This window comes from Leiobunum rupestre, chromosome 1, assembly GCF_980474605.1.
Source record: "Leiobunum rupestre chromosome 1, qqLeiRupe1.1.hap1, whole genome shotgun sequence".
Lineage (NCBI taxonomy): Eukaryota > Metazoa > Arthropoda > Arachnida > Opiliones > Sclerosomatidae > Leiobunum > Leiobunum rupestre.
The window spans coordinates 39,149,062-39,216,068 of record NC_143384.1 but is presented as its reverse complement, the minus strand read 5'-3'; the positions used below and the strand labels follow the sequence as shown (position 1 = coordinate 39,216,068).

Here is a 67,007-nt window from a genome sequence, read left to right as displayed (position 1 = left end):
TTTAATCATTTTACTATGATTAAGACGCACCCAAAATGGAAGTGACCTGCCCCTCGCTCAAAAGAGACAATTTCATGTTCAAAAATACGTCAACGTTAATTCAAAAGGATATGCAAAAGTTTGAAGGAGAAAGAATGAATTAATTTTTATTTCCGCAAAAGATCCATTTGAAATCAGGGAGGAGCAAAGGCTCGCGGGTACATAATGAGAATATGGAAACAGATAAACAATAACTTGTTTTTCCCCCGACCTCCAAACTCAGTGAAAAATAGGTCTTTTTCAACCGAACCAAAATTATTTTTACACTTTCGACTATGCCCTACAACTTTCTATTGAAACATTTTGCGTGACACCTACCGGTGAAAAAATAAATTTTCCAAAACGGCACAAAATCGTTCGATTTTTCTGAAATTTAGTAACCAAAGCCTTCCATACCTAACAAATAAACCCTGAAAATTTCAGAACCCTAGCATAAATAAATTTTGAGAAAAATGGCCTGATCGAGCAAATTGAGACACCCTGTATATAAAAATATATAAAAAATGGTAAAATGTTACATATAACACAGTCAGAGTATGCCTGTTTTTCCCCATTTTCCTATATTGAGTAAGAGAGCCAGAGAGCTTCAAAGTGTGGCCTATTAGCCCCTGGAAGTAGGCTGCAACAAGCGCAAAACCAAGCAGCAGGGAAACGCGAACATTAAGGTTTGGGTTCGTGTGATAGGTAAAAAAGGACTTTGTAAACAAATCGAGGTAACCAGCGTAAAGAAGTAAACTAAACAGTATTTAAAGTCCCTGCTGTTGGTTTGGCGCTTCCAGGGGCTAGTAGCGAACACTTGGAAGCTCTCTGGCGCTCTTTTAGTTCATCGTAGGAAAATGGGGAAAAACATGCATACTTCTCAATTCACCCCTTACAACTCCTTCAAAATTTTGCATCACCTTTTGAAACACTCTTTATATAAACGTTTGTAGGAAAAAAATAGTCTAACATTCTAGCATAGAGGGATAGTTCCTTTATGATTCTAGCGTACGGCCAACGCCTCTTCAATCTCAGTCTACTCATCGACAAATAAGTTATTTGTCGATGGTCTACTCGTCGTAGGCTCACTACTCGGATACACTACCGCCATCTACCGATAAGTTCTGGAACTATTCTGCTTGGATAGGTTTTTAAAAATGGATATTCGATTCTGGGGGTATTTTTTTACGTAGTTTTTTTTCGCGTACTTGAGGGGGTGAGTTTGTCGGAGCGCGTGGCGCAGTAAGTTGGTCGACATTCCCATGTGGGTCGAATTACTTCGTTTGGGTTTCTCGATGTAAATAAATATGTCTAGCAACGCCAGAGCATCTGACGATAACAAGGCTATCAGCGAGGCACGCCGTTGAATGATTTAAAGCCAACACTTCCGTGAGATCGTGGCGCCATCTTCTTGATAATAGTTGAACATTTAATTTGTCACATGATTATAGTTCTGTAAATGTTCTGATTTTCTAAACAATTTAGGCGCTACAGGGACACTTGGCAAGATCAAAAGTAGTGTTGTAAGTCGGAAAATGACCGAGTCCCTTTTTTCCGGAAAATTTTCCGTATTTTTCCGAAATAAATAAAAAAAAATTAATTCCATAATTAGTCTAATATTATTTGCAAATTTAAATAAAGCGGAATTTTCGCCTCATTTTTTCGAATCTTTAAGTAAAACTAAACCTCTAGATTATTTTAAACTGATTAACAATGTAAAATTATTAATGTTTATTATGTTTTGTAGTATTTTTACTGATATGAGACATTTTATATCGATAAAAACATTATTATTATTATTAAACTAATTTTGGTTTAAATTTTTTATTTTTCCGCAATTTTTTCTGAAAATTATTCCGCATTTTATTTAATATGATAATAATAATATTATACTTCTCACGTCAGAGGTGTTTTATATACTTCTGGTAAAATGTACGTTACCATTTTTATCATTATGGTGTAAATTGTTAATTAAACAGAGTCGTCGGTAGGTTTTCAAGTTTTGGGGGTGCTTACACTAAGCCCTTTTGAACTTTCACCAGAGCATCAAACCATTCTAAAAAAGTTAATAATGCCAACTAAGTTTTCTCAAGCACCCTGTTCTGAACTATATTGAAATTAACGCTGTACATTATAGCAAGTGGCAGCTCTATCATTGCCACCTGTATTATGAAAAGGCCCGATTCTTTGAAAAACGCGACTTTACTGGAGAGCATGGTGCCATCTATTTATGGCAAAGGAAGCTAAAATTCAAAATAGCCAAATGATAACGTCGTCAGAGAGCCATTGTGGAGTATTATACTTAGACAACTTTTACTCTATTTAGTGGACTTTAACCTAAATTATATTCATCCATTTAAAAATATTGTTTATAATTGCAGTAATTTATGTTATTGACCAATTTACAAACGATCCAATCAACTCGAGGGGTACCTATAAGTACCGCCCTTTTTATTTTGACGCTAGCGACATCTATTGAAAAAAGAGCTACTTCACGTCGAGCCGCCACTTACTTTATCAAATACATTTTAATTATTGTTTATTTTAATTTGCTTTCCACAAGATTATGCATACGTCTAATGATGAATCTGATCACATGAATTATAACAGATCAGTTCAGATCGGATATTTGGGATAATGTATCAGATACAACTTTAGATCGGATTTCATAAAAAATTAACTGGATCTGAATTCTAGGGCATTCATAAATGTTAATTTTCCGTTTTGTTAAAACGTGTATAATAAATAAATCAGTAGGTAAGTGACAGAAGATATTAAACAACATTTTTTCAGATAATACTACTCTTCTACTTTTATATCGAGGTTTAAATGTTATGTGAAAATTGCTATTATTTTAGCAATTCTTTACATTAAAACATAAGACTATCAAGGGCCTCCTAAGTATGAAACGAATGGGATTTTAACGTTAAACAAATGACTGACCAATCCAACTTATGCACAAATCCCCTAATGCATGCTACCGGATGGCAAGAGGTAGTACAGGTATATCCCCCGGATGTCTAGTGCCTTAAAATGATTAAAAACTCATTTTATTATGTCTCAATATTCCCAAATAAACACCTTCAGAAACAAGCATTAATTATAATAGTGAGTTTAATCAAAAATGTATTTATTCGCAAAGTTAAATAATTGTTAAAAGTTTAGGGAATATTCCTACAACCATTCTAACTACGAAATTATGAGGAAAATGTTGTGCTAAAGTGTTGTACACGAAGGTGCAAAACAAGCTTTAGTTTTGATTCAACGACTTATTTTAAATTGCGATTAAAAAGCCGTTATTTTATTTAAATCAACTTAACACTTTCAATTTAATTAAAATTAACGCTAATAATTTTGCATCAAACTTTTTTTTTATTCAAAGAAGAAAGGGCTGATGTGAGTCTGAGAAGACCGCGAGCCCGGCGAAGACACCATCTGATTAATCAGGGCGAGATACATAGATATATTAAACGTATATAAAGGTCTAGATAAAATATTTCAAAGGGAGTGAATACGGAGGTGACAGCTAGCAGAAACGCGTAATTTCTGCAGGCTATCCTTATAAGGCGCTATCTATCGGTAAGAAAGCTCGTGCTATCGTCGCGAGAGCCATTGTCTCCTGCTTTAAAATTATACTAAAAGTCACCAACAGATGGTGTCTAAAGACTACGGCCTGCGGAAAGGTCAAGCACTTAGTACTAAAATGCTAAGAGAGCTCGCGCTCTTGGTCACGTGCCTTCCTCGGCGTCTGCTAGGTGTCAATTCCGTATTTTATGTTAGGCTTAGACGCCCCGAAATTTATCTAGACCTTTATATACATTTCTTATATCTACGGCGAGATATGTGTAACGGCCACGCCAACGGGGGGATACGTGGGGACAGGGGTGGGGACACCCGTGGCGGAAGTATTCCGACCACCCGTTGGGGGATTAGTGGTCGTCCTCACACGGCCATCCACAAACTCTGCCTCCCGGACGCCTGGGATTACAGGAGTGAGCCACTACTCCCGGCGTGCATCAAACTTTCTTAAAATCTTCCGCTCGCTTTCTAGACGTGGACTGTGGAATTATGAAAATACAATTGGGGTAAAGCGGGATACGCGAAGGTACAAACTAGCTTTGGAATTTTTTAAATTAAATTTAAAGCGCGATTAAAATTAACTAAACTATTGGTAAATACGAAAATCTACAGACGTTCAATTTGATTAAAATTAACGCTAATTATGGTGAAAAACGTATCTTCTAGACATCAAATTTTCTTAACCGGCCAGATTCTAGACATCGAATTTTCTTAAAGTCCGGCCAGATTCTAGACATCGAATTTTCTTAAAATCCGGCCAGATTCTAGACATCAAATTTTCTTAAAATCTGGCCAGATTCTAGACATCAAATTTTCTTAAAATCTGGTCAGATTCTAGACATCAAATTTTCTTAAAATTCGGAAAGATTCTAGACATCAAATTTTCTTAAAATCCGGCCAGACTCTAGACATCAAATTTTCTTAAAATCTGGCCAGATTCTAGACATCAAATTTTCTTAAAATCCGGCCAGACTCTAGACATCAAATTTTCTTAAAATCTGGCCAGATTCTAGACATCAAATTTTCTTAAAATCTGGTCAGATTCTAGACATCAAATTTTCTTAAAATTCGGAAAGATTCTAGACATCAAATTTTCTTAAAATCCGGCCAGACTCTAGACATCAAATTTTCTTAAAATCTGGCCAGATTCTAGACATCAAATTTTCTTAAAATCTGGTCAGATTCTAGACATCAAATTTTCTTAAAATTCGGAAAGATTCTAGACATCAAATTTTCTTCAATTCTCTGTCCAAACTCAACTGAATATAAAAATATTGAAGCAAGCAGGGCTATAAAATTATTTGACCCGTTACTAATCCATTTCTAGGCAAAACATATTTTTCACTGTAGCAGTATTATAAGCCCCGTCGTGTACCTCCTTATTTTCAAAATAACCCGGATCGTGTTTACAAAATACCTTCACAAAAGCCGGAGCAATTCCGAGTCCTTTCTCAAACACGCGTTTATCGATTCCATGAACTGGAAGTAATACTTTAGACAAACAAGTCGCGCAAGACCCCTATGAAAAACACCCATCCCAGACTTGGAAATAGTGCTCTGCAGTCGATTAATTTTTATCCACAAATAAAATCAGCTCGGCGATATTTAAATAATATTTATTTAAATGTTTAAATAATCGAAAGTGAATAAGCCTATTATTTAAATAAAACAAACGATTATTTAAATAAAACAAACAATTATTTAAATAAAACAAACAATTATTTAAATAAATGCCACTTTTATTCAAATAAATGCTTGGTTGCGTAAAAAACATAATTAAATAAGTTATAATATTCTTTTTACCAACGTTTTTTAATTAAATCGGAAAAATTTGTGGATAATGAATAAACAATTCCGAGCACTACTTGGAAACTACCATAAGTGGATAATAAACTTAAGTATGGCACAGAACGAGTTCGGTTAATGATAGTCTGTCGTGGAGTGATTGCGAAATAATAAGTTTCCGCACAGGAAACCCGTCTCTTAATACTGTTTCCGTTGTCAAAATAGTTGGTTAGGTTGACGGCGAGAAATACGAGCGTACACGCGTTAAGGTTTGAAATTCGAACAAAAACTAATTTCTGAAATGAAGCCAGTGTTTATAATAGCAGGGCCCCAAGATGTCCTATAATTCCTATAAAATCCTATATTTTCAAAAATGTCCTATAACATCCTATATTTTCTAAATTGTCCTATAACATCCTATATTTTCAAAAATGTCCTATAACATCCTATATTTTCACAAATGTCCTATAACATCCTATATTTTCAAAATTGTCCTATAACATCCTATATTTTCAAAATTGTCCAATAACATCCTATATTTTCAAAAATGTCCTATAACATCCTATATTTTCAAAAATGTCCTATAACATCCTATATTTTTAGCAAATTAATTAATTTGTTTTAATAATATAATACATATTTTAATTTATTTTATTAGTATAATAAATATTTTAATTTATTTTAATACATTAAGTATTTTAATTTATTTTAATAATATAGTAAAATATTTTAATTGATTTTAATAATATAATAAATATTTTAATTTATTTTATTAAAATAATAAATATTTTAATTTATTTTAATAATACATTAAGTATTTTAATTTATTTTAATAATATAGTAAAATATTTTAATTGATTTTAATAATATAATAAATATTTTAATTTATTTTATTAAAATAATAAATATTTTAATTTATTTTAATAATACATTAAGTATTTTAATTCATTTTTAAATAGTTTGATAAAGTCATTAGTATCCATAATGCATTTCGCGACCCAAGTTTGAGCAGTTCCTCAAATGGCTGTAGATGGATAAGAGTTATTTATAACCGTCTGTCGATAGTATTAAATTACAACTTGACTCGAATTTGACGTTTCTGAATGTAGTTTTACAACGACGGCCAAGTCTTATGAGAAAATTGTTTTTAACTCTTTACCAGAGCACTGAGTTCTTGGAATTCGAAAGGGTTAAAAATATGAAACGAAGCTGTGGCAAAAACACGCACTGCGTAATCTCTCACAGCAAAAAGTCGCAGCTACGAATGTTATACGTTTACATTTAGGGAAAAAAAATTAATGCGTATCGTTCTCAAAGCATCTTTTCTCAATTTGAAATTCGAACACAGCTGTTGAGAAAGTGTTTTTAAACTTTGGGGGTTGTTCCTTTGACGAGTATTTCCCCTGCATTGACGAAACGCCGATTTGGTAATTTGAGGTTAATGCCGTTGGAGGAATTTTGCGCTGTGATAAACATATTTGATTTCTAGATACTGTTTGTACTAACAACTTACACCATAATGTTAAAATGGTAACATAAATTTTACAAAAAGTTGATTTTATTTGAATGAAACATCTACCTTGGCAGGTTCCACTGCATTTTCAGTTTCTAGGAAACTATTTTGCATTTTGCATTTTGAGTTTCTACGAAACTAGTTTGCATTTTGCATTTTGAGTTTCTACGAAACTATTTTGCATTTTGCATTTTGAGTTTCTACGAAACTATTTTGCATTTTGCATTTTGAGTTTCTACGAAACTATTTGGAATTTTGCATTTTGAGTTGCTTGGAAACTATTTTGCTGTTTGCATTTTGAGTTTCTACGAAACTATTTTGGATTTTGCATTTTGAGTTTCTACGAAACTATTTTGCATTTTGAGTTGCTTGGAAACTATTTTGCATTTTGCATTTTGAGTTTCTACGAAACTATTTTGCATTTTGCATTTTGAGTTGCTTGGAAACTATTTCGCATATTGCATTTTGAGTTTCTAGGAAACTATTTTGCATTTTGCATTTTGAGTTTCTACGAAACTATTTTGCATTTTGCATTTTGAGTTGCTTGGAAACTATTTTGCATTTTGCATTTTGAGTTTTTACGAAACTATTTTGCATTTTGCATTTTGAGTTTCTACGAAACTATTTCGCATTTTGCATTTTGAGCTTCTAGGAAACTATTTTGCATTTTGCATTTTGAGTTGCTTGGAAACTATTTTGCATTTTGCATTTTGAGTTTCTACGAAACTATTTTGCATTTTGCATTTTGAGTTTCTACGAAACTATTTTGGATTTTGCATTTTGAGTTTCTACGAAACTATTTTGCTGTTTGCATTTTGAGTTTCTACGAAACTATTTTGGATTTTGCATTTTGAGTTTCTACGAAACTATTTTGCATTTTGAGTTGCTTGGAAACTATTTTGCATTTTGCATTTTGAGTTTCTACGAAACTATTTTGCATTTTGCATTTTGAGTTGCTTGGAAACTATTTTGCATTTTGCATTTTGAGTTTCTAGGAAACTATTTTGCATTTTGCTTTTCGAGTTTCTACGAAACTATTTCGCATTTTGCATTTTGAGCTTCTAGGAAACTATTTTGAATTTTGCATTTTGAGTTTCTACGAAACTATTTCGCATTTTGCATTTTGAGCTTCTAGGAAACTATTTTGCATTTTGCATTTTGAGTTGCTAGGAAACTATTTTGCATTTTGCATTTTGAGTTTCTACGAAACTATTTTGCATTTTGCATTTTGAGTTTCTACGAAACTATTTTGGATTTTGCATTTTGAGTTTCTACGAAACTATTTTGCTGTTTGCATTTTGAGTTTCTACGAAACTATTTTGGATTTTGCATTTTGAGTTTCTACGAAACTATTTTGCATTTTGAGTTGCTTGGAAACTATTTTGCATTTTGCATTTTGAGTTTCTACGAAACTATTTTGCATTTTGCATTTTGAGTTGCTTGGAAACTATTTCGCATATTGCATTTTGAGTTTCTAGGAAACTATTTTGCATTTTGCATTTTGAGTTTCTACGAAACTATTTTGCATTTTGCATTTTGAGTTGCTTGGAAACTATTTTGCATTTTGCATTTTGAGTTTCTACGAAACTATTTTGCATTTTGCTTTTTGAGTTTCTACGAAACTATTTCGCATTTTGCATTTTGAGCTTCTAGGAAACTATTTTGCATTTTGCATTTTGAGTTTCTACGAAACTATTTCGCATTTTGCATTTTGAGCTTCTAGGAAACTATTTTGCATTTTGCATTTTGAGTTGCTAGGAAACTATTTTGCATTTTGTGGGTTTGATATGTGGAAAAACATTTTCAAAATGTTTTTCTATGGTACCATCATCGCAGCTGCTCTTGTAGAGAAAGTTCGTCTGCTATTTACTCCCAAGTAATCATAGATGGCGATACTCACTTACTCAGAAGCAGACAAATTTTCATACAGTGCCACCGGTTGATTTCCCAGGATGGATGCGAGGATGGTTTGGAAATTATTAATAATTACTTTAGTAATAATTTCTTAGTAATTAATTATTAAAATATAAATAATTAAAAGTAAACAGAGTGCATTTGTAAACACATTTTACATTTTGAAAAACCGTTTTCAAAATGCATTTTTTATTTTTATTTTGAGCTGCAAAAACCATTTTACATTTTACATTTAGAAAAACCAATTTTCAGAATGCATTTTGTATTTTAATATATTTTTTTTTTAATTCCGCCTATCTATGGGAAACCAGATATTTCGGCTTAGCGGAAGTCTCGCATATTTTAGACACTAGAGGGAGAAAACATCTTGATTACGCAATAACTATGAAAATCAGTTTGGTTGTAAATCTCGTTAATTGCCATACTTATTGTTATTATGTTACTTATGATACGACCTTTAGTGTTTAAGATACGAGGGGGTGGAATCCCCATTCATCTGGTTCGAGGGCTTAAACTATAAATTTCAAGCAAATCGAAATTAATTTAAGCCATGTATGTAGATTTCTAGTTGAAATTCGACAAAAAGCACTAATATGGGCCGAGGGGCTAACCCATACGCAGTATTTTACCAACCTTGGGGCTAACCACTCTCTGAAAATCTGTACACCGATTACATAAAAATGAAAATGAGTACAGCCTTTGGTAGTGCTAAATCTGTACTCACTTACGTAATAATTTTAGTGCAGTCAAAGCTACAGGCAGTAGCGGCCCCAGCAAGTTTTTCTGGTGGTGCGAGATCTCATTGTGGCCGTATGTTTGGAGCTACTCATAGTCGTGCTGCAGCTGCTCGTTTTATGCGCCCCTTCTGTTTACTAGGTAGGATGTCGGCTGGAGTTGCTACAGCATCCACTCTTAATCCCACTGCTGTGTGCAAAGTGGGAATTGGTCCGCCCATTGCTGTACCTTCTGCTGGGTTGAGTGGCTTGCGTCAAAGGTGCGACCATCAGTAGCAGGGTTCGGCTACCCATGCTGGATTTGTCACCTGTCCGGGCTAGGTGGACGCTGGCGTAGGGCACTATGATGATAGACCTCCGGTGGTATGGTCTTTGTTACTAGGTACGCCGGGCTATAAATTCTGACACACTGTATACCCATATTGTATGTCACTTTCGTTCATATTGTTATTATTATTTCGTGTTTCAGGGCTCAATAAGTGTATATAACTTTCTTTTCCTGACCAAGAATGTATTTATTTATACCTAGGGAGAATGTCTATGTCGAGACGGTTTTTAGCCTTTCTCTCAATCCACCCGTTGGCCCCCCCAGTACTATAAAACGAATAGTCCCGGTATTTCATTGGCTGCTTAAAATTTACGTCACCTAACGCGATGGAAATCAAACGCCGCGCCGGTGACGTGCGTTCAACGTGCCCGGCGATTGTCGCAACATTATCATTCTTCCTAAATATAAATAAATACATTCTTGACCTGTCGCATTCGAATAAGGGTGTTTGAAGACCTCAACTGATATAGGGGGGCTCGCGTTAACTTAGCCCCCCCACTTACGATAGCGATTATCTCGTTAACTAAGATGTCGCATTCGAAAGTAAGGGTGTCGCATAACGTCGCATTGAGGTCGCATTCTATTGGTTGTGTTTCCGGGTTGATAGTTGAAAGTGGGGGGGGGGGGCTGTCATTAAGTTAGCCCCCCCTTTTATTTTAATTATTCCAACTTAACAATTATGTCGCATCTTTTTTTTTAGTTTCGCATATGGTCGCATCGGGGTCGCATTCGATCGCAAATGAAAGTTTTTAAAATTGTAGAGAGGGGGGGGCAACTTAATGGAGCCGAAAACTTGACTGCTTCTGTGAAAGTTCGTTACACAACTAGAAACTATCATAAGGGCCTTTCGTCTAGAGTTCTAGACTACCGTTCTAAATTGACAATTTTAACTAATTTCACAACAAATAATTTGCTTCAAATACAACGAATTCCGGTTTGTTCTTCTTTACTACGTCGTTGGTTCTGCTCTATCGAGAATTTGATATTATATACCGAATAATTTCCCAACGTAATCGAATCGAGATTACTTCGTGCACGTGGAACTTCAAAGGGAAATAATATAGTAAAGCAAAACACACGAATGGAAATAATATAGTTTGTATAGTTGGGCATGACTAAATATAATATGTTAATAGAATATATTTTATTGATTTTGTTTACTTTGATATTTTTTTAGGGTGCAAAATTATATTTTCAGGCGTTTCGGTCTTGTGGTCAAAAGGTATTGGTCCCGTCGTCCCGATCCCGTTTCGGCGCCCTTACCCATGACGGCGCCCGGTGCGGTCGCACCGTTCGCACCGCCCTAGGGCTACAGGTTTGTACACCGATTGCGGGGAGTGATCACCCCCTCGATATGGGCCAATGACTAACGTTTTGTTCTCCGATTCCAAAAATCTATTTACACCATTCGAGGATTGGTTATTTCCTATTGATTGATGTATCATTCAGCATTTTACCACAAACGGTTCGAAAGTAATCGTAAGTTCATCGCCTACACAATACGTGAAACCAAAGGTGGATAATAAATTTAAGTATGACACAAGTTTCCAATTCACCCAATGCAAATTTTTTAATGACAACGTAAACCATTACGTACCGACGGACTGACAACTCTCCGCGAACTGTTCCTAATATTTGGAGGATGCCCGGAAAATCGGCGACGGTCCGCCGGCAGCCTTTTCGACGGAAAAATTGAAAATTGAAATGCTTTCAAAAGTGTAAATAACGCTTACTTTTGGAAAATAATAATGAATAATTGAATCGGAAGATAGAAATAACTATTATAAACACTGGCTAAACGCGTGTACGCTCGTATTTCTTGCTATCAAACTAACCAACTATTTTGCCAACGGAAAGAGTAGGAAGGGACGAGTTTCCGGTTCGGAAAATTCCTATTTCGCAATCAATCCACGACAGACTATCATTAAACAAAATCGTTCTGTGCCATACTTATGTTTATTATCCACTTATGGAGAAACTAAGACACACAAAAGCGTGAAGAATAATGTAGCGGTTGTTATCAGTTCCTCAGCACCCTGAGTATACGAGATGATATAGACACAGGATATCCTTTATCCCAAGACAGATACGACTGTATTATTTTTTTTAATATTAATACTGAAACATTTCGTCATTACAATTGTTTCACCTTCACTAGACATAAACAACATTTTTATCGGCGACCATGAATACTTTACTTTCTACCGTCATTTTAATTTCGATTAAAGTTTACGGATACGACGACTATATTTACCATTGGGGTAATTTAATCACTTCGCCATGGTTCAAAGAATGCGGGTCCGTAAATCGCTACTCATGCGTGGGTTATTATTTAAACTCAGTCCGTAGCGTTAAGGAATCGCTAAGCACTAAATACTGCCGCTGCGACGAGCTGTGTTACAATTTCGGAGACTGTTGCATCAACAAAGGACAGTTCTACCAAGGAAACCCACTCAAAGAAGACTACTTCGGAGACGACTACGAAAAGTTGTCTTGTCTACCGCTTCCCACGTTCTTAGCGGGAGAAATTGGAATTTTCATGATCGCCAAATGCGACAAGACTTGGCCCAATGATACTGTCAAGGAACTCTGCGAAAGCCAACTGACAGATGGCCAGAACATATTCCAAGCTATCCCGGTTAACAAAGAAAACACCTCGAGGTTTTACAAGAACGTCTATTGCGCCATCTGCAACGACGCCCGCAATTTGACCAGGTGGACTTTGGAGAGCGTCGAATGTTTGAGCATATCTTCAGACTTTAATTCCGACTTGGGAGACACCATAGAAAACTGCGCTTGGCAGGTGCGTGACTTCAACAATTTCTATAAGTTCTTCCACGGGTTGTGGCCGCGACCTTGCGTCGCCAATACCATTTCCACTTGCGTCACTGGGAACATCTTAAAAAGTTGCCCCCAATACTACACCCCGGTCATTTTTAAAACACCGACAGGGCCACGAAATTATCGAAACTTAGAGTGCGCCAAGTGCAACGGGATCGATGAAAATCACTCGTTGGATTGCTTTTCCGACACGCATCCCATGGATTACTTGAGCTCACTCGTTAGAGAACCTCCGTCTTGGGAATGTGACCACGCCACCGGATGGTGTCGAGACTGTCGTAAAGATGGAGATTATCAGGATCAAATATGGGCCATCTTAAACAGGGCTCAGTCCGACGGTATCCGTGATAAGCGAACGAAGGTTGTAACGCGTCAGAAGACCCCCATTCAGTACGATCCCAATACTTTTCCTAATAAAAACAAAGAAATTGAGCTACTTAACTTTCGCTTAACCAACAACTACTTTACCACGAGCGTAAATTCGACTACATTTCCACGTTCGCAAATCAAAAAATTAGTTGGTGGCCAAGAATCGCGGTTGCTTTTCAACAGAACCCTGGTAGTGTCACCTTGGGGCAAAAAGCTCAACCCGGAACAATACGAGCTTTACGTTGACGCCGAAGGTAAATTGATCTTGAACTGGGCGAACAAAGATTGGGTTGAAGCCACTTACATCAACTCCGACTACGATATCATTACGACCATTCATATTGCCTGTCACACTCTATCCGTCGTCTGCTTGTGTTTGCAGTTGGCCGTCTACTGCCTTCTGCCTTCCTTGAGGAATCTGCCTGGAAAGATCGTCATGTCCATTTCGGCCAGCCTGGCCAGCGGCAATTTGGTCTTCGTCGTCTCCTACTATCTGAACCACACTCGCGGCCTGTGTTATTTCTTCGGCGTCTTCCAACACTACGCCTACTTGACCGTTTTCTTCTGGTCCAACGTCCTCGCCATTATCGTCACCCGCACTTTCGACAAGGCCAACGGTGCTCGCCGACTAGTAGATTCCGGAAACAAATACTTCAAATATTCTCTCTACGGCTGGGTCACTCCGGTGGTCATCGTCCTGATTGCCATCCTCATGGACACTTTGATGGAAGAAAAAGATCAATTCAAACCTAACTACGGTCAAGAATTGTGTTTCATCAGCCAGAAATGGCCCAGAATCTTATTTTCCAGCGGGCCCATCGCGGCGCTCTTGTTCTGCAACGCCGTTCTCTTCGTGGTGACCAACAGAAACTGGTACTCGTCGGCCAAAGAGACGAGGATGGTCAACAAGGAGTCCTTCCAACGCTTCTTTACTTTGAGCGTCAAGTTGGCGGCCATTCTTGGGCTCAGTTGGGTCTTCGGGTTCGTGGCCGTCGTCAGCGAGTTGCGGGAGATCTTCCATCCGTTCGTGATGGTCACCGAACTCCAGGGAGTCTTCCTTTTCGTGACGCTGACCTGCAAAGGCGAAATTTGGAAGTTGTTGATGGAAAAATATTCCAAGTGGTTAGACAGATCGTCAGACCCCAAGGAATCCTTATAAAAATTTAAAGAATAGGTTAGTTTCTATCCCGTATAAGTTCCGACTGAAAGATAAATATTTGTTACATTGCCTTTATTTATTGTGCTTGTAATTGAACCATTGCTTTTTAATTTTTTTCAAATGGAAAGTAATACAAGGGTGCGTCAAGTTATCAAGAAAAGACTTGGGAAATTAATTATTTCGTTAAGAATATTTCAAAATACAAGCTTTACAATTGTCAGTGGCGGTGGCAGGGAGTAGACAATATTCGTTGGATATTTGTGGTTAGGTGTTCCCTGGCAGAAGTTGGTGTATAAAGTTGCATTAGAGCAATCCTATGTAATTTACTCCAAGTTCACGCATAAGTTCCTCCATAGCTAGGCTATACCTTGGAGGTTGCCTCGCATTGGGGGTGCGTAAAGCTTGCTTTTTTGAGTGCATTATAATATGTGTTTCCGCCCTAGTTAACCATTATTATCACATGCTGCTCTATTGCATTTTGCACACTAATATAATTTTAATTTTAACTTTAATTTAATTAGGACATATTTTGTTAACGTTTAAATTCAGTTGCATTTTTACGCTTTACTTTCATTAATTTGCTTAAAGAAAGTGGCGGCTCGACGTGAAGTAGCTCTTTTTGCAATAGATGTCGCTAGCGTCGAAATAAAAAAAGGCGTTACTTATAGGTACCCCTAGCGTTGATTGGATCGTTTGTAAATTGGTCAAAAACATAAATTACAGCAATTATAAACACTATTTTTACATGGAATATATATAATTTAGGTGAAAGTCCACTAAATAGAGTATAAGTTGTTTAACTATAATACTCTACAATGACTCTCTGACGACGTTATCATTTGGCTATTTAAATTTTAGCTTCCTTTGGCATAAATAGATGGCACCACGCTCTGCAGTAAAGTCGCGTTTTTCGAAGAATCGGATAGATAATTAGATTCAGTGTCATCTCTAATAACAGGGGCCTTTTTCATAATACAGGATTACAAGTGGAAATGATAGAGCCGTCACTTGCTTTAAGTTCTTATTAATGTGTTTATTTTGATTTTGATTGTTGAGTTTATTAATAACACTACTAATGCGACTCTGTATCTGGGTCCCCCCGAATTCAAAAGGGATAAATAAATATATGTATGCTATATGGCGTACCATGACATATTAAAGGGGCCGCCCAAATAATACCAAGGGTTCTACAAATATTTTAAATAAGAGACACCCTTTGAAGGTGGTGTCTTAAACGCACTCTGGCAAGCTCAAAATTTGTGTTAGCGTCGAGTTCGGGACTACTTATTTTCTTTCATTTTTTTCCATTAGATAGTAGCGGCTATGAGAGTAGCGGAGGTTTCTCTAGCTACGCCGTACAGCCAAAGGTAGCGGAGATAGGATTTTCAGTCCCCTGGAGTGGCTGATTTCTAACTCTTTGGGGCATATAGTTCATTCCTTCCACACATATACTTTGACTCTAAGGTTCGACTTTCACAATAAAGATTGAAGTGAGATTGGAATAGCTCGTAGCACGCGTCGCGATAGACTCCATCGCCATCTCTTTTTCATAAAACAACTAAAAGCTAACTATGTGAGAAAATTCAGCTGGCGAGAGTGCGTTAAAATTCCTAAATATTCTACAAAAAGTTCTTACATGGAAATTGGAAATTGATTTTTTTAGCATAAGTCACAATAGTTTGCTTGATAAAAAAAAGAGGCCCAAAATCCTTCTAAAGGGAATCCAAAATTGGGACCCCCTCCTGATCATGTTATTTTACATTCCATCAGGAATCCATAACGCTACTTGGAATGAATAACGGCTTTGATTCAATTGTGGCGGAATATAGTACGAGGAGCTTATAACTAAATTATGTGTCGTTTGCTCTGTCGTCTGCTTGCTAATTAGGGTATTTTGTGGAGTTGAGAATAATTAAGTTCTGATAGACCGAAATATGAATAAGAATAATGTTACAAAAGAACTCAAAAAAAGGTTGAAAGCAGTGGTTTCGGAAATCAACATATTTTTAGAGAACAGCATTTTTAATATTCCCTCCGCGCCGTTTTAAAGACTGTATTGAGTTCATGCAAGGAAAAGACCCAATGGTTTTAACACTTTGTGCCAAGCACTATGGAATACGTTGTTTGAAATCCTATCATGATAGGAATCATAGGATTGCCTTTAATTTGTAGGATGGTATGATAACTCTCACAGGATTTTGATAGCAATTTGATTAACTCCATGCTTCTAAATCTGAGCTGTTAGGCCTTTGTTCAGGATTTAGAGGAAAATAGACTTCATCTTTACGGACCATTATTATCGATCTTTTCTTGGAAGCTTGGTAACCAACTATCATGGATTCTAATACCGGAAAAATATCTATATCAAGGAACTATGAGGCATAGTTACTTGATCCGCCGATGGGTTTTGTCATTTTTCACCGATGATGAAAACTAGCAGACGACTAACAAAAAGCTGTATATTTTCAATAACGAATGAAACGCGAGAGCTTTCACGTCACCCAATTTTACGTCATTAAAGCAGGGTTCGAAATAAAACAAGACGTACAACGGTCAGAATCCACACAATCCTTCTAATGTGTTAAGTTTGTTTGAACTATTCACAGCAGCCTGCAACGCCGGTATCACACGGCCACACATAATTGTATTTACACTTATTTGTTACTTTTAGTCATACTTTGAAAGCATAGAAGATTCCTTCGATTAGTGTCTTTCTTATTTTTTACTTCTGATCACACTTATTTGTTACTTCTGGTCATACGTTGCAAGCATCACGTACTGGTCCGATAAGTGTGACACTTATTTGAATCTTATGGTCATATTAGAACGGCCTCCGATAAGTGCCCTACTTATTTGTTACTTCAGGTCATCGTGTATTACTCCGATAAGTGTCACACTTCTTTGTTACTTCAGGTCATACGTTGTAAGCATCGCGTATTACTCCGATAAGTGTCACACTTATTTGTTACTTCGGGTCATATTAGAACGGCCTCCGATAAGTGCCCTACTTATTTGTTACTTCAGGTCATCGTGTATTACTCCGATAAGTGTCACACTACTTTGTTACTTCAGGTCATACGTTGCAAGCATCACGTACTGCTCCGATAAGTGTGACACTTATTTGTATCTTATGGTCATATTAGAACGGCCTCCGATAAGTGCCCTACTTATTTGTTACTTCAGGTCATCGTGTATTACTCCGATAAGTGTCACACTTCTTTGTTACTTCAGGTCATACGTTGTAAGCATCGCGTATTACTCCGATAAGTGTCACACTTATTTGTTACTTCGGGTCATATTAGAACGGCCTCCGATAAGTGCCCTACTTATTTGTTACTTCAGGTCATCGTGTATTACTCCGATAATTGTCACACTTCTTTGTTACTTCAGGTCATACGTTGTAAGCATCGCGTATTACTCCGATAAGTGTCAGACGTATTTGTTACTTTGGGTCATATTAGAACGGCCTTCAAAAATGCCAGAGATAAATTCGCGTATAGGCTCTATAACCACGCGTATTTCCAATGTTCGAAGTTCAGGGGGGTACGTATACGCTGTCCAAAAAACCTTACTTAGAATTAAAATTAAGCAACGTAATTGCTATTCTAGGTTATATGGAAACCACAGCTATTCAAAAATAAAACTTTCATGAAAGTCGGACTTAAATTAAGGAACGTTATGTAGATTTTTAGGCGAAAATATAAACACACGAAAATTACCCTGAAAACTATACTTAAATTTAATATTTACTGATATAACCGAAGTTGTAGGTCCGCTAAATCCTTACCTATCCAATAATATTTTTTTAACGTTATCGGACTTAATTTTAAATAAAATATCTACCACATAAAGCGAAACCACTGAAAATAGTAAATTTGGCAAATGCCCAACTTCTAGGGCTCCGATTTGAAAACTTTATGAAACGCTATCAATGGCGATGTTTGTACATTCGAACGAGATATCATAGACTCTTCTTGGCCTAAACGTTGAAGAGATATGCGCGACACGGCGGCAGCGGCATCGGCATCGGCATCGGCTACACTGTACGTGAGACTAATACACAAAAATCCTTAGGATTGTGTGTAAAAACCGTACCCAAAAAAACTCTGAAAATGAGCTTGGTTAAAATTTTTCCTAATTATCATACTATGATAGTTATTCAATTATTAAAAATTCTTGGAGAGGTTTACCGAAAGGTGGTTTATAAGTGTCAGAGGAAAGATTATCTAGCGACATATCTTACTGACTTACGTCGGACAGTTTGATCAAGTGACGGTGGCACAATGCAACTCTATATCCTCAATATTTTTCTATACTACTTACAGCTACTGGGCCAACCTTATACGAATCAAGGCAAAGTGCCTGGGGCCGACGAATTTTTTTAGATAAATTAGGACCTACGATTCCATATAAAAGGCCTACGAAGGTCCAAAATGACGGTAAATGAGATTTCTAATTATTTCTAAGGCCCACTGGAGGGTTAAACGCCCTGCTGAATGTCGCAGGTATGTTTCTCAATTAAAGTCGTTTTAACGGAAACCGTTGCTATTTGCAGGGTAAATTAAACATTTTATGTGCGAAGGGGGCCCTTTGATTGAACGGGACCCCAGGCTGCAGCCCATAAAGACCATGCCTAGATCCGCCCCTGGAATCTTCCCATATTCCGACACCGGCAGGGCCCCTAGGCTTCGATCTTCTTTGGGTCCCTCAACATCCCCCTCTCGCTTGAGATACGTGGGTCTCTGCTTGGCCCCTGCTCTTGGTGGGCCCTTAGGCAGAAGCAAATACGCTAATTGACAGCCTAGTCAGCCTTATGGATAATGCGGCCCTGGGTACAGGTTCGTAGCAGCGAACCTTCAAGTTTAGGAAAACGGAAGATAATACCCAACAGGATAATGATACATTACTTCTATTACTGAAAGCGGAACGACAGAAGCAAATACGCTAATTGAGCGGATGAGAACCACTTACTTCGACTTCTAAATAATCTATTAATTTATCAGAAATGGAAACTAGACTCTTAGAAAACACTGGCCTTTTCAAAGCATTAATGGCATAAAAAAACTCGAGTAGTGTCACTGCCTGACTGCTTTAATTATTTAATCGCAATGCAATATGACTTTGAGGATTTTACGCGTTACAGTGGCAAATAATATCCGAAAGGAGTTTCAATTCTCTCAACATAATTATAACACGTCCGCAATGGGGGAGACAAGCCTCAATTAGTAGTTGATATAATGCAATACAATAATTTGGCCAGTTAAATATCAACGAAAATTACCAAGAAGTTCTTGAAGGGGAGCTTCTTAAGTGCCTACTCACGAAAAAATCCTGGCTATGCTACTGTAAACCGAGGGGTAAGAAAGTCCCAGAAAATCTGTACACCGAGTTCGTGCATTTAGCACTGTTAAAGGTACATATTTTCAAGAGTTCCATTTAGCACTGTGAAAGGTACGACAGTGTACACCGAGTTCGCAGAGTGTCTTACCCCTCGCTGTAAACTAGGAGCAACAAACACAGCACTGCCCACACAAGGAGAACGCAACCCGTCAAACGTCGTGCATTGTCTCGCGTACAGTTTTCATTGGTTAGACGCTATAGCGCCTGCTGCCGTCGGAAGGGGAAAATTCGGAAATGGTCTTCCTCCCGCCCGTAAAACGCTCAATGAAATTTGTAGCGTGTTTAAAGGCTAGTTCTCCTTGTGTTTGTTGCTCCTAGCTGTAAATCTAATCCTCCGGTTCGGCCTTCAATTGTCGATTAGATAAATTTCGTAAGTGCCGTTGAGCTATTTTTATATAATTTAATTATTTTTTCTTAATTATCGTACTTATTATATCATTTTTTCTCCGCATTTGGACAATGTAGCTAAGTATAGTAGCTAGTACTATACTTTGTAATTACACCCATAGCTCAAGATGTCTTTTAGCGCCCCCCCCCCCTTGAGTTTTTTCTGTATCCGCCATTGAGAGCAACAGGCCTGCTGTTCGGTACAAATGTTAAGCTGATAAAATCCAATATTATTACCTACCAAATATATTTTTGTACGGAACAACATGCCTTTCCCCCAGTGGCACATGAAGTCCGCTTTTGTGTCGGGTCAGTGTCGGCTTGTACTCTTGATGCCGACCAGATTCCGACTGAAGTATAGTTTTAGAATAACCTGGCCACCTGAATTTAATGGCTTTAAAAGTCGCTTGATGACTTAGGCCTATGGTGGTTCCTTGGGTATTAGCCTAGCTGATTATTAAAAAATAATTATGTGAATATGCAAAAGGAACGCATATTGGTCGGACCAACTAATAATCAGGCGCAAGAGGCTAGCAGACAAGACTTTTGTGGTCGGATTATTATTCGGCAAATAAGTTGGGCGGACATCGAAATAGTGACTCGCTATTTACCACAAAACATAACGTCGGCCGACTGCGACATTTGGACCTTTGAGCCGACCACACACCGACTAAGTTGGCCCACCCATTTTCGACGACGTCAGCCCGACCACATTTTGCTACTGCGGTAACCTTGACCTTTGGCTTTTTTAATTTATTGTAAAATATCAGTAAAAATCGGTTTGAATATCGGTAAATTCTCAAAATCGGTTAAATTACGATATGGACCAACATCGACTTACTTAACCGACACTAAAACCTTATTGGAGTCAGTGATGACCCAATTTGCAGCGCTTGTCTGGCTGAGGAGGAAACTGCCTCTCACATTCTTTGTAGCTGTAACTAGTACAGGGCCCCAACTAGAATCTTCAACTTTTATATAGGAAAAATAGGATTATATTTCTAAAAATATAGGACTATTTTTACACAATTAAGGGATTTTATAGGACTATATATGCTATTTAATTTACTAACTTTATGCATTTAAAAACAAAATATCTATATTTAGAGAAATAAATGTGCAATTTTCACTTAAAAACTAGAAACTATTCAACCATTTTGTCACAAAAATATACTAGTAGCTAACCATGTTAACAATAAGAAAAGTACAGACTAGAATGACGGTATAGGAATTTGTCCTATAGCTAAATCTAGCAATTTCACTGACGACGTGAGTGGCGGGATTTGAAATGGGCGAAATATGAAAATTATAGGATTTTATAGGACTTTTGGGGGATTTTGCTAAAAATATAGGATGTTATAGGACATTCTTGAAAATATAGGATTTTGTAGGAATTATAGGACCAGACTTCTGGGGGCCCTGCTAGTATGTGGTTGGAGACGCAAGACTTCTTCAACATCCCGACATCTTAGTGTACGGCTTTCTACCCCTTTCAATAATAATAATAATAATAACACTTAATTTTGGGCTACACCACTGATTTTTCATAACACGCAGAGCTCCATTTTAAAGTTTCTCTCAAAGTAAACATCATCCATATTTAAAATAAGTCAAATTTATTTACATTATTTTGCCCCAAATAAACTACAATATAAAATTTTAATTCTGCAAATTTCCCACAACTTGCGAAACCAAAGTAGAATCGTAACTTTGTCCTTTGAACGGTGATCCTTCAACATCCCACGCCTCTTGTAATGCTTTTTCCACTTTCTGGGAAAGTTATTTCAAATTTTACTATCTATTTACATCCTGATTTTTGATAAAAAAATTTACCATTTGTTCAGTTGTTAATTTGCCTTCAGCTTTACATCTTTCATTATACATTAATTCGTCAATTTTGGCTCGGTTTTCTTGGTCCAGTGTTTCATAAGGCCGACTGTTGTCGATCTTTTTAGTGTCAATTTTAGGTTCGCTCTTTAGTAACGAGTCCCACCAACGCTCTTCACTCTTTTCTAAACTAATCTGCATTTTAATTTAAAAGATTTAGTTGTTAATTGTAGCCAAATAAATTTAATGCAACTTAAATCACGTACAAATATTTCTTCTCCTGGAATGAGATTCCAACAAGCTTCGTCTCCCTGCACCTTAAATATGAAATCGTCGTCTATAACAGTTTTCCATGGTTCAGCCCCGTTTCCATCTTGATTTAAATATGAAACTTTCAAATGCGCATTTGAAATAGCTACTGAAACAGCACGCCCCGAGTTGATATGTTCTGGAACCTAAAATATTGACATTTTTCAGTTCAAAATATATTTATTTTAAAAATCACGTTACCTTGACATGTACGTCAATATCTGTAATCGTTTGTGACCACGCGTAGTTTTCCTGTACTGCCCCGTTATAGCTTTCACTATTATTGCCAAAACTATATTTAAATATGTCATTATTGTTAAATTAAATTTTGATTGAAATACCAAATATTAACCTAGAATTTTTCTTAGATTTAAGCGTAGTCATTTTTTTTGTCTCATCCGTAATTACAACAGTATTCGTAATTTCAACAGTATTGACAGCTGGTGGTACATCACCTAAAAGAAATGTTAAAGTTAATAGATATTACAGTATTCTCAAATTAAATATTTTACCAGTTTGTTTCACTAATGCTAGCTGATTTTGATAATGCTCCTCATCTTGCATTGAGAGACGGTGGTAACGTAAGAATGCCTATAGTAAACGTCGTTATAATAGCGTAAAATATCGCATATCAAAAAGTGTGAAATGGCAATATTTACCTCTTTAACAAACTGTTCGGCAACTCCAATAGGGAAACCCATGTTTTCTGTCTTGTCATGTTGGATTTTATAAAAATCGGTCCTATAGCAGACGACAAAACACTTTAAGCCTTAGTCAAATTGCAATTATTACAAAATTTATTGATATATTTACCTTCTATACAAGAAACTAAATACTACGTCAAGAAAAGGAACCAGCTGGCCTTCATTTTCAATAATTTGAAATAATAAATGGTCGTATTTTTCGGTTTCATTTGTCATTTTGAGTGAGGAAAGTGGATTACTTCGTATCAATTTTGAAAGTATAATTGAGTTTCCAATTTCATTGATAGATGCCGCCACTCTCGTTATTTTTTCCCCAGCAATCAAAAATCGTGTGCGTACATTTCTTACCAGCTGATTGCGTTCCTTTCAAGGACAATTGCCTGCTGCTATTCCTGACCGTCTATAATTTTATTTTAATAGGTTTAAATTCCTAATGGCTTCTTCTATTTTACGTAAAGTGTTAATTAGTGGCAGTAATGTCCAAATATCAAAGAAAATCGTTGGCTGTGCATTAAGTAAAAACATACGGCTGATGTCTTCAGGTAAAACAGTTACTTAAACATTAATTTTCCCTAGAATTTTAGTTCCTAAGCCTTCGTCTTTAAAATAATGGCGGGGAAGTTAAATTCTAAATGCAGACTTTATAAATTTAGCATTAAAGTTATTCTCAAAGTGATATATTTGGTCTTCAAATGTCTTAGGTACATCTTATCAGAATATATTGGTTGAAGTTAAGGGTGAGAAAAACGATGTTGGTTTCATACAATTGAACCGACCAAAAGCTTTGAATGCATTGTGTAGTCCGTTAATGTCAGAGTTAGCCGATGCACTTAGAAGGTTTGATTCGAATGATGAGATTGGTGCTATTGTATTAACTGGAAGCGAGAAAGCATTTGCAGGTATTGTTAAAACTTGCTTAAACTAAAACTAATGTTTTAAGTTTACCGTGTGTTTCTTAAAATCTAGCTGGTGCTGACATTAAAGAAATGAAAGACAGTACTTTTGCTCAGTGCGTTACTTCTAATTTTCTGAGCGAATGGAATGCAGTTTCAAATGCTTCTAAGCCACTTATTGCAGCTGTACAGGGTTACGCTGTATGTATTTCTCAAATACCAAGAGCCAGTATGAGATCATTGTTAGAGGTTATGACGGAATTTTAATAATAGATAGAGATTCCCTATTGTTTTCTAAGAATCTTTAAAGAAAACATTTCAATTACACGATCTTTATCATGGTGTGATTTGCTTTTGCATGTTTGTTAATCACGTTTTAAACAACGTAGACTTTCATTAATATCATTTCATTCCCACTTTAGTCTGACCTTTATTAACAATGAATATATTCAGTCTATATACAGAACCGCTTTAGGTATGATTCCATCTCTGTCAGAGAGATGCTGGGCTCTTAATCAGGGGATTCAATGGCTTTCGAGCCTTCGCAAACAAATCGCACACTATCCACCCGCTACTTATAAACCAGATTATTATTTATTGTTTTTAACAGTTTGAAAAGCACTTATTATTTAAAATTAACTTTAGCTTAAGCTACCAGATTATGTCGGCGGCGTGAAGGGGCAAAGATTATCCCCCCTTTTGAAAATTTGGGAAACCAAATTCCAAATTGTTTTTGAAGGAAAAAAAATTAAAAGTTATGCAGAAAATCTAAAAAAAAGAATAATAATAATAATTCAAAATCTATCGTCGGCGGCGTGCCAAAAAGTAAATGACTCGGCGGCGGTTCGGCACCCAAGAAAATATCGGCGGCGGCGGCGTTAGGCTCAGGGCCGTCGAGAGCGGGACCGGGCCCCGGTAAAATATTAATTTCAAGCCCCAAGAGAGCCGCCGTTACTACTAGAGATAGCTATACATTTCTGGGATAAGTATACCTTGTTTATTCAATCGATTCAATCCCGGGCCCCTAGGCTGCACGGGCTCCGGTAATTTGTACCGGGTTCCCCCCTCTCTCGTCGGGTCTGGCTAGGCTCTAGCAGCGTTGCCAGGTCAAATACTGAAAATTGTTGCACCCCTGATCGAGAATTATTGAATTCTTGGAAAAATTATTGAATTTCCTCTTATTCAAAGAATTTGTAGTTATTTAAAATTTTAATATTATTTTCTTTATGAAACATGAGTCAAAACCACCTAATTTAGAGATATTAAGGTGGAAGTCGGTGGTTTTGGGTTTCGGGGAAAAATAAGAGATGGCGCTATCGTGCTGGAGCTGAGTAGAACAGATCTGTCAAACTGCCGCAAACTGAGTTTAGTAACTTTAGTTCTGAGTAGTCTAGATTATCTTTGGTTACACCTTATAGTAAAGTCCGTGGTTAAAGCTCCAGACAATTTTGTTTGTATGGGGCTGAACATGAATAAAAATCATAATATTCGATTTATGTAAAAATTATTGAAAATATGGGACATCTTTAGGAATTTATTGCATGAAAGCGTACCATATGGTACACGGCTAAAATTATGGTACGACCAAGATTTCGAAGTAAAATTATTGAAGTGTACCATAATTATGGTACAACTGGCAACGCTGGGCTCTAGTCATATCATTCCTTGTTATGTTTCTTCATTGTTTATAGAACCAAGGACTAAAATTATAGATTTCCAGTCCAAATTATAGGACACATTGCATTTGGCGGTAATTTCAATTTTTATGAAATTTTAAATGAAAAAAACTGAAATATTAAAAATAATAAAAACACATTTATTCATTTTTATAATAATTATATCAAATTCCCGAACCTGACTAGGAAATTGTGAAATTATAGGATTTATAGTTCATCAATATCGAAAAATCGAAAAAAAATGCCCTATATAGTATACTGTTCAAATTATAGGGCACCGAATTTTTTTTTTGACAAAATTATAGATTTTCCCTATAATTATAGGGCGTCTGGCAACGCTGATTGTAGTGTGCAATTTGCAGGCCTGACAAGACAGGGGGGAAGTGAGACGGATTTCCATTCGCACTCTTACAACTACCGTTCGCACAAGGTTTTTTTCCTCAGTTTAAATTCTATCTAATTTTGTTATTAAAACACAAATGTTATTTAATCAAATAATTATAATTCCAATTCTATAGTTATTAAAACACCCATTGTATTTAAATAATAAAAATGAAAAATCATTTATCGGAACAAAAGCGGCTCGCGATATTACATATGGAAACGGAGATTCCCTCTCCGACTATTGTTCGCACCTAAAAAATTGACAACGGGAGTTACCCCGTGGAGAGAAACGGAGGTCCAAGGACGCTCGATCCTATCTCCGACTCCGTCACTCCCAAAGACTATATAAAGCTACGCTTACATAGACTGGCGTGGTCTATGGAGTATAAGTTGATGGCTTTTTTTCAAGCATCAGCGCCATCAAGTATTGAGGCAAAGAAATATTCATTTAAAAAAAGAAACTTATGATAATATTATAATTTGCCGGAATGGTGTCAGAAATTTTTATTTTAGTTTCTTACCTCGAAACTACGTGGCGCTGGCGTTTTAAAATTGTCAATAGCAACCAACAGATGTCAGGATTTTTAGTTCTTTGCTTTGATACTAGGTGGCACTGGGGGTTAAAGTTGTCAACCTTTTTGAAGGCCTGAGAGTCCAGTCTATGTAGCGATAGCTTAAATAGTCTTTGGTCACTCCCGACTATCGTTCGGTTCGCGCTAGTCGGAACTCACTTGGCGGGGTAAACTCACCCCCTACGTGAAACCGACTTCCTAGTGCGAATTGGTAGCTCTTGGGGCCCGAAAGTATTGTTTTACCGGGGCCTGGGACCGCTCTTGGCGGCCCTGGCAATTTGTGCTAATCTTGATTATCATGCGGTAATTTTTGAATGGAAGTATTCAAAACAGGACACTGCATAAAAAGGGTTCTTAAATCTTGTATTAACTTGGAAATCCCAAAATATGTTCCAAAATCTCAAACAATTTCGGATTTCCGAAATCAACCTTGAGATTAAATTTTTTTAAAATGCCCCGACCTTGAATAACCTTGGATCTCTTCTGGCTCGGTCTAATTTCATATTTAAACGATAAATCTGACAGTAATGTTGTATGACAAATTAGTTGGGTGGAGGTTGCGAATTAGCCATGATGTGTGACATCATCTACGCCGGAGAAAATGCCAAATTTGGACAACCCGAAATTATCATTGGAACTATTCCAGGTCTAGTTATTTTGTCCTTGGAAAACTCGTAGAAGTAACTAAGAACTTGTAACTATAATATTGTACCCTGCGGCCATGATCTCATACTTATCCAAATGGAAACGCCCAAAAAAACTGCGTGTAGCGCCATCTGGAAAATAAAAAGTAGGATATTAAAGTTTGAAAATTTTAAAATAGTTTTTAAATTTTCATTTGCTAATTGAAGTATTATATTTATAAATTAAAAATAAATAATAATTGATATACTTCATTATCCTTGACCAAGAATTGATCTATTTTATAGAGAATGTTTATATAAATAGATCAATTCTTGCCTTGACTATATGAAAAATGTAGTCTAGAGGTCGCCAGTTAATTCCCTTAATTTAAGAAGTAGAACTTCATGGTGCCGGTATGTAATATTTTCATAGTTACGTCTATGCGTTCTTGGTCGTGGATATTTTTTAATACTAACACGTCTAAATTTCGAATGAAGGTGCCGGAGGAACCCAAAGGTTACCCAAATTGGTCGGGAAATCTCGAGCCATGGAAATAGTTTTGAGTGGAAATATGATTACAGCCGCCGAAGCTGATAAATGGGGTAAAAACCACTTTAAATTAATGTTGACAAGAATGCATTTGGGTACCTTAGAATATGGACCAATATCATAGCGTAGTGTAAAGCAGACGAACATTCGAGCTGTGTAGATATCAGACGACGTGCATCCCACAATCATAACGCCTCACTAAAAATATTGGAACCTTACGACAACGGATAAATTTAGTGTCGCCATCATTTGTCCATTATTGTAAACTTTTAAAATGCTATTTAATTCCAAATAACTCGTTCAATATTTTAACCAAGTATAAAATGTATTAAGATAATTGAATATTTTAACCCAGGATTTCAATTCCGGATGGGGCTTAACCTAAAACCCACTTAACGTTTTGCGCGCACACTTGATTATCTTTTAAGAGTTTTTATTTCCAAAAATCCCTTTAAATTCGCTTTCTATTCCAACAAAATGCTAATTTACGAAGTACCTTAAGCGCTTACAGAAACTGGCAACAGATGTCGCATCAATCGGCTTTTAAAAGTTTATACGCGTTTCTATGAGGTGAATTTCTCTATGCAAGCGTATAATAACATTACCAGTCGCATTTGGTATATGTGGTCCTGAATCACTGCAGTCACATATTCGTAGGTACCGGAATGCGTTCTTGCTTTATAGGTTGATTTAACCTTTGACATTAGGCTCGTTAATGTAGGTCTTGTAAGCAGGGTTTTCCCCACGGACAAAGTTGTAGGTGAAGCCATCAAACTGGCAGAAAAAATTTCCTCTAACTCGAAACTGATTACCGTTCTTTGCAAGAAGGCAGTTCTTCATGGTACGTGTCTTTTTAAAAAGAAATAGTTTTTTTGCAGTAGAATTACTGATCTCTGTATTTTTAATAGCCTACAATACGACTTTAGAAGAAGGTTTGGCTGTTGAAAAACATATTTTCCACTCGACTTTCGCAACGGTAAGATTTCATACTATTTAAAAGTGGCGTTGGGAAAACTAATTAGCAGAATCTGCTCAAACTGCACATTGATACTGTGAAACTGTGGCTCGAGTTCTAACGCAGTCCACCGGTGGCGCTACTGTACAACGCCGAAGGTACTAGCTTGTGTCACAGTGCAGTTTGTGTAAGTTCTACCACGTAGTTTTCCCCGCACCACTTTGAAGCTAGAGATTACTTTTCTTCAAAAACCAATTCAATTTCCTTGCAATAAGGACATTTTTAAGAAAATTATAAAGTCCTAAAATTTAACCAAGTTAACTAAGGCACTTATTTATGACTATCCCGAATGTATTTATTTCGAGTGGTCGGACATTCAGCAAAAATGTGTCCGGGATTTTACGCTGGACCAGATTTCTTGACGGATTTCTCGATTTCTCGTCTGAATTTTTCATCCAATGATCTTTCGCTTACAGTTTTACATTAAACATAACTCAAAATAGTGTTAAAAGTATTTTTTTAGTTAAATATTTTATTCCCTTCCCGCCAATATGTTTAATTTGGCGCCATCTGGTTTAAATAAGTGTTAAAATTGAACCTCCAATGACTTCGCTATAAATGTTTTGTTTCTGTGTAATCGATTTGTTAATTGGTCTTTTATGGATAAATGTGTTAAAATTTAGCATTAGTTAATGTTAATTAATTTATTTTCAGAGTGATCGTAAGGAGGGCATGGCAGCATTTGTGGAGAAACGCAACCCCAATTTTACCAAATCCTAGATTACATCTACTAACTATCATGATCGACGTCTATATTACTGTTAAAACATTTTGCTATTTTTATATACAAATTCGTTACTTTGAAAAGTACAAAATAAAACGCAATAAATATTAATGGAATTTTTTTTTTCAAATTGGCTGTTTTCATTCCTATATTCCTTGTTTTAAAAAGTATAAAATAAAACGAAATAAACATTAAACAGGTTCTCCACATTACCTGCTAATTCTTGAAAAGTCAAGGAATTTTAAGAGCAAGTATAACAGTCGGGAAAGTCGGGGAATTTAAAGACCAAGTAAAAATGTCAGGGAATTTTAAGAGCATTTATAACAGTCCGGAAAAGTCGGGGAATTTAAACACCAAGTGAAAATTTCAGGGAATTTAAAGACCAAATAAAATGTCAGGGAATTTTAAGAGCAAGTATAACAGTCGGAAAAGTCGGGGAATTTAAAGACCAAGTAAAAATGTCAGGGAATTTTAAGAGCATTTATAACAGTCCGGAAAAGTTGGGGAATTTAAACATCAAGTGAAAATTTCAGGGAATTTAAAGGCCAAATAAAATATCAGGGAATTTTAAGAGCATTTATAACAGTCCGGGAAAGTTGGGGAATTTAGACACCAAGTGAAAATTTCAGGGAATTTAAAGAACAAGTAAAAATGTCAGTAAATTTTAAGAGCAAATATAATAGTCGGGGAATTTTAAGAGCCAGAATAACAGTCGGGAAAAGTCGGGGAAATTTAAGAGCAAGTGTAACAGTCGGGAAAAGTGGGGGAATTTTAAGAGCAAGTATAACAGTCGGAGAATTTTAAGAGCCAGAATAAAAGTCGGGGAAATTTAAGAGCAAGTGTAACAGTCGGGAAAAGTGGGGGAATTTTAAGAGCAAGTTTAACAGTCGGGGAATTTTAAGAGCCAGAATAACAGTCGGGAAAAGTCGGTGAAATTTAAGAGCAAGTATAACAATCGGGAAAAGTCGGGGAATTTTAAGAGCAAGTATAACAGTCGGAGAATTTTAAGAGCCAGAATAACAGTCGGGGAATTTTAAGAGCCAGAATAACAGTCGGGGAATTTTAAGAGCAAGTATAACAGTCGGGGATTTTTAAGAGCGAGAATAACAGTCGGGAAAAGTCGGGGAATTTTAGGAGCAAGTATAACAGTCGGGAAAAGTCGGGGGATTTTAAGAGCAAGTATAACAGTCGGGTAATTTTAAGAGCCAGAATAACAGTCGGGGAATTTTAAGAGCAAGTATAACAGTCGGGGAATTTTAAGAGCGAGAATAACAGTCGGGAAAAGTCGGGGAATTTTAGGAGCAAGTATAACAGTCGGGAAAAGTCGGGGAATTTTAAGAGCAAGTATAACAGTCGGAGAATTTTAAGAGCCAGAATAAAAGTCGGGGAAATTTAAGAGCAAGTGTAACAGTCGGGAAAAGTGGGGGAATTTTAAGAGCAAGTATAACAGTCGGGGAATTTTAAGAGCCAGAATAACAGTCGGGAAAAGTCGGTGAAATTTAAGAGCAAGTATAACAATCGGGAAAAGTCGGGGAATTTTAAGAGCAAGTATAACAGTCGGAGAATTTTAAGAGCCAGAATAACAGTCGGGGAATTTTAAGAGCCAGAATAACAGTCGGGGAATTTTAAGAGCAAGTATAACAGTCGGGGATTTTTAAGAGCGAGAATAACAGTCGGGAAAAGTCGGGGAATTTTAGGAGCAAGTATAACAGTCGGGAAAAGTCGGGGGATTTTAAGAGCAAGTATAACAGTCGGGTAATTTTAAGAGCCAGAATAACAGTCGGGGAATTTTAAGAGCAAGTATAACAGTCGGGGAATTTTAAGAGCGAGAATAACAGTCGGGAAAAGTCGGGGAATTTTAGGAGCAAGTATAACAGTCGGGAAAAGTCGGGGAATTTTAAGAGCAAGTAAAACAGTCGGGGAATTTTAAGAGCAAGTATAACAGTCGGGAAAAGTCGGGGAATTTTAAGAGCAAGTATAACAGTCAGAGAATTTTAAGAGCAAGTATAACAGTTGGGGAATTTTAAGAGCCAGAATAACAGTCGGATAATTTTAAGAGCTAGAATAACAGTCGGGGAATTTTAAGAGCAAGTATAACAGTCGGGGAATTTTAAGAGCGAGAATAACAGTCGGGAAAAGTCGGGGAATTTTAGGAGCAAGTATAACAGTCGGGAAAAGTCGGGGAATTTTAAGAGCAAGTAAAACAGTCGGGGAATTTTAAGAGCAAGTAAAACAGTCGGGGAATTTTAAGAGCCAGAATAAAAGTCGGGGAAATTTAAGAGCAAGTGTAACAGTCGGGAAAAGTGGGGGAATTTTAAGAGCAAGTATAACAGTCGGGGAATTTTAATAGCCAGAATAACAGTCGGGAAAAGTCGGTGAAATTTAAGAGCAAGTATAACAATCGGGAAAAGTCGGGGAATTTTAAGAGCAAGTATAACAGTCGGAGAATTTTAAGAGCCAGAATAACAGTCGGGGAATTTTAAGAGCCAGAATAACAGTCGGGGAATTTTAAGAGCAAGTATAACAGTCGGGGATTTTTAAGAGCGAGAATAACAGTCGGGAAAAGTCGGGGAATTTTAGGAGCAAGTATAACAGTCGGGAAAAGTCGGGGGATTTTAAGAGCAAGTATAACAGTCGGGTAATTTTAAGAGCCAGAATAACAGTCGGGGAATTTTAAGAGCAAGTATAACAGTCGGGGAATTTTAAGAGCGAGAATAACAGTCGGGAAAAGTCGGGGAATTTTAGGAGCAAGTATAACAGTCGGGAAAAGTCGGGGAATTTTAAGAGCAAGTAAAACAGTCGGGGAATTTTAAGAGCAAGTATAACAGTCGGGAAAAGTCGGGGAATTTTAAGAGCAAGTATAACAGTCAGAGAATTTTAAGAGCAAGTATAACAGTTGGGGAATTTTAAGAGCCAGAATAACAGTCGGATAATTTTAAGAGCCAGAATAACAGTCGGGGAATTTTAAGAGCAAGTATAACAGTCGGGGAATTTTAAGAGCGAGAATAACAGTCGGGAAAAGTCGGGGAATTTTAGGAGCAAGTATAACAGTCGGGAAAAGTCGGGGAATTTTAAGAGCAAGTAAAACAGTCGGGGAATTTTAAGAGCCAGAATAACAGTCGGGGAATTTTAAGAGCAAGTATAACAGTCGGGGATTTTTAAGAGCGAGAATAACAGTCGGGAAAAGTCGGGGAATTTTAGGAGCAAGTATAACAGTCGGGAAAAGTCGGGGGATTTTAAGAGCAAGTATAACAGTCGGGTAATTTTAAGAGCCAGAATAACAGTCGGGGAATTTTAAGAGCAAGTATAACAGTCGGGGAATTTTAAGAGCGAGAATAACAGTCGGGAAAAGTCGGGGAATTTTAGGAGCAAGTATAACAGTCGGGAAAAGTCGGGGAATTTTAAGAGCAAGTAAAACAGTCGGGGAATTTTAAGAGCCAGAATAACAGTCGGGGAATTTTAAGAGCCAGAATAACAGTCGGGGAATTTAAAGAGCAAATATAATAGTCGGGGAATTTTAAGAGCGAGAATAACAGTCGGGAAAAGTCGGGGAAATTTAAGAGCAAGTGTAACAGTCGGGAAAAGTGGGGGAATTTTAAGAGCAAGTATAACAGTCGGGGAATTTTAAGAGCCAGAATAACAGTCGGGAAAAGTCGGTGAAATTTAAGAGCAAGTATAACAGTCGGGAAAAGTCGGGGAATTTTAAGAGCAAGTAAAACAGTCGGGGAATTTTAAGAGCAAGTATAACAGTCGGGAAAAGTCGGGGAATTTTAAGAGCAAGTATAACAGTCGGGAAAAGTCGGGGAATTTTAAGAGCAAGTATAATAGTCAGAGAATTTTAAGAGCAAGTATAACAGTTGGGGAATTTTAAGAGCCAGAATAACAGTCGGATAATTTTAAGAGCCAGAATAACAGTCGGGGAATTTTAAGAGCAAGTATAACAGTCGGGGAATTTTAAGAGCCAGAATAACAGTCGGGAAAAGTCGGTGAAATTTAAGAGCAAGTATAACAATCGGGAAAAGTCGGGGAATTTTAAGAGCAAGTATAACAGTCGGAGAATTTTAAGAGCCAGAATAACAGTCGGGGAATTTTAAGAGCCAGAATAACAGTCGGGGAATTTTAAGAGCAAGTATAACAGTCGGGGATTTTTAAGAGCGAGAATAACAGTCGGGAAAAGTCGGGGAATTTTAGGAGCAAGTATAACAGTCGGGAAAAGTCGGGGGATTTTAAGAGCAAGTATAACAGTCGGGTAATTTTAAGAGCCAGAATAACAGTCGGGGAATTTTAAGAGCAAGTATAACAGTCGGGGAATTTTAAGAGCGAGAATAACAGTCGGGAAAAGTCGGGGAATTTTAGGAGCAAGTATAACAGTCGGGAAAAGTCGGGGAATTTTAAGAGCAAGTAAAACAGTCGGGGAATTTTAAGAGCAAGTATAACAGTCGGGAAAAGTCGGGGAATTTTAAGAGCAAGTAAAACAGTCGGGGAATTTTAAGAGCAAGTAAAACAGTCGGGGAATTTTAAGAGCCAGAATAACAGTCGGGGAATTTTAAGAGCAAGTATAACAGTCGGGGATTTTTAAGAGCGAGAATAACAGTCGGGAAAAGTCGGGGAATTTTAGGAGCAAGTATAACAGGCGGGAAAAGTCGGGGGATTTTAAGAGCAAGTATAACAGTCGGGTAATTTTAAGAGCCAGAATAACAGTCGGGGAATTTTAAGAGCAAGTATAACAGTCGGGGAATTTTAAGAGCGAGAATAACAGTCGGGAAAAGTCGGGGAATTTTAGGAGCAAGTATAACAGTCGGGAAAAGTCGGGGAATTTTAAGAGCAAGTAAAACAGTCGGGGAATTTTAAGAGCCAGAATAACAGTCGGGGAATTTAAAGAGTAAATATAATAGTCGGGGAATTTTAAGAGCCAGAATAACAGTCGGGAAAAGTCGGGGAAATTTAAGAGCAAGTGTAACAGTCGGGAAAAGTGGGGGAATTTTAAGAGCAAGTATAACAGTCGGAGAATTTTAAGAGCCAGAATAAAAGTCGGGGAAATTTAAGAGCAAGTGTAACAGTCGGGAAAAGTCGGGGAATTTTAGGAGCAAGTATAACAGTCGGGAAAAGTCGGGGAATTTTAAGAGCAAGTAAAACAGTCGGGGAATTTTAAGAGCAAGTATAACAGTCGGGAAAAGTCGGGGAATTTTAAGAGCATGTATAACAGTCAGAGAATTTTAAGAGCAAGTATAACAGTTGGGGAATTTTAAGAGCCAGAATAACAGTCGGATAATTTTAAGAGCCAGAATAACAGTCGGGGAATTTTAAGAGCAAGTATAACAGTCGGGGAATTTTAAGAGCGAGAATAACAGTCGGGAAAAGTCGGGGAATTTTAGGAGCAAGTATAACAGTCGGGAAAAGTCGGGGAATTTTAAGAGCAAGTAAAACAGTCGGGGAATTTTAAGAGCAAGTAAAACAGTCGGGGAATTTTAAGAGCCAGAATAACAGTCGGGGAATTTTAAGAGCAAGTATAACAGTCGGGGATTTTTAAGAGCGAGAATAACAGTCGGGAAAAGTCAGGGAATTTTAGGAGCAAGTATTACAGTCGGGAAAAGTCGGGGGATTTTAAGAGCAAGTATAACAGTCGGGTAATTTTAAGAGCCAGAATAACAGTCGGGGAATTTTAAGATCAAGTATAACAGTCGGGGAATTTTAAGAGCGAGAATAACAGTCGGGAAAAGTCGGGGAATTTTAGGAGCAAGTATAACAGTCGGGAAAAGTCGGGGAATTTTAAGAGCAAGTAAAACAGTCGGGGAATTTTAAGAGCCAGAATAACAGTCGGGGAATTTAAAGAGCAAATATAATAGTCGGGGAATTTTAAGAGCCAGAATAACAGTCGGGAAACGTCGGGGAAATTTAAGAGCAAGTGTAACAGTCGGGAAAAGTGGGGGAATTTTAAGAGCAAGTATAACAGTCGGAGAATTTTAAGAGCCAGAATAAAAGTCGGGGAAATTTAAGAGCAAGTGTAACAGTCGGGAAAAGTGGGGGAATTTTAAGAGCAAGTATAACAGTCGGGGAATTTTAAGAGCCAGAATAACAGTCGGGAAAAGTCGGTGAAATTTAAGAGCAAGTATAACAATCGGGAAAAGTCGGGGAATTTTAAGAGCAAGTATAACAGTCGGAGAATTTTAAGAGCCAGAATAACAGTCGGGGAATTTTAAGAGCCAGAATAACAGTCGGGGAATTTTAAGAGCAAGTATAACAGTCGGGGATTTTTAAGAGCGAGAATAACAGTCGGGAAAAGTCGGGGAATTTTAGGAGCAAGTATAACAGTCGGGAAAAGTCGGGGGATTTTAAGAGCAAGTATAACAGTCGGGTAATTTTAAGAGCCAGAATAACAGTCGGGGAATTTTAAGAGCAAGTATAACAGTCGGGGAATTTTAAGAGCGAGAATAACAGTCGGGAAAAGTCGGGGAATTTTAGGAGCAAGTATAACAGTCGGGAAAAGTCGGGGAATTTTAAGAGCAAGTAAAACAGTCGGGGAATTTTAAGAGCAAGTATAACAGTCGGGAAAAGTCGGGGAATTTTAAGAGCAAGTATAACAGTCAGAGAATTTTAAGAGCAAGTATAACAGTTGGGGAATTTTAAGAGCCAGAATAACAGTCGGATAATTTTAATAGCCAGAATAACAGTCGGGGAATTTTAAGAGCAAGTATAACAGTCGGGGAATTTTAAGAGCGAGAATAACAGTCGGGAAAAGTCGGGGAATTTTAGGAGCAAGTATAACAGTCGGGAAAAGTCGGGGAATTTTAAGAGCAAGTAAAACAGTCGGGGAATTTTAAGAGCAAGTAAAACAGTCAGGGAATTATGTTACAGAGGGATAACCTAGAAGAGGGTGTCCACTAAAAAATTATTTTTCGTAGAACGCGCTGGGGGTAATTAGATGATACAAAAGTCGATGACCTTAAAGCATGTCCTCAATAGGAAACCGCCAAGAATATAAACACCAAACAAAAGTCATAATTGTAAATGTCCAAGAGATCAAGCTTAGTTGTTAATAATTTAGGAAGTACTTGTGCTAGAACATCGACATTTTTAGGAAAAATTCACTCTTTTAAGGTATTTTAGACTATTAAAATTCGGTTGACATTGTACCATGTCTTCAAGGTCATTCAAAATGTATCTCGAAAACAGTTGATTGCAACCGACCTAATCTGAGTTTTTAAATAAATGTTTTACGTTAATAATTAAATAAGTCATTGAGCATTTTTAATTATGACCTTGTTTTTTATGTTCATTTTTTTGTCTATTGGCAAATTTACATCGGTTCAGAGCCACTTGGACAGCTTTCTAATTGGAACCGAGTCTCTAACGGTTCTCTAGATATATTTTGAATGACCTTGAGTACATGGTTCAAGGTCATTGAGTTTTGTATCATCTATCTATTAACCCCCCTGTGCGTGCCATGCGATCTGAAAATTTTTTAATTTTTTTTTCCTAGACACCGAATAAAGTACATTTTTTCGGGTACCAGTGACGTCACCCGTTAAAGATAAGCTTAATTTACAAACAGCGTATACAGACAGCCTTTGTTTTATGTTCATGACCCACACGCACAGCTGCGATGATTATAAGTATGTCATAAAGAGTTATATCTGTTAACGTTTCAAATCAGAATGGGGCGTTAATTATGATAAAATCTTTGATTATTTTATCGCTTAGATAAAATTCCTTTCTCGTCTGCGCTGGTTACATTCTGATGTTAGTCCTAGTTAGTATTACAAGTTAACTATGAATGTTATTTAGCATTGGCTTTACGGAGTTGAAAATGGGTGATTCTGTCAATAATGGTGCTGCAACTGATTCTGTAAGTAAATGTTTTGATTTTCTCAATTTCGGTAATTGTAGAAAGTTTCAGTTTTTTTTATTTCCTTAGTAATCTTGGAGTCAGATTTTAGCAAATGATTACTAAGTTAATTTCAAAAGTCGTTTCCAGTAATTACGCGTGTTACGTTGAAATTATCTACGGATCCAAATAGTTTCTTTCCGACTTTCTTCAAAGGGTTCCGTTTCCCAGAAAAAGTGAATTGGGTCCCTAGATCCCAGAGGATGGGAAGCGGGGTTCCCTAAGTAGTTTCTCCTCTATAGCGGAGCAGTGTTGGGCATTTTTGAGAGTTATTTGAGCGCTAATGTAAAAAAAAGCATTTAACCGCTCATCTCCGCTCAAAATAGCTAAGCCGCTCACAAGACCTGCCCATCACTGTAGCGGAGGTCATGTCGGGGCTCCTCTTCCTTATTGCATTTTACCCTTTTGAGCTCTTATCTTAAAAATACCGTGCCGATGGTCGTAAAAAGACCCCGATTGCTATTTAAGAATTGGTGACCTTGTTTCGAAACATTTTGGCGGGAAATATTTTGGGGGTATTATTGTATTTTGGTGGGTTAGAAAACAATTAAGGGATAGTTGCCAAGCCAAGTGTCAGGCCATGAAATATAAGCCATAAAAGCCATAAAACCATTGCCGTGAAAAACTTTCAAAATATTCGTAGAGTCCATCATAAATCTCAACTAATTGTCACATAGACTCGTGTTTGCCGAAATATTTGGATTGGGTATGGATAACTCCACCCAGGGTCAGCGATTGGGTCTCTCCCAAGGTACCTACACGTGACCCCGAAGATCCCGGATGTCCTGAGAGATCAAAACCCAGAAACTCAGAAAAAAGAGAGAGTTGTGATACGGACGGGGTCCGAGGGTGAGAGTTCAAATAAAAGAAAACGGGGTTTCCCGATTAAAATACGAACTCTTCGTTTTAAAAAAAGAAAGTTAACTCGCTATCGTTCTACGCGGTTCAAGCTATATGTGTGAGCTATATGTGTGAATCAAAGTCTTCTCGAGGTTGGAATCGTCTTACGACACTGTCATCTCCAAACTCCTAGTCTTCCTCTGTGGCCAACTTCACTAAGTCTTCAATTTCCGTTTCCGGAGGTGACATCTCGGCAGTCAGTACCGACAACACTTGGGATAAGTACAATTCAAACAATTACATGGCTTTGGCTTGGCGTTTTAGTTTTAATATTTGGGGTTTTGTAAATAAATGTTTATAAACTTGTATATCGTAAGAGTGTCGGGGTTTAAATTTGATTTGGGGAAAGATGTTGCTACTTTGACGTGGGACGGGATTGTCGGGGAATTAATATAACTGTTTAGTTTGTGGAATCACTAGGTCGTTTATGTTTTTACTATATATTAAAAGGACCATTGGCACGGTATCTGTTTCGATCATTTAAAATCATACCCCTAGCTTTTAAGCCTTCAGGAGCTCCGAGATCCACATTTTTGTACATGCTAGAGGGAAACCCAAAGGTTAGTATTTTCAAATAATTAGCGTGACACGTTTTGATCGTTTCTTACGCGATATCTATCTTTCTGGTAAAGTAGTGTACACGCATATTCAAAATTTATTGGACTATACTAAACGATAATATAATTTTTTAAATAAGCCCTCAATTTTTAGTACCTATTTGTATTCTGACCAACTTGCAATATTGTTTTACCACAATATTGAATGTCTACGTCGAATTTAGAAGTAATGTTTGTTATCAAATCAGTTTGGAAATAGTCTTGTTACTTTTTACCTCTCCGTATACGTTTATACTGTACCGAATGTGTTGATAATGTGAGCGAAAATAGTACCAATTTCTATTTTGACCAACCTGCACGGCTATTTAAGTTTTTTTGCAATATTGGTTTTCCCCAATATTGAATGTCTACGTCGAATTTAGAAGTAATGTTTGTTATCAAATCAGTTAGGAAATAGTCGAGTTACTTTGAACTTCTGAAATTAGACAATTTTATTTGCATCTCTTGAAATTACAAATTTTATTTGTGCTTCTTCAAATTTAACAATTTTATTTAAGTTTCTCAAAATTAAGGCATTTTTTATAAAATTAGTGTGAATAAAAATAACGCCATCTACTTTCATACTCTTCAACTCAACGATCAGAAAATAGCAGACAACAAACATTTAACCGCTATACAAATAGAATTTTGATTGAACAGAAGACTTGCTACGTTCAATTTAAAACTTGACCAGTAGGCGGCGACACTTCTGATTAAAGTTTCAACTACTCACGAAACTTAAGTCCATTTAATTTAACTATAACCAAATGTGATAAATAATTTTTTACATAGATGTAATATAAGATACGCCTTTGAAAAGATAAATTTATATATTATATACACGGTTGAAAAAGAATTATTTAACTTTTAGTCTTTTTTTGAATTTATTATTGGGCGGTTGTATTGATCATCCAAAATTCACAAATTTGGGGAAGACCAAAGTGTCTACAGGATGGAGAGTTTAGTGCAAACACGGTTTTCTGTGCAACTAACTCGTCAGATTCTGGAAGAAATTGATCTCACAGTGCTGGTTTTTTGCCATTTTTAATAGTACCCTAAGCTACATAAATTATATTAGAAATTACATAACTAATTATTTTATGGTACCAATATAATTATTTTGTGTATTTAATTATTTCTAATAATATCAGGATATTTTTAGAAACTAATTAATTTATTTTCCAATAAATTAAATCTATTACTAATAATAAATTAACATTGACATTCTTGCCAACAAATTATATAATGAAATTAGTGTTAAGATTCATTACATAACTTAGAGCTAAAAAGCATAGTAGTTCCAATGCTGGTTTTTAGATGGCGCTACGAGCTGCTGTGTTATTTCCGCCTATATGTATTGCCTCACTCGGAGCAAACTAAGCTTCTGACGAATGAGTTCCTATTCGTTGTACAGCAGAGATAGGCTCGTGCGCTAACCTTTCTACACAGGGTGTAAAAAAACCAAAACATAATAAATGAGTTTTTTTTTGAAAAATTTGAATTTCTTTGGAACATTCCTCGTGCAGGGGGACATTTACTAGTGTAAAATTGAATGACCTTGAACCATGTCTTCAAGGTCATGCAAGGTCGAGAACTGTTGTGTTAACGGATTTAGTTCCCATTAGAAAGTTGTTGCTCGCCATATTCTTATGTCAAATAACTTGGATTTGGACAAATTTGACCAATCAGAAGCCGATAAATTGAAGGTTTATGAATTTAGTGTTTGATAATAAAATAATCTGATTAGTTTTAATGTGAATAAATAAAATAAATACTGAATAGTTTGCAACGATTCAGTTATTCCACAGTCGGCTACGGTACATGCTAGAGCTCGTTTGACGACGGGAGTTCATAGTGTTGTTCAACATTTCAATTGAAATGTCACGGAAGCCATTAATTATTCTTTCTTGTTGTCATGACATTCAATCTTACAGAAATCAGGTTCAATTAATTAAACTTCAATTACGCGACTTCTGATTTGTAAAATTTGGTCAAATCAAAGTTCTATGGCGAGCAACAACTTTCGAATTGGAACCTAATCCGTAAACCAAACGCTTCTCGAGGTAGTTTTTGAATGACCTTGACATGTTTAAAGGTCATTAAATTTTACACTAATAAATGTCCCCCCGCACGAAGAATGTTTCATAGATATTTGAAATTTAAAAAGAAAAACGTTTTTCCGTTATATTTTTTTGGTTAGTGGTCACCACGACATCCGGTTGTCAATCTACCTTTAATTGGCATACAACCGTAAAAAAAATAATTTCTCAACAGCAACCGGGGTTCTTGAAAAGCCACACGTTGACGATTCTGACCCTGGTATGCGCTGTATCCGGCTTTGCGACTGGACAGGCCATCCGCCACGCCGGCTGGTCAGAGGACGTTAACCGCTACATCGACATCCCGGGTCAAATGATCCTTCACTGCTACAGCATGTTGCTGGTGCCCGTTCTCTTTTGCGGAATCATATTGGGTATAATTATAAGGTTTAACATTTTACGAGTTATCATGAGTTTTTGATAAAGGTAAAATTATTTCACTGGTGCGTTTCAGGGGTTGCGTCTTTGCACCGTACCAGTTGCCAACGGGTAGTAGTCTTCAGCGCCATGTTTTTCATTCTAATGATGGCCGCTACGTCCATTTTCAGTTGCGTTTTAGCAAAGGAGCTCAGGTTGGGACACCACGTGAAAGGCTTTGCGTCTAGCGATGATAATTCCACCGATTTAGATGATTCGGAAACGGTTATCAACTCCATGGTTGATTTCTTTAAGTACGGTTTGTTCGGAATTTTACCTTCAATTTAACTAGTTCTTAGCCTTCTAATCCGGGGAATACTTCAGTACCCTTCAATCCCTTCATATTTTTAACCCTTCAACCCATAAACCCCTTGGGAGTTTTAACCTTTCAACCCATCAACCGCTCGGGGAGTTTTAATCCTTTAACCCTTCAATCCTTCAACCCCTTGGGAGTTTTAACCCTTCAATCCTTCAACCCCTCGGGAATTCCAAGCTTTCAATCCTTCCAGCCCCTTCAATCCCTCCAGAATTCTAACCCATCAACCCCTTCAATCCCTCCAGAATTCTAACCCATCAACCCCTTCAATCCCTCCAGAAATCAAACCCGTCAACCCCTTCAATCCCTCCAGAATTTAAACCCGTCAACCCCTTCAATCCCTCCAGAATTCTAACCCGTCAACCCCTTCAATCCCTCCAGAATTCAAACCCGTCAACCCCTTCAATCCCTCCAGAATTCAAACCCGTCAACCCCTTCAATCCCTCCAGAATTCAAACCCGTCAACCCCTTCAATCCCTCCAGAATTCAAACCCGTCAACCCCTTCAATCCCTCCAGAATTCTAACCCGTCAACCCCTTCAATCCCTCCAGAATTCTAACCCGTCAACCCCTTCAATCCCTCCAGAATTCTAACCCGTCAACCCCTTCAATCCCTCCAGAATTCTAACCCGTCAACCCCTTCAATCCCTCCAGAATTCTAACCCGTCAACCCCTTCAATCCCTCCAGAATTCTAACCCGTCAACCCCTTCAATCCCTCCAGAATTCTAACCCGTCAACCCCTTCAATCCCTCCAGAATTCTAACCCGTCAACCCCTTCAATCCCTCCAGAATTCTAACCCGTCAACCCCTTCAATCCCTCCAGAATTCTAACCCGTCAACCCCTTCAATCCCTCCAGAATTCTAACCCGTCAACCCCTTCAATCCCTCCAGAATTCTAACCCGTCAACCCCTTCAATCCCTCCAGAATTCTAACCCGTCAACCCCTTCAATCCCTCCAGAATTCTAACCCGTCAACCCCTTCAATCCCTCCAGAATTCTAACCCGTCAACCCCTTCAATCCCTCCAGAATTCTAACCCGTCAACCCCTTCAATCCCTCCAGAATTCTAACCCGTCAACCCCTTCAATCCCTCCAGAATTCTAACCCGTCAACCCCTTCAATCTCTCCAGAATTCTAACCCGTCCACCCCTTCAATCCCTCCAGAATTCTAACCCGTCAACCCCTTCAATCCCTCCAGAATTCTAACCCGTCAACCCCTTCAATCCCTCCAGAATTCTAACCCGTCAACCTCGATAATTTTAAACCTTGAACCAGGACAGATTTAAAAATCGCATTCCGAGGACTGGAACCCTTGGAACCCTGAGAATTCCTACCTTTCCAACCGTGAGATCTGGCACCCCCCAAAACTAGATAACTCTTACTGTGCGACCTTAAATTCCCTAACCCGTCCACCAGGACATTTTTTACCATACCATTTAAGAAAACCATTTTATTAGAAACGCAGTACCGGAAAATATCATTATGGCCACTTTCATACAGGTAAATATGGGCTCAACCAAAAGTCTATTTCATCATAATTTAAATAACCTTCCGTTTTAGAAAGAAACCATAACTAGATCTATTAACATGACGACAGCGGAAGGAAATGGCACCGTGGTCATCGACCGATACACGGAATACAAATATCAAACCAACTACGTCGGTAAACGAAAGTTATAGAACGATACGTTTTGGCCGGACGGACGGCTCGCTGTAACGTTTTTACTTCCCGCGTTTCAGGTTTGGTGTTCTTTTGCATCGTGTTCGGCAGTACTATGGCTTTATTGGGCAACAAAGTTCAAACGCTATACATGGTTTTAGACGAAATCAACCTAGTCATTATGAAACTACTGCAATTTTTGGTTAAGTGAGCATTTTTGAATAACTACAACGATATTAGTTACAAAATGCGCCGCAATATGGCGCTGTTTGCTGGAAGATAAATTTCCATAATCTATAAGAGGTTGAGAGAAGGATCCATCTAGGTCGTAATAATGACACATGTACCTTCGAACTGGCCCAAGGCAGTTTTTAGTGGGCGCGAATTTCTTCGACAAACCGGAAGTTCACATCTAATTATGTAAAATTCAACTTCTTAGAAATATTTACTTGTTTTATAGAATAATTTCCCTACTGTAATAGTTGTAGAAAGTCGCTATGCATACAAGATGTTTCAAAAGGTTGTGCAAAAATTTGAGGAGTTGTAGGGGGTGGGTTGAGAAGAATACCTGTCCCCCCACCCCCAATTTTCTTACGAGGAGTTAAAAGAGCACCAGAGAGCTTAAAAGTGTGGCCTACTAGCCCCTGGAAGTAGGCTGCAACAAGCGCAAAACCAAGCAGCTGGGAAATACGAACATTAAGGTTTGGGTTCATGTGATAGGTAAAAATGAACTTCGTAAACAAATCGAGGTAACCAGCGCGGCGTACAAAAGGAAACTTAAACAGTATTTTAAGTCCATGCTGCTTGGTTTTACAGCCTACTTCCAGGGGCTAGTATGCCACACTTTGAGGCTCTCTGACGCTCTTTTAACTCATCGTAGGAAAATGGGAAAAAAAAGGCATACTTCTCAACTCACCCCCTACAACTCCTTCAAATGTTTGCATACCCTTTTGAAACACCCTGTATATGATTTCTACGCACAATTGTTTACCCCAAAATGTCTTCTGCAAAATCAACGAGGGCCTGCGAAGGTGCATGTTTCAAGCGAATAATGTAACGGTATAAAGATATTGATTCTTCTCTCTAAGATACATGTATACTCCTGATAATAGATTGCTACCTATTGGCCTGTTCTTTTGGTTGTGTTGTCAAGGAATTATCACCGAATCCATAGTCGATGTCTTTTCGAGGATGGGTTTCTACGTAACAGTCTTCATATCGGTTCAATTGGGTTACCATTTCGTCGTGTTACCTTTCTTGTATTTGGTAATCGTCCGGAAAAATCCGCTGACATTCATGATGAAAATTTGCCCACTTTCTATGATGGCGTTTGGAAGTTCCTCAAGGTATTACTTACTTATTATGGATTATTATCGTTCGATTTTCACCAATCTGTGATGGTTTCGACTTACTAGTCAAGCCTGTCTGCCTCTGAGTCTTAAGATCATGGAGGATGGTTTGAAGTGCCACCCTTTGGTGACCAGATTTGTCCTGCCATTGGGGTCGCTGATTAACAAACAAGGCGCCACTTTGGCCACTCCGTTGACCGTCTTCTTCATCGCTGGTCTGCAAGGTGTCAAGATCGGCTTGGTCAAGACCATAGTGCTCGGGTGAGTGGTTCAATTTGGTAAAAGTTATTTAAAGCAAGTGGCGGCTTGACGTGAAGTAGCTCTATTTTCAATAGATGTTGCTAGCGTCGAAATAAAAAAGGCGGTACTTATAGGTACCCCTCGCTTTGATTGGATCGTTCGTTATTTGGCCAATAACATAAATTACAGCAATTACAATATTTTTACATGGAATATATAATTTAGGTTAAAGCCCACTAAATACAGTATAAGTTGTCTAAATATAATTATCTACAATGGCTCTCTGACGATGTTATCATTTGGTTATTTTGAATTTTAGCTTCCTTTGCCGTTAATAGATTGCACCACGCGTTTTTCGAAGAAATGGATAGACTCATGGCCATCTCTAGTAACAGGGGCCTTTTCATAACAGAGGTGGCAATGATTGAGCCGCCACTTGCTTAAAAATGTCATACGGCCATCAAGATGAGTAGATGACTTTTGATTAGCCCATCAAGAATGTTTTATTTCTACTTTTGGAGAACATAGGTCAACGCCAAGAGCTGAGCTCTAGCTAACCTCACTGAATTCGTATATGAGCTTACGGCTGGTCTCTGGCTCGCCTTGGTCTCACCAATTATATTGGCTGGGTCTCGGGCTCGCCCTCACTACATTTACAAATTGACGGGTGATCTAGGGCTCAGGCTCAATATAGTAATAGTTACTTAAAAATAAAATGGTGGCCTCGAGCTTGGTCTCGCTATGTTTTAAAACTGCTAAAGGCTCAAAATACTCAGATAAGCTCAAGCTCCGGAATCACTATATTGTGGCTCTGCTCAACACGATATAATGAAAACCCTTTCGACAGCTCTGGACTCAAGTTGCTCAACCCGATTTTTCGTCGCACAATTTATTTATCAAATAGCCCAATTAGTGTTTTCGAGCTCCATTCCGGCAGCACTGGCACACCTGGAAGACAGTCGGAGGCGGTCAGGCAGCCCTGAGGCCGGGAATCCAGCTAGGCTGGGCTTTTTTTGCCAAAATAAATTTCGAACTGGGCTTAGGGCTAAGCAATATCGCGAATTGGAAGGAGGTAAAGCTCATCCTCAGATACGAAAACAGGCTTCAAATCGGTCTCGGGTTCGGGCTCAATCGTAATCGTGAGTTGAGCTCGGGCTCACCTCAGATATGAAAACTACCAAAATCAGTCTCGAGCTCGCACTCAAGTATTATGTCGAGCTCAAGGTTGAGCTCTTAGTATGTTAATTTTTAATACGGGCTCGGGCTCGATCTCGAAGGAATTTGTATTTTAACAAGGGCTCAAGATCGGTCTCACTAGTTACAATATGCGTTCCACAATACCTCAGCTCGGGCTCGGCTTTAACGTGAAAACTTATCGGTCTCGTCTCGAGCTCACAATATTCATTTAAAATACCGGAGCTGTGAGCCCGAGCAAGAGCCCGTTGACTTATGAGGGAGAGTGACTTTGTTGTGAGTCAGTGGCGTAGCCAGAAATCTCTCCAGGGAGGGGTTCAAACTATTTGAAATACCTTAGAGGGGTCTAGAAGGGGGTTAAATTTTAGTATACCCAAAACACCCAAGGGGGGGAGGGGGGGTTGACACTGTTGCGAGAAGACTTGGTCACTCTCACGTTCTAGCAGTAAACTCCTTCCACCTAAAACCTCCAGTTCCCCAGAGGTCCTATAATTTCTATAAAATCCTATAATTTCTATAAAATCCTATAATTTCTATAAAATCCTATAATTTCTATAAAATCCTATAATTTCTATAAAATCCTATAATTTCTATAAAATCCTATAATTTCTATAAAATCCTATATTTTCAAAAATGTCCTATAACATCCTATATTTTTAGCAAAATGCCTCAAAAGTCCTATAAAATCCTATAATTTTGATATTTTGCCCATTTCAAATCCCGCCACTCAGTTAAATTGTTAGATTTAGCTATAGGACAAATTCCTATACCAAGTCATTCTAGTCTATACTAGTTATTGTTAACATGGTTAGCTACTAGTATATTTTTGTGATAAAATGGTTAAATAGTTTCTATTTTTTAAGTGAAAATCAAAGATGTATTTCTCTAAATATAGATTTTGTTTTTAAATGCGTAAAGCTAGTAAATTAAATACTATATATAGTCCTCTATAATTTTGTAAAAATAGTCCTATAAAGTCCTATATTTTTAGAAATATAATCCTATTTTTTCCTATAGAAAAATTGAGTGGGGGCCCTGAAACTCAGATCGGCCTGTTACTCACTCAGTCTGGTTCTTCCGACGCGATGAATGCGCACCCTGGTGACGTTTTTACTTGACCCCTTCTCCTGCCAAGGGTAAATTCGACCATAATACCCGCTGATAATCATTCTCCCTAATGTATAAATAAATATTATTGTAATATTCTTGTTGTAAGTAAGTCAGCACTCCACATCAGTTTTTAAATTATCTGGTGATCGTCTGGTGTTACCGGTAATGGAAAGCCAAGGGTGTTTTTGTCACGGTGATGATCTAGAGCATAGCACAGATTTAATTTCGGTCGGCGGCGGCGGCGGTCCCGCCAATTTTTCAAAAAAACCTCCGCGGCGTTTTTTTTTTTCGGCGGCGGCGTGAAGGTTAAAAAATGTCAATTTATAGGTGGCTTCCAACTATCGAAACCTCTTATGAGAGCCTAACTCCTGTTATTCTTCCAACGTTCCTATCTTTCTCCTAGAAATAGGAGAAAACTACTGGAATGTTAACAGACTAGACCCCGTGACGTCTTGGGCGTTAACAGAGTGCTCGACCCGAAAGGGGGTTGAAAAGGGGAAGACATTCTATTCTTGCCGAAGTTCCCTCTACTTCTTCCATGGTCAGTGCTTCCACATGCGGGGAATTTTTTCCTTTTCCGGGATTTTTCAACTTCAAAACTCTAAAAAGGAATAATGCAATTTAAGAAGGAAAAGTGAGGGAAAACTCTCCGCGGGGGAAAATGAGGGAAAAGTATTCTTTGCCCGGGATGGGAAATTTTTTAGCTTTTCTGATAGCATTGCCTTTTCTTGTCTACTCTAATAGTATATTTAGTTCATGGATTCATGGATATATGTTATGAGTCACAGATGTAAAAAATATTTGTAATACGTTCCTAAAATGCTTGCCGTTTAAATAATAATTGAAGTCAGGATCTAAATATCCATTTGCGACTTTTGAGGATATATTTTTGCAAATTATTCAAATGTCAGTAATTTTGTAATAAGTAAAACCCTAAATTTGGAATCATTTTCAGAATTAAGCTGGATATCTATATTAATTATTATTAAGAGCTAGGGATAAAGAAAAGGAATTTCTAAGTCAATAACCGGAAAAACGGGATTTTTCATATAATAAAATTATCGTAAGAGGAAAATTTTAGAAATCAAATGTGGAAGCCCTGTTTATAGTCTCAACTTTAAATAAACACTTTCTAGAAAGTCATCCTCTTAAGAAAAACATAAATAATCTTAAAATCTTTATCTTTAAAATAACATAAATACAGTTTTCAAAATTCATTCTCCCTAAGTATAAATAAATACATTCTTGAAGCGCTTTTCCCAAGAAATAAATGTTTTATTTATCGCCTTTTTTTTGTTTATTTTAGTGTTTCCAACGTTCTCCTACAGATGGCGTTTCCAGGTATTCCCGGGAATGGAATGACTACATTGTGGTTCTTATATTTCATCGGAATAGTAAAACCTTACGTCATCGGATTGGTATTGAGTGTCGAATGGTTTCTGTAAGTGGCGTAAGCCTTCAAACATCACATTTACGTTCATATTGCTCACGGGGAAGGTCAAAGGTCGAAACAAGACGTGGTTTTACGTTTCGCAACTTCTCTATCAATCAATTTATCAGAAAAATTATATTCTATTGACGGGTGGCAATTTACCTGATAGTGTTAATGAAGGCATGAGTTAGGATTAGTTTTAAACCTACATTTTCATCATTACGAAGCCCGTAATGCAGTCTGTCTTGTGAATAGCTCTCAGTAAAACTTTTGCATGTGAAGAATAGGAAGTGTATCATAACACATTTTTTTTGCGTAAACGTTCGTCGTTTTTGCCCTATCGAAATAAATCTCTTATTTCACGAGCCGCTTTAATCCGAAGCAGCAAGGACCATTTTAAGGAATGGCACCAGTGGCACCGATCGCTTTTTTTCCCAATGGGGGCCGAAGCTCACTAATAAACTTGGAATGAGGCTGCTGGCAACACTTTCTTGCTACGGATGCTTAAAAGTAAATGGCCCCCATTGATTTTTCCCAATGGGAGCTTCGGCCCCGCCGCCCCCATGGGATTGGCACGTCCAAGTTTTATGTCGCTAATCTAGCAGATATAAATAAATAATCAGCTAAACTAATACCCAAGACACCACCTTAGGCCTAAGATCCAAAGAAGCTTGTGCATGAAGCCGGAAGCTGATCGACGCTATCGGAAAAAAGCTTTCGGAATCTGCCTCTGCGCAGTAAGCTACTGTTTACAAAAGCGCTGGTCGTTCTGAGCCCGTTGCTCAACTGGACGTTATCACGTGGTTTGTTTAGTATAAATGGCGGCTACCAAAGAAGGTCGAAATATTGTCGTGCTGAATGCAATTTTTTTATAATTGCTTCAAAAACGAAAATTGCTAATTTTAAACAAAGATAAATAAATTAAATAAAAAAAGGCAAGAAATCCACGAAGGTCATAGAAAGGGTTGCCTTATTATTGGTTAAATACGACTACGTTATTTCAAGCGAGAGCCGAGACTCCAGAAAACACGCGTTAATATCAAACGGAGTTTGATGCCGCCAGCGTCGGAATTCGGCGTAAGCTGTCTGATACAGCATAGAAACTACCACAGGAATAGAAGGCCCTGCCTTTGTACGTGCTTTACTAAAATGACACGGACAAAAGCTTCGGCTTTCCGCTCGCTTATAAACCCGCCTTTAAGTCATCAAGCGACTTTTAAAGTCATTAATTCAGGTGGCCGGGTTACAATGCAAGCCCTTCATGCCACGCGAGCCAACAGCTCCCTACTCTCACTACTAACGAATGGGTGTAATTCCTATTTCCCACGAGCGGCTGTTTTCGGGAACTTGCGTGTGGATTGTGGAACACGCTTAAAGGGGAACAGCTAAGCTTTTCCAAATGTGGCCTTATTTCCGTATCAAAAGATCAACAAGACGTTCAATAGACGGTAAAATAAATGGGGGTGGAATTTCAAACCGTCATTGCCACTTAAAAACTGGACACTAGCCAGGGAGGGAACACCGGATTGGTTGGTATTGGAGCATGCGCAGAGACCAATTTTTAACTGTCGCCGAGTAACAAATATTTAAATCATGATTCTTCGTAGAGCACGTGGCGCCATCTAAGTAAACTGACCATTATATTTCGGGAATAAAAGCTAGACCAAATGGTTGTTTAACTGTAAATTTACCTATAACTTGAATTCTTTAAATTAAAATACAAATTATTAATTGAGATCAATCGTAATAGACGAGAAAAACGATTGAAATGACTTCAGTGGGGAGGCTGGCAGCCATGCTGTGACGAAACGTTTCCCCTTTTTTCCTACCCCGAAATTCAAAAACCCTTCAGAGGCTAGGAAGCCGTTGGAATTTATTTTACCGTCTATATACTAACACGTACCTTTTTTGTCTTGAAAAAATAGCTTTTGGCCCAAAAAGTTGAAACGCAAAATAACGCCAACTGCTTGCGTTTGAATTTTCACCTCCATCTTAGGGGCTGCCGCCAGCGTCCCTAACCCCGTACAAAGATAATTTAAACTCTTACCCTAGATTCGAATACTGAGAGCTTTTTCATTGACGGTTTTGTTACGAAGCGTTTACCCTTTTTCGGCACCTGACCTCAGAAAAATCGGGCTCGATCGGTTGCGGTAAGGCGCAAACCATGGGGCGAATTTTTTCTGAGTTCCAGCGGGAAGTGGGTAAACGCTATCGGCAACGCGCGAGAGAGTGATTTCGAATCTAGGGTACGAGTTCAAATTATCTTTGCCCCGTACGAGCGATTTGCGAACTAGTGTAACTTTTGAAATAGCTCGATTTAGGCTTAGTTCTCTTATAACTGGAAAGCGCCGCGCGTGCAAATTAAAAAAATCTTTCGCGTCTACAGCAGGGCGCGCTGTTTTTTTAATACATTTTAATGGAGCCGGGAGTGTCTCACCGGTTTCTCACCAGGTGTCGTGGCGGACGCGTGCTTTTCGATTTCTCGAAATTTCTTTATTTTATTAAAAATTAACCACCTAATATTTTTTGGTGCGGTTTTCGCCATAAATTTTAGTTTTTATAGGGCTATCTAACTGGTTAAAGCAGACGCTATTTTAACAGGTTTGCCATGTATTTTTTAGTTGTAAATTATTTATTTCAGATGGACGAATAATTACTGGACCCGAAACCAAATGGCGCGCTTAATGCTTTTACAGCAGCGCCGTAGTGTCAAGTATTGGAAAGATTTCTATCCAAATACTAAACACGTGCCCAATATTAGCGGACGACGTTAGGCCTAGCGTTCTTAGCTCGTCACTGTCGTCAAAGCTTACACCTTTATTTCCATTTTGACTAGGCATTTTTAATTTGATAATCTATTTAAACCTTCACGCAAACTATATACGCAAAAACATTAAAGCGAACTTTATATTTAAATTAATTAAATCATTACCCTTTTATTTTTATCACAATACAATTATTACTGAATAATCTAAAGCCTATTTAAATTCTAAAAGCCTCACTTCTATTAAAAACAGCAGTGCAGACGACGGAACGTGGGTCATCTGACATTGTTTTGTATTTGGATAAATATTTCGCGATTCTCTCGGTCGGAGCGCTGACGGGTGATGCAAAATGTGGAACCGGGGATTTGGCTTGGTAATTATTCGTCCAAGGTTCCACACGCAAGCTTCCCTAAACTGCCGCTTGGGGGAAATTGAGATAACGCCCATTGCTGATTCTAATTCATGAATCGAAGATTTTCTTAAGCTTATTTTTAATTTTGCGAATTTGAGGAATTGCCGATTGAAATGTAACTCTTTTTCCCACGTTAGAGATCGCATTATAACGGTGAACAACGTGGCCGGCAATTGCTACGTGGCCGCCTTCGTGGACAAGCTCTGTTATTCGCTGCTGACGCGTTGTCGACAGTCCGAAGCGGCCAACAGTTTCCTCATCGACACTGGCAGTTTGTCTTCCATCGCCACTGACACTTCCGTCCGCACCAGGAGTAGAGGACCCAGCCTGGACACTCTCGTCTACCAGAACTCCGTTTATTGAGTTGAAAGAGAAGTTCCTGAAACATCTTTCAAACTGAAACCTCACTTCACCCAATTTTGATCAGAGGCGTTTGAACGTTGTTTTGAATTGTATTCAAATTACAATACTGAATTGTATTAAAACTATTTTATTCTATCTTTTAAATAAAGATTTTTAATGCTGATTCGTTGTTTCAAAGAAAATTCGAGGCTTTGAAGTGTTGTTTGTAAGAAAAGAATACATTTTTGAAACTGAAAAATTTATATTAAGTTGAGAAATATAAATTAAATAATTAATTTTCGTCGCATCATCAGTAACATAATACCCATAAAACAATAGGAAGTGTTAAAGTTAATTTTCTGACCGAACACTATTGCTATGGACGAAAGTGTTGTTTGTTTGTCAGCGTGGAAAGCGACTACACAGTAGATGGAGCGCCGAAAAATAATTCATGTAATTTATTTTATTGGCGACATTGGCATTCGAACCCAGATTTCTGGCCGCGTAATCTCCAAAACCGACGGCTTTACCAAGCGAGTTACGCCTTTGGCTTCATGAAAATACCACCCAGGTCTTCTGAGGGTGGGCGGGGGCCACTCCTTAACATAGGAAGGTAAATTATATATCAAACGATAGGAAATCACATGGCCTCAACAGTTTTTTTATTCGTTTGCCCACCCAGGTCTCCTGAGGGTGGGTGGGGGCCACTCCTTAACATAGGATGGTAAATTATATATCAAACGATAGGAAATCACATGGCCTCAACAGCTTTTGTATTGGTTTGCCCACCCGGGTCTCCTGAGGGTGGGCGGTGGCCACTCCTTAACATAGGATGGTAAATTATATATCAAACAATAGGAAATCACATGGCCTCAACAGCTCTTGTATTGGTTTGCCCACCCGGGTCTCCTGAGGGTGGGCGGTTGCCACTCCTTCACATAGGATGGTAAATTATATATCAAGCGATAGGAAATCACATGGCCTCAACAGCTTTTATATTTGTTTGCCCACCCGGGTCTCCTGAGGGTGGGAGGTGGCCACTCCTTAACATAGGATGGTAAATTATATATCAAACAATAGGAAATCACATGGGCTCAACAGCTTTTATATCCTGATGGTGGGCGGCATCCACCCTTTCACTTAGGATGGCAATTTATATATCAAACGATAAGAAATCACGTAGCCTCAACAGCTTTTGTATTAGTTTGCCTACCTGTGTCTACTAAGGATGTATGGGTTTGCCCAACCGAATACACAGATGTGGAACTAATATTACCGCCTGTGCCGAATTGTTTAGATCCAAATTCAGTGGCGTAACTAGGAACTCCGCCCCCCCCGCGAAAACCGACTCGGAGCCCTTTTAAATAGCACCGATTTTAATCATAAACGTTTGGGGGCCCCCTAGTTCTCGGGGACCCCCCCGCGCCGCGGGGTCTGCGGGGGCGCTATTTACGCCACTGTCCAAATTGATGTCAACCGTCCTAATCTGAGCTTAATTTAAATTATTTTTTCCGTTAATAATTAAATTAGCCATTGAACATTTTTAATTATTACCTGGTTTTTGGTGTGTTTTTTCTATTGACCAATTTACATCGGTTCAGAGCCACTTGGTCATAAAATACGATGGCGCACAGCCTAAAACCCAGTTTAGGTCGGTTGGAATGCCAGTTTTGACCGCCGACGATAATTTTTGGTTCACACGTGCGAAATCGATTCACCCCTGTTCGCTTATAGCTAAGGCTTAACGTCATTTCAAATTATGACCAGAATTTTGAAAATACTAAACAATTAGTTAATCATGTTTACTATAGAAACAGTAATATTATTTGACATTAATTAGAATTTTATTCCCATTATATTTATATATACAAGCAATTTTACTTCCCCGCCTTGTCATTTGGAAAGCGATTCTAAGCGAACCGACTTGCAGGAGTTGCTTCCCGATTCTGATGTTAGTCCTAGTTAGCTTTACAAGTTAGCTATGAATGTCATTTAGCATTGGCTTTTCGGAGTTGAAAAATGGGTGATTCTGTCAATAGTGGTGCTGCACTGATTCTTTAAGTAAATGTTTTAATTTTAACAATTTTGGTAATTGCAGAAAGTAGCCCATCAGTTTTTTTACTTAATTTCCTTAGTAATCTAGGATTCAGATTTTAGCAAATGATTACTAAGTTAATTTCAAAAGTCATTTCATTTCCAGTAATTACGTTTTGATCGTTTCCTACGCGATATCTATCTTTCTGGTAAAGTAGGGTACACGCGTATTAAAAATTTATTGGACTACACTAAACGATAATATAATTTTTTTAAATAAGCCCTCAATTTTTAGTACCAATTTGTATTTTTATCAACTTGCAATATTGTTTTACCACCATATTGAATGTCTACGTCGAATTTAGAAGTAATGTTTGTTATCAAATCACTTTGGAAATAGTCTTGTTACTTTTTACCTCTCCGTATACGTTTATACTGTACCGAATGTGTTGATAATGTGAGTGAAAATTTGTGTACGATGTTTTATTTGCATTGATCCAGACCAACCCTATTCTCGTTCACCTTAATTACTAAAGCGGTAAAACCTTTAGAATTGTGTAATTTATAAATAATTTTACATTATCGCTGTGATAATTAATAATTGCTTAAGTAAGTATTTGATAAAATTTAAGTCGTTGTAAAAACCTGGTCTAAAGAACAATAAACTATTTTGTGTTGTGTTTTCTTTTTTTTTTCACCCTTACAAACAGAATTAACAACCTAGTACCAAATACATTTTCGATGTACCAGCAACGGGATTAAAATCTCGTAAATTTTGGAATATATTAGTAAAATGTATAAAACATATTCAATTTTTAAATTTTCGACCCGTTTTCTTATTTCTTTTAAAAAATGTATCTTCGTTATAACAGTTTTTATTAAGCGTAGTCATAATACTGTGGGACGACGCGTGGGGAATGAACTAACTCCCCTCCGAGGAGAGGTAGTATTACGGGCCTGACCGTCTTGTTTTCTTTTGAAATTAGACAATTTTATTTGCGCTTCTTGAAATTAAATTTGTTTTTTAAATTACACTTTATTGTCGCTTTGGGCAATTAGTAAAGCGCCAATAAAGTTAACTAATTTTCCAAAGCGCCAATTATTTATTGGCGCTTTGGGAAATTAGTAAACTTTATTGGCGCTTTGGGAAATTAGTAAACTTTATTGGCGCTTTGGGAAATATTATACGCGTCGTGTCGTGTGAATAAAAATAACATAATCTCAACAGAACGATGGGAAAATAGCAACAAAAATTTAGCTGCTATACCGAGGGGTCGGACACTTGCCATTATTTTGTTCGGGATTTCATAGAAATTTTGGCGATTTCATCATTACTTTTTGAAGTGATTTTGGGATTTCAATGTTAATTTACCATAGAGAGAGTTAAAGGAATTTGCGATTTTAGACAAAGTGTACGGGATTTAGGTAAATGTCCGACCCCTCGTGCTATACAAATAGAATTTTGATTGAATTGAGGATTTGCTACATTAAATTTAAAACTTGACCAGTAGGCGGCGACAATTCTGATCAAAATTTAAACTACGCACAAAACCTTAGTCAATTTAATTTCACTATAAACAAATGTGATAAATAATTTTTTACATGGGTAACGTTGGAAAAAAATAGATCTGAAATTTTCAAGTTTGGTGTCTACAGGGTCTTTCGATGGAAAGGTTGGGGCACACCCGGATTTTTGTGCAACTAAGTCGTCAGTTTCCGGAAGAAATAAATCTCACTGTGCTGTTTTTTTGCTATTTATAATAATACCCTTTTCTACATGCATTATATTATATTCGATTTAAAAAAAGGTCATCATAGTGTAACTTTGCAAATGTGACGAAGGGTGACCGAATGACGTGTTTTAAATGAACTTCAACCCCTCCACAGCTCTCCCTTGAAAGTCCCTTTAATGGTAGGCGTAGACTGCCGTCCGTAAATCACCAATGCAGAGGCTATACAGTCGCCTGCCTTGATCTCAGTTAATTCTTGCAAACAAATTATATAATTAAAAAAATGTTAAGAACCGTTACATGACTTAGAGCTAAAAGCATATTAGTTTCACTTCTGTTCTTTAGATTGTGCTACGAGGTACTGGGTTATATCCGCCTATATGTACTCCCTCACTAGGAGCAAACTAAGCTACTGACGAATGCGTTCCTATTCGTTGTACAGCAGACATAGGCCCGTGCGCTAACCTCTCTATATAGCGACCGCGTTGTCAATCTACCTTTAATTGGAATATAACCGTAAAAAAATAATTTCTCAACAGCAACCGGGGTTCTTGAAAAGCCACACGTTGACGATTCTGACCCTGGTATGCGCTGTATCCGGGTTTGCGACTGGACAGGCCATCCGCCACGCCGGCTGGTCAGAGGACGTTAACCGCTACATCGACATCCCGGGTCAAATGATCCTTCACTGCTACAGCATGTTGCTGGTGCCCGTTCTCTTTTGCGGAATCATATTGGGTATAATTATAAGGTTTAACATTTTACGAGTTATCATGAGTTTTTGATAAAGGTAAAATTATTTCACTGGTGCGTTTCAGGGGTTGCGTCTTTGCACCGTACCAGTTGCCAACGGGTAGTAGTCTTGAGCGCCATGTTTTTCATTCTAATGATGGCCGCTACGTCCATTTTCAGTTGCGTTTTAGCAAAGGAGCTGAGGTTGGGACACCACGTGAAAGGTTTTGCGTCTAGCGATGATAATTCCACCGATTTAGATGATACGGAAACGGTTATCAACTCCATGGTTGATTTCTTTCAGTACGGTTTGTTCTGTATTTTACTTCATTTTTAGTTGTTAGTCTTGTGAGAGTGTTTAACCTTCAATCCCTTCAGATTTCTAACCTATCAACCCCTCGGGGATTCTAAGCTTTAAACCCTTCGACCCCTTTAACTCTTCAAACTTGAAAGTTTTTAACCTGGAACCCAGTACATATTTAAAAATCGCACTCTGAGAACTCGAACCCTTCGAACCCCGAGAATTCTTGCCCTTAATACACTGAGATCCGGCACCCCCAAAACTAGATAATTCATACTGTGCGACCTTAACATCCCTTACATTTCGTGTTTTTTACCATACCATTTAAGAAAACCATTTTATTAGAAACGCAGTACCGGAAAATATCATCATGGCCACTTTCATACAGGTAAATATGGGCTCAACCAAAAGTCTCATTTCATCACAATTTACGTAACCTCCCGTTTTAGAAAGAAATCATAACTAGAACTATTAACATGACGACACCGGAAGGAAATGGCACCGTGGTCATCGACCGATACACGGAATACAAATATCAAACCAACTACGTCGGTAAACGAAAGTTATAGAACGATACGTTTTGGCCGGATGGCTGGCTGTAACGTTTTTACTTCCCGCGTTCCAGGTTTGGTGTTCTTTTGCATCGTTTTCGGCAGTACCATGGCTTTACTGGGCAACAAAGTTCAAACGCTATACATGGTTTTAGACGAAATCAACCTAGTCATTATGAAACTACTGCAATTTTTGGTTAAGTGAGCATTTTTGAATAATTACAACGATATTAGTTACAAAATGCGCCGCAATATGGCGCTGTTTGCTGGAAGATAAATTTCCATAATCTATAAGAGGTTGAGAGAAGGATCCATCTAGGTCGTAATAATGACACATGTACCTTCGAACTGGCTCGAGGAAGTTTTTAGTGGGCGCGAATTTCTTCGACAAACCGGAAGTTCACACCTAATTATGTAAAGTTTAACTTCTGAGAGATATTTACTTGTTTTATAGAATAATTTCCCTACTGTAATAGTTGTAGAAAGTCGCTATGCATACAGGGTGTTACAAAAGGTTATGCAAAAATTTGAAGGAGTTGTAGGGGGTGAGTTGAGAAGTATGCCTGTTTTTCCCCATTTTCCTACGATGAGTCAAAAGAGCGCCAGAGAGCTTCAAAGTGTGGCCTACTAGCCCCTGGAAGTAGGCTACAACAAGCGCAACACCTAGCAGCAGGGAAATACGAACATAAAGGTTTGGGTTCGTGTGATAGGTAAAAATGAACTTCGTAAACAAATCGAGGTAACCAGCGTAAAAAAGGAAACTTAAACAGTATTTAAAGTCCCTGCTGCTTGGTTTTACAGCCTATTTCCAGGGGCTAGTATGCCACACTTTGAGGCTCTATGGCGCTCTTTTAACTCATCGTAGAAAAATGAGAAAAAAGGCATACTTTTCCACTCACCCCCTACAACTCCTTCAAAATTTTGCATAACCTTTTGAAACACCCTGTATATTATTTCTTCGCACAATTTTTTACCCCAAAATGTCTTTTGCAAAATCAACGAGAGCCTGCGAAGGTTCATGTTTCAAGCGAATAATGTAACGGTATAAAGATATTGATCCTTCTCTCTAAGATACATGTATACTCCTGATAATAGATTGCTACCTATTTGCCTGTTCTTTTGGTTGTGTTGTCAAGGAATTATCACCGAATCCATAGTCGATGTCTTTTCGAGGATGGGTTTCTACGTAACAGTCTTCATATCGGTCCAATTGGGTTACCATTTCGTCGTCTTACCGTTCTTGTATTTGGTAATCGTCCGGAAAAATCCGCTGACCTTCATGATGAAAATTTGTCCTCTTTCTAGGATGGCCTTTGGTAGTTCCTCAAGGTATTACTTACTTATTATGGATTATCCTCGTATGATTTTCAAGAATCTGTGATGGTTTTCAACTTACTAGTCAAGCCTGTCTGCCTCTGAGTCTTAAGATCATGGATGATGATTTGAAGTGCCACCCTTTTGTGACCAGATTCGTCCTGCTATTGGGGTCGCTGATTAACAAACAAGGCGCCACTTTGGCCACTCCGTTGACCGTCTTCTTCATCGCTGGTCTGCAAGGCGTCAAGATCGGCTTGGTCAAGACCATAGTGCTCGGGTGAGTGGTCAGATTTGCTAAGAGTTATTTAAAGCAGGTGGCGGCTCGACGGGAAGTAGCTCTTTTTTCAATAGATGTCGCCAGCGTCGAAATAAAAAAGGCGGTACTTATAGGTACCCCTCGCGTTGATTGGATCGTTTGTAAATTGGTCAATAAGATATATTATAGCAATGATAAACAATATTTTTACATGGGATATGTAATTTAGGTTAAAGCCCACTAAATAGAGTATAAGTTGTCTAACTATAATACTCAAAAATGGTTCTCTTAACACGTTATAATTTGGCTATTTCGAATTTAAGCTTCCTTTGCCATTAATAGATGGCACCAGGCTCTCCAGTAAAGTCACGTTTTTCGAAGAATCAGATAAATTCATGGCCATCTCTAATAAAATGTGCCTTTTTATAATACAGGTGGCAATGATAGAGCCGCCTCTTGCTTTATAATGTCATGCGGCCAAGCAAGGCCAAGATGACTTTTGATTAGCCCATCAAGAATGTTTTTATTTCTTCTTTGGGAGAGGTAACCTCACTGAATTCGTATACGAGCTTACGGCTGGTCTCAGGCTCACCTTGGTCTCACCAACTATTGGCCGTGTGTTGGGCACGAGCTCGCAATCCAAATTTCCTCGCCGATGTGAGGTCTCGAGCTCAGTAGATATAAAACCTACAAACCGTCTCGGGCTCGGACTCTTAGTAGTTATAAATATACGGGCAGTCATGGGCTCGCCCTCTCTACAATTACAATTCGACATGTGATCGCGGGCTCAGGCTCAATATAGTAATAGTTACTCAGACAAGCTCGAGCTCGGGATCACTATATTGTGGCTCTGCTCAACATAATATTACTAAACCCTTTCGACAGCTCTGGACTCCAGAGTTGCTGAAGTTGCTCAACCCGATTTTTCGTCGCACAATTTATTTATCAAATAGCCCAATTAGTGTTTTCGAGCTCCATTCCGGCATCACTGGAACACCTAGAAGACAGTCGGAGGTGGTCAGGAAGACCTGAGCCCGGGAATCCAGACGGCGCTAGGTGGCGCTAGTTTCTTACGCTTTTTTGCCAAAATAAATTTCGAACGTGGGCTTAGGGCTAAACAATATCGTGAATTGGAAGGAGATCGAGCTCATTCTCAGATTAGAAAACGGTATTCAATTCTGTCTCGGGCTCGGGCTCAATCGTAATCGCGAGTTGAGCTCAAGCTCACCTCAGATATGAAAACTACCAAAATCAGTCTCGAGCCTGGGCTTAAGTATTATATCGAGCTCAAGGTTGAGCTCTTAGTACGTTAATTTTTAGTACGGTCTCGGGCTCGAGCTGCAAATAATGTGAATCATGAAATGGGTTCAATCTCGAGCTCACTAGTTACAATATTCGTTCCACGGGCTCGGTTTTAACGTGCAAATTTATCGGTCTCGTCTTGAGCTCACAATATTTATATAAAAATACCTGAGCTCGGTCTCGAATTTTAAATGTTTACCGACTAGACTCCGTGACGTATTGGGCGCCGAATAATGCGCATAAACCGACTGGCTGACCCGAAAGGGGGATGAAAAGGGGAAAGACATCCTATTCTGGCCTAAGTTCCCTCTCTACTTCTTCCATGGTCAGTGCTTCCACATGCGGGGAATTATTCCCTTTTGCGGGATTTTTCAACCTTACAAAACGCTTAAATGGAATAATGCAATTTAAGAGGGAAAACGCTAAACGCGGGGGAAAATGAATGAAATGCATTCTTTGCATGGGAAGAGAGATTTTTTAGCTTTTCTGATAACATTGCGTGTTCTAGTCTACGAAAAAAGGGGAGGAACGGTAATTATCAAATGGGAAAAATGGGGAGTACCACGGTAATTATCACATGGGCAAAAGGGGGAGGGGTACCCCGGTAATTATCACATGGGCAAAAGGGGAAGGGGTACCCAGGTAATTATCACATGGGAAAAAGGGGGAGGAAGGGCCTTACTGGGGTGGTTCTACTATGGGGAAAAGGGTACCACGGTAATTATAACATGAGAAAAAAGGGGAGGAATGGTAATTATCAAATGGGAAAATTGGGGAGTATCCCGGTAATTATCACATAGGGAAAAGGGGGAGGAAGGGACTTACTGGGGGTACCCCGGTAATTATCACATGGGGAGAAAGGGGAGAAAGGGCCTTACTGGGGTGGTTCTACTTTGGGGAAAAGGGTACCATGGAAATGATCGCATGGGAAAAAAGAGAGGGGGCCTTACTGCGGTGGTTCGACTATGGGGAAAAGAGTGCCACGGAAATTCTCGCATGGCTAAAAGGGGTTGGGGGGGGGTGCGTACTGGGGTGGAGTGCCTCGAAACACACAACTAGCTGAGGAACAGAGGGAAACCGAGACTGCCTTGCGCTTCGTTACTGCGGTGGTTCGACTATCTATTTTCTCAAAATCTGTCGCCCCTGAGAGTTGGGCCGTGTTTGTCCCAACACGCAATACACCCGAAATTTTCTCTCTGTTTCCACCGCGAATTTCGGAGGGGGGGGGGGGTGTATGGGGTCGTTTCAGAAGGCCTTTGAGTTGTGGAAACGAGTAGGTGGGAGGCGGGGGCGGGGGGTTTCGGGGTCGTTCCGATTTGAAAGTCCCGTGGCTGCGTTCAACAACTCTAAAGAAGCTCAGCGCTGAGATCAACGATCAGCGGTTTTTTGCTGAACGGGTTTTTTGACTTCCGGTTTTGACGTCACGTTGATCCTCGGAGACTCAGCGGAAACATCAGCTGAGCGAGATGGTTTTTCCGTTGCTTATGGGTATAGTGACGTCATTCGACAAAGTTAAAGGAGGGGTAGCAGACGATATTTTGTTCGTTACAACAACTTTTAGTTTTACTCCGTTGATAGTTGTTGAACGCAGCCCGTGGCTCTCTCGGCGTACGTTAGTCCCGTGGCCTTTATGCATCAGCCATTGGGTACCGGGGGTTTAAAGGGGTTCATGGGGGGTTTGGTACGACTGCGAGTTTGAGTTATTTTCGCGGGGAAAAGGGTACGACGGAAATTCTCGCATTGGAAAGGGGGAGAGGGTACCACGGTAATTATCACATGGGAAAAAGGGGGAGGTGGGTACCACGGTAATTATCACATGGGGAAAAGGGGGAGGTGGGTACCACGGTAATTTTCACATGGGAAAAAGGGGAAGGTGTGTACCAAGGTAATTAACACATGGGAAAAGGAGGAGGTGGGTACCACGGTAATTATCACATGGTAAAAAGGGGGAGGTGGGTACCACGGTAATTTTCACATGGGAAAAAGTGGAAGGTGGGTACCACGGTAATTATCAAATGGGGAAAAGGGGGGGTCGGTAACACGGTAATTATCACATGGTAAAAAGGGGGAGGTGGGTACCACGGTAATTATCACATTTAAAAAAGGGGGAGGTGTGTACCACGGTAATTATCACATTTTAAAAAGGGGGAGGTGGGTACCACAGTAATTATCACATGAGAAAAAGGGGGAGGTGGGTACCACAGTAATTATCACATGAGAAAAAGGGGGAGATGGGTACCACGGTAATTATCGCATTTAAAAAAGGGGGAGGTGGGTACCACGGCAATTATCACATTTAAAAAAGGGGAGGTGGGTATCACAGTAATTATCACATGGGAAAAAGGGGGAGGAAGGGCCTTACTGGGGTAGCCCAGTAATTATCAAAAGGGGGAGGGGGTACCACGGTAATTATCAAATGGGAAAAAGGGGGAGGTGGGTACCACGGTAATTATCACATGGGACAAAGGGGGAGGTGGGTAACACGGTAATTATCACATGGGAAAAAGGGGGAGGTGGGTACCACGGTAATTATCACATGGGAAAAAGGGGAAGGTGGGTACCACGGTAATTATCACATGGGCAAAAGGGGGAGGTAGGTACCACGGTAATTATCACATGGGAAAAAGGGGGAGGTGGGTACCACGGTAATTATCACATGGGGAAAAGGGGGAGGTGGGTACCACGGTAATTATCACATGGGGAAAAGGGGGAGGTGGGTACCACGGTAATTATCACATGGGAAAAAGGGGGAGGAAGGGCCTTACTGGGGTTACCCCGGTAATTATCACACGGGAAAAAGGGGAGGTGGGTACACCGGTAATTATCACATAGGGAAAAAGGGGAGGAAGGGCCTTACTGGGGTGGCTTGACTATGGGGAAAAGGGTGCCACGGAAATTATCGCATGGGTAAAAGGGGGAGGGTGCCTTACTGCGGTGGTTTGACTATGGGGAAAAGGGTGGCACGGAAATTATCCCATGGGGAAAAAGGGTTGGGGGCGTACTTGGGTAAGGCGGGCTTCGGGGCTAATATATATATATATTGGTTTGTTACCTCCTATGCACGCCCAAGATAATTGTTCGATTCGTACGAAATTTGGCCTGTGGCATTGTGGCCCCTGCCGTCAGGTTTTAGGGGCGTCTTGAGATTGCTAACCTTCATAGTTTTGGACCACGGCTTGTATTAAGAGACACGGGAGTTTATCTCACTGGCTCTAATTGCCTCACTTAGCTGCTGCATGGCACGACCTTCGACCCTTTTCACTCGCGTTTGTTCTCTTTGCTCAGCTCACCCCCCCTCCCTCTCTATCTGTGTCACGTAGACACCTTTGTCCGGGCCGTATTTATTCCACGCATACCATAATACCAACTGATATGCCATTTGATTTTAAACGCCTGCAATTTCCAATCAATCTTAGCTTCGCAATGACAATTAATAAAGCGCAAGGACAGTCACTTAAAACTGCGGGAAACCCATGCTTTATGTGGCGTGCTCAAGAGTTGGAGCTGCAAATATCCTGTACATACTTACTCCAAACGGAGAAACTAAAAATATTGTGTACAAAAACGTTTTATCATAATTACATCTTAAACTAATCAAAGAAATCAAATATATGTTAATATTAAAAGATATAATATTCTGCACTATTAAACGTTTGCAAATTTTAAAAATGCCTATTTACTATTTAAAAATAATTTAATTTGCATATTTAACGTAAAGTGCATTTTGTTCCCGTTTTCAAAACCTGAATTTACTCAACTAGTATCTATATAAATAGTATTAAGAGCGAGGGATAAAAAATGGGAATTTCTAAGTCAAAAACGGGAAAAACGGGATTTTTCATTTAATGAAATTATCGTAAGAGGGAAATTTTAGATATCAAATATGGAAGCCCTGTTTATGGTTTCTCCTCAACTTTAAATAAACACATTCTAGAAAGTCATCCTCTTAAGAAAAACAGTTTTGAAAGTCATTATCTTTAAAAATAACATAAATACAGTTTTCAAAATTCATTTTCCAGAAGTATAAATAAATTCATTCTTGAAGCGCTGTTCCCAAGAAATAAATGTCTTGTTTATCGCCCGTTTTTTTTTGTTTATTTTAGTGTTTCCAACGTCCTCCTACAGATGGCGTTTCCAGGTATTCCCGGGAATGGAATGACTACATTGTGGTTCTTATATTTCGTCGGAATAGTTAGAACTTACGTCATCGGATTGGTATTGAGTGTCGAATGGTTTCTGTAAGTGGCGTAAGCCTTTAAAAGTCACATTTACGTTCATATTGCTCACGGGAAGGTCAAAGGTCGAAACAAGACGTGGTTTTACGTTTCGCAACTTCTCTATCAATCAATTTATCAGAAAATTATATTCTATTGACGGGTGGCAATTTACCTGATAGTGCTAATGAAGGCATGTGTTAGGATTAATTTTAAACCTACATTTTCATCTTTACGAAGTCGCCCTCAACAAAAAACTATAGTTGTCGTATCGACACAGTTTGTCTATTTGTCATAAAGTTTTAAATAGAAATATACATAAATTACTTTCTCTTGGGTATTTGAAAATAAATGTTTAAGAAAGTTTTCGATTCCAAGCTTTAAAAAAACCCTTCTCTGTTTAAGATTAGGCTAGCTAGCCAATTAAGCTAGATACAATCCATACTCAAGGCAACTCTCACTTAAAGCTGTTTTTAATTTTCGAAAAGGGTAAATACGCAGCGACGGCGAACGTCGACGCTAAAATATCCTAAAGCTAAACTTCCACTCAACCTTTCTTTTAGTACAAAATGCTTACCCGCGTTGAAAAAAACCACTGAAAGGCCTAGGTTTTTTTCTGCCTGTTACCCTATAAGTTTACTTCCCGCCGCGCAAATCCCCTGGTGGTAGGCTAACGTGTTCCACGGTTGGCCTACCAATAGGGTATTTGTTTGGAAGGAAAGTAAATTTAAAGGGTGACAGGCAGAAGAAAACCTAGGCCCTTAAGCTTAGTTTTATCTAGGAGCAACAAACACAAGGAGAACACAGCTAGCCTTTAAACACGCTAACGCAGTGTTGGGTACAAATTTCATTGGACGAGCCTTTACGATGAACGTTTTACGGGCGGGGGGGGGAAGACAATTTCCGAATTTTCCCCTTCCTACGGCAGCAGGCGCTAAAGCGTCTAGCCAATGAAAAACGTACACACGAAAATCCACGACTTTTGACGGGTTAAGTTCTCCTTGTGAGGGGTGTTGTGTTTGTTGCTCCTAGGTGGAACACGCTGAAGCATACGCTATTTTAACAGGGTTGCCATGTATTTTTTAGTTGTAAATTATTTATTTCAGATGGAAGATGTATGGCAACCATGTTAATCAGTAGTAGGAAAACTGGGTTGCCGTTTTAATTCTGAAATAATTTAGAACTAAAAAATACATGGCAAGTTGGCAACCCTGTTTAAATTGCGTTTGCCTCACCGTGTTCCACCTTGGACGAATAATTACTGGACCCGAAACCAAATGGCGCGCTTAATGCTTTTACAGCAGCGCCGCTTGTAGCGCCGTAGTGTCAAGTATTGGAAAGATTTATATCCAAATACTAAACACGTGCCCAATATTAGAGGACGACGTTAGGCCTAGCGTTCTTAGCTCGTCACTGTCGTCAAAGCTTACACCTTTATTTCCATTTTGACTAGGCATTTTTAAATTTATAATCTATTGAAACCTTCGCTTTAATTTTTTGCATATATAGTTTGCGTGAACTTCCTATTTAAATTAATTTAATCGTAACCATTTTATTTTTATTCCAATACAATTATTACTGAATAATCCAAAGCCTATTATAATTCCAAAAGCCTCACTTCTATTAAAAACAGCAGAGCAGGCGACGGAATTGCGGGTCATCTGACATGTTTTTGTATTTGGATTGCAATATTTCGCGAGTCTCTCGGTAGGAGCGCTGACGGCCGATGCAAAATGTGGAACCGGGGGTTTTGCTTAGGTTTCGAGTCCTGTAATTAGTCGTCCAAGGTTCCACACGCAAGCTTCCCTAAACCGCCGCTTGAGGGAAATTGCTGATTCTAATTCATGAATCGAAGATTTTCTTAAGCTGATTTTTAATTTTGCGAATTTGAGGAATTACCGATTGAAATGTTACTCTTTTTCCCATGTTAGAGATCGCATTATAACGGTGAACAACGTGGCCGGCAACTGCTACGTGGCCGCCTTCGTGGACAAGCTCAGTTATTCGCTGCTGACGCGTTGTCGACAGTCAGAAGCGGCCAACAGTTTCCTCATCGACCATGGCAGTTTGTCCTCCACCGACACTGACACTTCCGTCCGCACCAGGAGTAGAGGACCCAACCTGGACACTCTCGTCTACCAGAACTCCGTTTATTGAGTTGAAAGAGAAGTTCCCGAAACATCTTTCAAACTGAAACCTCACTTCACCGAATATTGACCAGAGGCGTTTGAACGTTGTTTTGGATTGTATTCAAATTACAATACTGAACTGTATTAAAACAATTTTATTCTATCTTTTAAATAAAGATTTTTAATGCTGATTCCTTGTTTCAAAAGAAAATTCGAGGCTTTGAAGTGTTGTTACTGTTAGTAACATAATACCAATAAAACAATAGGAAGTGTCAAAGTTAATTTTCTGACCGAACAGTTTCTCAGGCACTGACATTCTCGCCCAGCCCCCAGTTCGACTGGGAGTTGCAATCGAATTGAGTAGCAGTATATTTTAGCACACTAGGGGGCTCTGTGCTGAGAACTAGACCTTTATTGTGCA

The 67,007-nt window shown here is 38.4% G+C and overlaps 3 protein-coding genes across 12 annotated transcripts; 2 read left to right on the top strand and 1 right to left on the bottom strand.

Moving 5' to 3' along the window:
- Positions 1 to 21,622: 21,622 nt before the first annotated feature.
- Positions 21,623 to 23,138, bottom strand: LOC149962844 (nudC domain-containing protein 3). Of its 2 annotated transcripts, none has more exons than XM_090180162.1 (8): positions 22,977 to 23,138; positions 22,823 to 22,904; positions 22,676 to 22,754; positions 22,516 to 22,618; positions 22,365 to 22,440; positions 22,121 to 22,309; positions 21,861 to 22,049; positions 21,623 to 21,797 (listed from the first exon to the last, which is right to left on the bottom strand). In XM_090180162.1, exons 1-8 carry the CDS (start codon positions 23,081 to 23,083, stop codon positions 21,687 to 21,689), a joined length of 936 nt encoding a protein of 311 aa, XP_090036288.1. In that variant the 5' UTR covers positions 23,084 to 23,138; the 3' UTR covers positions 21,623 to 21,686. The 2 variants fall into 2 exon arrangements, with proteins under 2 accessions (XP_090036288.1, XP_090036279.1); XM_090180153.1 differs by having other exon boundaries at positions 22,365 to 22,455; positions 22,977 to 23,137.
- A 3,827-nt stretch (positions 23,139 to 26,965) lies between these two features.
- Positions 26,966 to 29,300, top strand: LOC149962843 (enoyl-CoA hydratase, mitochondrial-like). Its single transcript, XM_090164461.1, has 5 exons — positions 26,966 to 27,038; positions 27,514 to 27,618; positions 28,287 to 28,406; positions 28,474 to 28,541; positions 29,235 to 29,300. Exons 1-5 carry the CDS (start codon positions 26,966 to 26,968, stop codon positions 29,298 to 29,300), a joined length of 432 nt encoding a protein of 143 aa, XP_090020587.1.
- Positions 29,301 to 36,278: 6,978 nt separating this feature from the next.
- Positions 36,279 to 66,777, top strand: LOC149962842 (excitatory amino acid transporter 3-like). 9 transcript variants are annotated; one of them, XM_090180115.1, is made up of 11 exons: positions 36,279 to 36,402; positions 37,090 to 37,150; positions 56,324 to 56,522; positions 56,603 to 56,819; positions 57,163 to 57,205; positions 57,267 to 57,369; positions 57,443 to 57,569; positions 58,464 to 58,697; positions 58,768 to 58,962; positions 64,347 to 64,481; positions 66,389 to 66,777. In XM_090180115.1, exons 2-11 carry the CDS (start codon positions 37,112 to 37,114, stop codon positions 66,612 to 66,614), a joined length of 1,518 nt encoding a protein of 505 aa, XP_090036241.1. In that variant the 5' UTR covers positions 36,279 to 36,402; positions 37,090 to 37,111; the 3' UTR covers positions 66,615 to 66,777. The 9 variants fall into 9 exon arrangements, with proteins under 9 accessions (XP_090036241.1, XP_090036235.1, XP_090036216.1 ...); XM_090180109.1 differs by lacking the exons at positions 56,324 to 56,522; positions 56,603 to 56,819; positions 57,163 to 57,205; ... (4 more) ...; positions 64,347 to 64,481; positions 66,389 to 66,777 and adding exons at positions 40,960 to 41,158; positions 41,239 to 41,455; positions 42,974 to 43,016; ... (4 more) ...; positions 48,376 to 48,510; positions 51,816 to 52,170 and having other exon boundaries at positions 36,295 to 36,402; XM_090180099.1 differs by lacking the exons at positions 36,279 to 36,402; positions 56,324 to 56,522; positions 56,603 to 56,819; ... (5 more) ...; positions 64,347 to 64,481; positions 66,389 to 66,777 and adding exons at positions 36,826 to 36,917; positions 40,960 to 41,158; positions 41,239 to 41,455; ... (5 more) ...; positions 48,376 to 48,510; positions 51,816 to 52,170 and having other exon boundaries at positions 37,006 to 37,150.
- Positions 66,778 to 67,007: the final 230 nt, after the last annotated feature.

Bases quoted from the DNA above. Each gene is read 5' to 3' on its own strand.
- LOC149962842 (XM_090180079.1), top strand. From the start codon at position 36,880: ATGTTCATGACCCACACGCACAGCTGCGATGATTATAA. The intron at 57,370-57,442 runs GTAAACGAAAGT...CCCGCGTTCCAG, and splicing joins ATATCAAACCAACTACGTCG to GTTTGGTGTTCTTTTGCATC. The intron at 58,698-58,767 runs GTATTACTTACT...TCAACTTACTAG, and splicing joins GCCTTTGGTAGTTCCTCAAG to TCAAGCCTGTCTGCCTCTGA.
- LOC149962844 (XM_090180153.1), bottom strand. From the start codon at position 23,083: ATGACAAATGAAACCGAAAAATACGACCATTTATTATTTCAAATTATT. The intron at 22,755-22,822 runs GTAAATATTGCC...CGTTTACTATAG, and splicing joins CCGAACAGTTTGTTAAAGAG to GCATTCTTACGTTACCACCG. The intron at 22,619-22,675 runs GTAAAATATTTA...CATTTCTTTTAG, and splicing joins AGCATTAGTGAAACAAACTG to GTGATGTACCACCAGCTGTC.
- LOC149962843 (XM_090164461.1), top strand. From the start codon at position 26,966: ATGTGTGACATCATCTACGCCGGAGAAAATGCCAAATTTGGACAACCC. The intron at 27,039-27,513 runs GTCTAGTTATTT...TTTCGAATGAAG, and splicing joins TATCATTGGAACTATTCCAG to GTGCCGGAGGAACCCAAAGG. The intron at 28,542-29,234 runs GTAAGATTTCAT...ATTTATTTTCAG, and splicing joins TCCACTCGACTTTCGCAACG to AGTGATCGTAAGGAGGGCAT.